The sequence below is a fragment of the Cottoperca gobio genome, chromosome 9, assembly GCF_900634415.1.
Source record: "Cottoperca gobio chromosome 9, fCotGob3.1, whole genome shotgun sequence".
NCBI classification, from domain to species: domain Eukaryota; kingdom Metazoa; phylum Chordata; class Actinopteri; order Perciformes; family Bovichtidae; genus Cottoperca; species Cottoperca gobio.
The window spans coordinates 29,995,092-30,067,180 of record NC_041363.1 but is presented as its reverse complement, the minus strand read 5'-3'; the positions used below and the strand labels follow the sequence as shown (position 1 = coordinate 30,067,180).

Sequence of the window (72,089 nt, the reverse complement as noted above, 5' to 3'; positions counted from 1 at the left end):
GGTGCATAAATATGTGTAATTCAAGCGTACGTGCATAAATATGTGTAATACACGTGCATAAATATATGTAATACACGTGTGTACTAACATAAATATGTATATTACACGTGCATAAATATGTGTAATACACATGCATTAAATATGTGTAATACACGTGTGTACGTGCATAATTATGTGAAATACACGCGTTCATGCATAAATATGTGTAATACACGTGTGTACGTGCATAGATATGTGTAATACACGTGCATAAATATGTGTAAAACACGCGCATAAATATGTGTAATACTTGTGCATAAATATGTGTAATAAACGTGTGTACGTGCGTAAATATGCGTAACACACGCATGTACATGCATATGTATGTGTAATACACACGTGTAGGTGCATAAATGTGTAATACACGCGTGTTTGTGAATAAATATGTGTAATACACATGCAGAAATAGGCGTAATACACGTGTGTATGTGCATAAATATGTGTAATACAAGTGTGTACGTGCATAAATATGGGTAATACAGGCTTGTACCTGCATACATATGTGTAATACACGATTGTACTTTCATAAATATGTGTAATACACGCGTGTACGTGCATAAATATGTGTAATACACGCTATTACCTGCATACATATGTGTAATACACGCGTGTACGTACATAAATATGTGTAACACACGCGTGTACGTGCATACTAATGTATAATACACGCTTGTACCTGCATACATATGTGTAATACACGCGTACGTGAATAAATATGTGTAATACACGCGAGTACGTGCATAAATATGTGTAATACACGCGTACGTGCATAAATATGTGTAATAATAGCATGTACGTGCATAGATATGTGTAATACACATAGATAAATATGTGTAAGACACGTGTGTACGTGCATAAATATGTTTAGCACACGTCCGACATGCATAAATATGTGAAATACATGTGTGTATGTAATGAATATGCGTAACACACGCATGTACGCGCATAAATATGTGTAATGTGTGTATGTGTAATACACACGTATTTGTGCATAAATATGTGTTATACATGTACATAAATATGTGTAAAACATGTGCATAAATATGTGAAATACACGTGTATAAATATGTGTCATACACGTGCATAAATATCCTTAGACCCTCGCATCGCACAAGGAAAAACTTCCTAAAAGAAACCTCATAATTAAATGGGGGAAAATGGAAGAAACCTCAGGGAAAGCAACTGAGGAGGGATCCCTCTCACAGGACGGACAGACATGCAATAGATGTCGTATGTACAGGATAAACAACATAGTACAAATACAACATTTGACAGAAATTATGTTGTGTTGAAAAAAGAGAAAGTATGGATGAATCCAAGAAAATGTCAAAAAGGCTTCCCGGTATCCAGCAGGACCAGGGCAGCAGACACAGCCACGATTCCTGATCCTGATGTAAACTTTATCAGTGGCAACCTGCCACATGAGACACAGAAACTCCGGGGATGATGCCCCGGATGATGAGTTAGTAACATACATTTACATAAATGGATACAGATAGAGAGGTAGAAGAAGAGAGGGAGGAGAGAGGAAGAGAAGAAAGAGAGCAGGGAAGTGTCCCCTGGCAGTCTAAGCCTATAGCAGCATAACTAGGGGCTGATCCAGGGCAAACCTGAGCAAGCCCTAACTATAAGCTTTTTCAAAAAGGAAAGTCTTTAGCCTACTCTTAAATTTGGAGAGGGTGTCTGCCTCCCGAACACAAACTGGAAGCTGGTTCCACTGGAGAGGAGCTTGATAGCTGAAGGCTCTGGCTCCCATTGTACTCTTAGAGACTCTAGGAACCACAAGTAACCCTGCAGTCTGGGAGCCAAATGCTCTAGTTGGTTTATAAGGTACTATGACATCTTTAAGATATGCTGGAGCCTGACCATTAATTGCTTTGTAAGTCAGGAGAAGGATTTTGAATTCTATTCTGTATTTTACCGGGAGCCAGTGCAGAGCAGCTAATACAGGAGTAATATGATCCCAGTTTCCTTGTTCTTGTCAATAAATGTGCCGCTGCATTTTGGATCAACTGAAGAGTCTTAAGCGACTTTTTGGGACAACATGATAACAATGAGTTGCAGTAATCCAGCCTTGAAGTAACAAATGCATGGACTACTTTTTCTGCATCATTTTGAGACAGGATGTGTCTTATTTTTGCAATGTTACGTAGATGAAAGAAGGCAGTCCTTGAGATTTGTTTTATGTGGGAGTTAAACGACAGATCTTGATCAAAGATGACGCCAAGATTCCTTACAGTGGTGCTGGAGGCCAAATTAATGCCATCCAGAGCTTCTATGTCATTAGAAAATGCGTTTCGGAGGCGTTTAGGGCCAAGTATAATAATTTCAGTTTTGTCTGTGTTTAACATCAAAAAGTTGCTAGACATCCAAGTTTTTATGTTCTTAAGGCATGCTTGAAGTTTAGCCAATTGATTGGTTTCATCTGGTTTAATTGATAGATATAATTAGGTATCATCCGCATAACAATGAAAGTTTATAGAGTGGTTCCTTATAATATTGCCCAAAGGAAATAGATAGATTGAGGTGAATAGAATCAGTCCAAGTACAGAACCCTGCGGAACTCCAAGACTGACTTTGGCTGTCATGGAAGATTTATCGTTAACAAGTACAAACTGAGATCGCTCAGATAAATAGGACTTGAACCAGCTTAGTGCGGTTCCTTTTATGCCAACACAATGTTCCAGTCTCTGTAGTAGAATGTCATGATCAACAGTGTCGAAAGCAGCACTGAGGTCTAACAAGACAAGAACAGAGACAAGTCCTTTGTCTGATGCCATTAGAAGGTCATTGGTAACTTTCACCAGTGCCGTCTCTGTGCTATGATGAACTCTAAATCCAGATTGAAAAACCTCAAATAAACTATTATTATGTAAAAAATCACATAACTGTTTTGCAACTGCTTTCTCAAGGATTTTAGCGAGAAAGGGTAGGTTAGATATCGGCCTATAGTTGGCTAAAACCTCTGGATCAAGACTAGGCTTTTTAAGAAGTGGTTTTATTACAGCTATTTTAAAGGATTGTGGTACGTAGCCAGATAATAGAGACAGGTTGATCATATTTAATAACGAGGTGTTAATTCAGGGTAAAACTTCTTTAAACAGTTTAGTTGGAATCGGGTCTAAAAGACAGGTTGATGGCTTAGACGATGAGATTGTTGAAGTTAGTTAGTTAAGGTTGATTGGAGTAAAACAGTCTCGATATTTTTCAGGAGTTACAGATGTTTTTAAAATTCCGGCGGTTGAAGTTAAGTCATTACCAATTGAGGTCAGGAGGAGATTAATTTTGTCTCTAATAATTATAATTTTATCGTTAAAGAAGCTCATGAAGTCGTCACTACCGAGAGATATAGGAATAGAAGGCTCTGTAGAGCTGTGGCTCTCTGTCAGCCTGGCTACAGTGCTGAAAAGAAACCTGGGGTTGTTCTTATTTTCTTCTATTAAGGAAGAGTAATAAGCTGCTCTGGCATTACGGAGAGCCTTCTTACACGTTTTAAGATGATCTAACCAGACTAAACGAGATTCTTCCAATTTAGTGGAACGCCATTTACTTTCAAGATTTCTCGACTTTTGTTTTAGTTTGCGGATTTGTAAATTAAACCATGGACAGAGTCGAGTGTTATTCGCAGTGAGGCTGCAGCGCTATCAACAAGATGATTAATTTGGGAGGGACTAAAGTTAGCATTGGAGTCCTCCATTATATTGATATTGAGTCCTGGTATTGAATCAAGTGCTGATGGAATCACTTCCTTAAATTTAGTCACAGCACTTTCAGATAAACATCGAGCGTAGGATATTTTGTCTACTGGCTTGTAGTCCAGTAACAGGACTTCAAAAGTTATTAAAAAATGGTCTGATAAAAGAGGATTATGTGGACACACTGATAAACTTTCAATTTCAACACCATATCCCAGAACAAGGTCCAGAGTGTGGTTTAAACAGTGAGTTGGTTCATGTACATTTTGACTGAACCCAATTGAATCTAATATTGAGATAAATGCATTATTAAGGCTGTCACTATCAACATTGACATGAATATTAAAGTCACCTACAATAATTACTTTATCTGTTTTAAGGACTAAACTTGATAAAAATTCTGAGAATTCAGATAGAAATTCAGAATACGGACCAGGAGGGCGGTACACAGTAACAAATAAAATTGGCTTTATTGGTTTCAATGTTGGGTTTGAGAGCGTAAGAACAAGGCTTTCAAAAGAGTTATAGTTTAGTTTAGGTTTAGGATTGATCAAGAGGTTTGAGTCAAATATGGCCGCAACTCCACCTCCTCGGCCAGTACCTCGAGGAATGTGAGTATTTATATGACCAGGTGGAGTGGATTAATTTAGACTGACATATTCTTCATGTCTCAGCCAGGTTTCAGTGAGACAAAATAAATCAATCTTATTATCTGATATTAAATCATTTACCAATCCAGCTTTTGTTGATAAAGATCTGATGTTTAAGAGCCCACATTAAATTTTTTGATTTAGTTGCACTTTTGCAGCGGTGGTGTTTATTTTAATTAGGTTTTCATGTATAACTCCTCTTCTGTTAACCATAGATTTTATTAGTCCACCACCCACTCAACCCTCACCTCTACTTCAAATTCTCATCATCGGCCCAAATTCCCTCACCTGCTCTGCCCAGTCCTTTTCACTCACCATTGATGGCTTCAAATCAAATCAAATGTATTTATATAGCCCAATATCACAAATTATACATTTGTCTCAGTGTGCTTTACAGACTGTACAGGTTACGACACCCTCTGTCCTTAGACCCTCGCATCGCACAAGGAAACACTTCCTAAAAGAAACCCCATAATTAATTGTATGTATGTTTGTATGAAATGTTTTTTATTGTCTTTGAGTATTTAGAAAAAGCGCTATTTAAATTAAATTGTATATTATTATTATTAACTTGGTTGCTGTGATTAGTAGTGCTGGAAAACCCGAAGAAACCAGTGATGCGCCGGCTGCAGAGATTGGATCCGTGGAACAGAGAAGAGCAGAGGAAATAGAGAGCCGCGGTCATCAGCCACGGGAGTTGAGAAAGATGAAGAACACACTGCTGTGTTGTGGGTTTGGTGATCCGGTCACCTCATGGGTCAAAGGATACGGGGACCAATCCCTACTGTAAATTCAGTCCGTAGGCGGAGTGGTGTAGAGTTTTCACACTGATAAAGGATTCTTGGAAAATTAGTCTCATGGCTCAATTGCCATGATGTGATTTTACAAACAGTGGCAACAGTAAGTATTAACTTGTCAATAATCATAACCATTCATGCAGTTCAACATTTTGAAAGTTTGCTACAGCACGTTTACTTTTGTAAAATGTCAAGCTGTGATTGGTCGGTTCAAACTTTGCTTAACTTATCTCTACAGTCTTCTTTCAGTGGCTGCTCTGTCGCATCTCTGCTGCAAGCCAACTCACCAGGCTAAGATAATAGTTATTTTAAAGCATTTGCCTGCATCAGCCTCAAGTGACTTTAAACTCTTCTCTCAGCTTTTCAGCACTCCGTTGACATTTTTTCTCTTTTTATTTGTCCATTTCGCTCCCCTCTACAAAGATAAGAAAGGGGCTGGGCCTAAATAAAGTTTAAATGAACAGATGGCCAATCCGTCATTGCATGTACCCTATTATCTTGGTGGTATTGGCAATAACTTGTGTGATGTTCATAAGGAATATATCAAACACTCATGTCCAGTAAGCTGCCCCACCCATGGTTTTCCACTCCTGTTAGTAGTAGATCTTGTTGTCACAACTAACTAAAATATATTAAACTAAGCTCTCTGACTGCCTTATAAGGCAGCAAATAGGTAAGGTAATTATTTTTATGTTTCACTCCCACAATATGTTAAATGACGGAGAACACAAAGTTTGGTTGTTGCAGCACAGTTTATTTTTTATCGACAACCTTGGAAACGGGTAAAATAGCCAATAATATTGTGTAATATTGATTAAGCAATTGAGTTTGAGTAACTATTTTTCTGGTCTAATCATATATTTTGAGCAGAGAACCTAAGCACTGAAAGTTATTTTATTAGGAGGGAAACCTTCCTCAGAGCCAGTCTGAGAGAATTGAAAGCTGTATGTAAAGACTTATGATCAGATACATCTATACATTCCTAATGACTGTCTCAGCCGAGGGTGTAGGAATAATGGAGAATGCCACCTTTCTCCAGGAAGCAGTCATGATCATGGGTTCCCAGCTTTATTTGCCGCTGGCAAACTCCCAGCAGGTCATCGAACAGGAAATCACTGTCATGAACCTCAAGTCTCATTACGTCATTCTCTTGGGCCTTGAAGTGAGTAAACTCCTCATCCCACCAGGGGTTTGGGTTGTTGTTGCGATGAGACGTTTCACCCAGAGTAGCGGATCCACAGAAAACCTTGACAAAGCCGTCTGTGGTTCCCAGGATGCTGGAGGGAAGATTGCTGGCACGCAAGTTATACAGCTTCAGATGGGCTTCAGCCACATTCAGACTGCATAGGATCAACAGCATGAGGGGACGACTGGAGGCCATGGCTGTGGAGGATGAACATAACATTTAATTTGGGGACATGGATATACACTGCAATAAATCAGCCCTTATGAGGGTCTAATCACACATTCTTAGCTCACAATGCTTGTGTTTGCACTACTTCACTTCTTTTAAGACCTCATGTCTGCGGACCATTGCATTCAGATTAGCTGTCTTCAGAATTAAAAGTTTTTGTCAATATGGGCAATTTCTTATCATGCTAAAATGGTATCCCCTATGGATTCAATGACAGATCACTATTAGGCCACATATTACCTGCTTCCTTTTCGTCAAATAATTTAGGATTATATAATAATATTACATTTTTTGGCTAAATAGAGCGTACAAATCACATTTTAAGACATTTTGAGTCTTGAGGCAACCACTATTGCCAAAGATTCAATGACAGCTATTCTTTAAATGTTCCATGCCAGCGATTTTAAAATCCTTACCTTTAGCAATATCTACTTTTGGCAACCCCTGTATGGATAAGGAACGACTGTAGATACAATTAATACAATGAGGATTGTTAATTGCAGGTCTGTGATGAAAGCTATGATCTCCTGAAAGTCAGACATGCTATATCTCCCAACCTAAAAAACATTATTTTGTATTCGTGTTTGTTTGAGGTGAGAGTTTGTGTGTTTGTTTGTGCGTGAGGTGAATCTATAGCACATCACTATTCCACTTAGTAGTTGTAGACTATCATGCGGTTAAAAATCATGTCCCTGGCATTGTTTTTGTTGGACAAGAATTACAAGTTGTATGCTGTGCTATATATGTATATGTGCTTTACAGACTGTACAGGTTACGACACCCTCTGTCCTTCGACCCTCGCATCGCACAAGGAAAAACTTCCTAAAAGAAACCCCATAATTAAAGGGGGAAAAATGGAAGAAACCTCAGGGAGAGCAACTGAGGAGGGATCCCTCTCCCAGGACGGACAGACGTGCAAAAGATGTCGTATGTACAGGATAAACAACACAGTACAAATACAACATTTGACAGAAATTATGTTGTGTTCAAAAAGAGAAAGTTTGGATGAATCCAGGAAAATGTCAAAAAGGCTTCCTGATCCTGATATAAACTTTATCAGTGGCAACCTGCCACATGAGACACAAAATATAGTATTGTATAGAATTGTATAGTAATGGGTTTTATGATCAAAGAAAGTTTTTGAATCACGTCTACACTTATATAATAATATTATCTATAATCACATGCTCCCCCGCACCCTCTCAACCAGTACTCTATAGATCAGTGGTTTTCAAACTTTCTGTGGCTAAGGCACACCAAAGACCAAGCCAAAATCTCAAGGCATACCTGTATTCATATCTGGGCAAAATACCCTCTATAACATATAGTATCACGTTATCACTCTGTGAACATTTATTTAGCCTAGTCCTTGTAAACTAGCTATTCTCCTTCACACTAGCAGAGAGCCTTTGATGTGTCACACTCTAATATTTCCCACCATGCGCAAATGGCTAAAAAGGGGTTCGCACTGACAGATTTCCTTTTTTTTTTTTAAATGATTGTTTTATTTATATTTAGGCCAAAGCATATAAGACCTATTGTTTCTATATTGTGAAATAAGTGTGTAAGACAAAGTACCGATAAAGTACAGTGTTTCCTGTGCGCTCCGTAAGGACCTCATCCAGCCCAGGCAGCACCCCCCAGCGCAGTAAACCTAGGGGAAACATTGAAGTAAATTACAAACCTTGTGTATAGTTAAATGCAATAGGCCTAATTGTTTCATGAAATCCCACGGCACACCCGGATTTGTCTCACGGCACACCGTTTGGGAACCACTGATATAGATGACTGAATTAAACTGTCTCCAGGAGTATGTCTGACAGGATGATACTTCTACTACTTGGATTCAGTGGGACACAAAAGGGGAAAAGTTTAAACTTTTTTTATTATCCAATAATGATTTTTATACAGTAATACCTGTTTTTAGGCAGTGCTGCAGCCCTCTCAGCCCATCCTGTGCCAATGTTATGCACATAAATAATAATAAATACAATAAAAAATAAAATAAAAATCTGTACTATATTCCATTAATAGTTAATGGTAGATTACTTTATAAACTCTTATTTTCGTATTGTCTACGCCTCCCAACACAGAATTTGAAAAGTCTCAAACTAGAGTGGACTTACTTGATACTTGTGCTACTGTGGCCTGTGCGATAAACCTCTTAACCTCTGTAGCACCACAAGTTAACGTTCAGCCCTGCAAATGGGATGACCTTGATAAAACCCTCTACTTGATTTCTGCTGATGTCAAACCCTTTGTGTAACCTTTTATTCTCAGTTAAGTATTTTTGTTTGTTTCGGATTTCCCTCTAAACAATGTCAGAAATCCCAGGATCCCATCATAAGAATTCCCAGAGAGTTATGAGGTCTATCTCATTATTATAAGAAAAGTCATGTTATAATTAGATAGTTTAAGATGGAAATCCTTTTTACAAGAAAACATTTATTTAATTTCCCTTTTGTGAATACAATGCAATTCCATTGCGAAGCAGGGTGATCACCTGCTATGCAATAGTTTGGAACTTCTTGGAGACACATACATATGCAATTAGGTTAATATAGCCAGTATCAAATCTAATTTCAACCCTCATATGGAACAGAATTAAGACAGATGATAAAGTATATACAAATAATAATTACTTAGGGAATAACAGGAAACACAAAATTTATCGAGGCAGACATTACAAAGAGGATAGTGCAACATTGGAACATGTAGAAAATCCATGTTTCACTATTGTGCTGATTCCTAAAAAAATGCAGCTCAGTTAAAGCATACACGACATCAGACTCACTGCGATCTCAGCCGTTTTATCATCTTCAAAGAAAAAGAGTGTGAAATTTTAGTCTGATAACAGCTGGATTTGTTTGGACAGTTATTCCATTCACTTTATTATCTCTAAACATTCCAAACACACATATTTATGGTGTGGACACTTCCCACAACGTGTGACCTATTTGTTTCAGAACAGCTGTGCCAAATATTTTCCATTCTTTAAAATGTAATATCTTCATGCTCTCTGTCTGCACATCTGCATCTGAGGTTGACAGGTGGGTGACAATCCCTTTGTTTTATCATAAAAAGCATCTGTTTTGAAACTGGACTTTTTGCAACTGTGAAATTATTATGTTTTTTAATTACATTACAGGTCATTTAGCAGACGCTCTTATCCAGAGAGACTTACAGTGAACTAACTACAGGGACAGTCTCCCTGGAGCAACTCAGGGTTAAGTACCTTGCTCAGGGGCACAATGGTGGCAGCCTAGTATTGAACTCACAACCATCCAGTGTTGTATTTGGAAGCCATACCACTAGGCTATCACCACCCACTAATTCAGACTCTTGTTTGCTTGTTGGTCACAATGGACAGACATTTATATTCATGATAATATTTGGTTATCATGGTTTTTGGATGATCTTTGCTTATTATATTCATCATTCACATGTTTATTTATTTAAACTAACTTGAGATTTAATGTATTTTTGTACTTTTTTTGTTTCTACTTTCACTATATTCGTTCTGGAACAACTTTAGCAACTGTTTGCTCTTATAAACATCATGTCATGGCTATAGCTGTTTGTATGCATGTTTGTGATCATAAAAACATAAGTAATATCCAGGTGAAATGTCATTAATGAATGTGGTTAGAACAGCGCCAGCGAGGAGACGATGAGCCACAAATTTGAGGAATGAGAATGTATCTCTCCATCGTAGGGACTAAGATCCAAGAAAAAGATGCAATTGAGGGAAATGTGGATGCTATTTAAGAGACTTGGGATGGACCCACACACTGTGAGAATGATGGCCTGACAGCTCCCAATCTCTGATTGGCCTCACCTGAGGAAGTTTTTAATATATATGTCTTAGTGGTCTATATTCTTGTGCTTCACCTGATGAAGGTCTAAGGACCTTAACGTTTTTTTTTGTCTAGTGCTGTGTTCAACAGAGCAACAGCAAGCGCTGCTGATCCCTTCACTTCCATTACGTGGCATTGTGGGTGAGATGTGTCCAGCGTTTCACACTCAATTTTTTGACCGTGCACCATCTGGGTTCTCATAGTGCACTGCATTTTGCCATACTCCTCAGTGTGAACGCACTTATGCCTTCAAAATAGCAAGTGTAAGTACAAATGTTTGCAAATTGAGACACAGCATTAAAGTCAAATCTATCTAAAAATTGGTTGTGTTTCACAATTCCTATTTATAAAAGGATCCACAGTATGTGTACACCATTGCAAATGGTCTTTATGTGTCATTTCTTTTTTTAAACAACTTTTTTATGCCTTTTCTTATTTTTCTCAGAAAACGGTTGCAGTGGGTTTCATAATTCTAATTCAACTATAACAAGAGAGTTTATTAAAAATGCTTTCAGGCTGAGAAGTACACAGAGAGTAGCTGGCATACAGATACAAATCTTTTCAATGCAATTGAAGCTTTGGCTGTGTCTGTCATGTGCAACATGCTATCACAAAACAGTAACAAAACATCAAAACATTAGCAACACATAGATCAAATATGCCAGTTGGTAATACCTAGGAAAGCTTGATCAGAGGGGATGAAGAGTGTAGATACCGCTTTACAATCATGCAGGAAAAAAAAGACTAAAGGCACAGATCAGTCTGAAGAAATTAAAATGGAAAACACAAACTACAAAGCAAAATTACAGGAACAGTACAGTCTTACCTAGTCTTGATAGTAAGTCTTGATACCTTGTCTCTCACCGAGCTGTGTGCTATTCCATATGTTTTTAAAGGCCAGCAAACCTCTTATCAGCTTCATGTCCCCCTCCCACAACACACCAACAACACAACCTGCTACACTCTCAGCATTACATAATATGATAGAACTAGAATTGTATGCTTTGGGTTGAATTGTTTGGCCTATTGGTCACCTTATCCAATATCTGATGAGAGGACTATAGCACCACAATGATCTAATCTGATCTAGCAAGGGGGACTGTTCCCTTACTGTAAAATAAATTGAATATAAACTAAATACATAAACATGCACAACCATTGAAATATAAATGAATACCAGCAACTGCTAAATTACAGAAAAAAGAAAGATGTTTGTTAATAGTGCAAAATATAAATAGACAGCCAATTGCATCAAACAACATTTTTATTATATAATATGTCCAGAGAGATGGTACAGGGAGAGAAATGGATCAGGAAAAAACTGGCACAGAATGTGCATGACCCATGACAGGAGGGCTCTGAACATTATTGGTACCTATCTACCAAGCATCAGCATTGGGGAGGTCCCTGCAAAGAGCCCAAAAGACTGCATTTTGTTGCACAAAACTGTGTTGTAACATGACATAACATAACTTGAGCTAGTGTTCCACTGACTGGTTTTATGGCACGTCCGTTTTTCTTAGGTATACAATGCTATCAGGCAATACAAGGGTTGAAACCTGGTCATGGAGGAGGTATTTAAACCTTACCCCCGCAGCCAAGCACTCATGTCCAGTCAGCTGCCCCACCCATCGTTTTCCACTCCTGTTAGTAGTAGATCTTATTAAACTATATTAAACTAAGCTCTCTGACAGCCTTAGAAGACAGCAAAATATTGTCCAGTAGAATAGGTATTCTGATTAATTAGATGTTTCACTCCCACAATATTATGCTAAATTACTGAGAACACAAAGTTCTGTTGTTGCAGCACAGTTTATTTCTTATTGACAAACCTTGGAAATAAAGAAAATAGCAATAGATAAAGTGTGACAAAGTCACCAGAACAAGGTTTATTGATTATTGAATTATCCTGCATTATAGTTTATTCATACGAATCATACATTTGGGGCAGAGAACCTAACTCACAGCTATTCTATTAGGAAGAAAACCTTCCTCAGAGCCAGTCTGAGAGAATTGAAAGCTGTATGTAAAGGCTTATGGTCAGATACATCTATACATGCCTAATGACTGTCTCAGCCGAGGGTGTAGGTATACTTGAGAGTGCCACCTTTATCCAGGAAGATGAGGTCATGCTCATGGGTTCCCAGCTTGATTTGCCGCTGGCAGACTCCCAGCAAGTCATCAAAGACGACATCACTGTCGTAAACCTCAAGCCTCAGTATGTCGTTCTAATGGGCCTTGAAGTAGGTGAACTCCTCCTCCCACCAGGGGTTGGTATTGTCGTTACGGATAGATATCGTACCCAGAGTGGTTGATGCACAGAATACCTTGATGTAGCCGTCGGTTTTTCCCAACAAGTCAGAGGGAAGATCGGTGGCTTGGAGGCTAAACAGCTTCAGCTGCGCCTGAGCCACATTCAGACTGCACAAGACCAGCAGGAGTAGAGGAAGACTGAAGGCCATGACTTCACAGGATGCTATGGATGGAGAACAACACATTCAGATTTTACATAGCATTTTGAAATATTTTCTCACATATGATTTTTCACTAAATACGTTTTTTGTGTCACATTTAATTTAGTGTTCACTTGGCATTTATGTCCTTATCAAACATAACATCATAAACATCTCTGCAAACAAAACCACAAGTGAGGAGGAAGTTTCCATAATTTCCTTGCCAGCCAGAATCTAGTCTTGCATGATTGATTGATCTCCATTTGTCCTCTTTTGAATACCCTCTTTCTGGCTTTCCATCAGTGAGATGTATATGCTCACTGACTAGCATAGCAAGCCTGATGAAGCCACCCACAGCTTATCCTGATAACATTTCTATTAACTGCTCATTGTCTTAATAAAGACATGTTATTGCTTTGTATCTTAAATAAAGAGAAGTGTATACAGATCTGTATCTTAAAGGATAAACTTTATGTGCAAATTATGTTGTCTGTTAATATATGCAGGAGGCAACAAATTCATGCATGAGTATTAGAACAAGCATCCTCTGGTTGGTGAAAATAAAATGTCAAAAATTTAGATAGCAAAAATAGATAATAAAAAGCAGAGGGACGATGCTAGTTTATTATATAACGACGGCTAGAGTGGTGATATGTTGTGAAAATATTGTATTGGTCATTAAATCAATGCATGGCACTTAGTGGTCCGCGACAGCACATCCCCCCAACCCCCCCTCACACGGAGCTCCGACAGCATATAATACTTATAAGCTGTGTTATCAAATATGTTTTGCGGCTCCAGACAAATCTTATTTCGTGGAAGAGGGGGCAAAATGGCTCTTTTGATAGTAAAGGTGTTGTGAGACGTTGTGATATTGCATCACCCTCACTGAAGTTGAGTGGGAAGATTTAGTGCCATAACAGCTGGATTTGTTTAAACAGTTTTTCCTTTTCAAGTTCTCCCCACATTATCATTATTCAGACATTTAACACTTATAGTATGAGTGACTTCAACCGTTGATTTCTTTACTATTAGTTTATGCAAATGCATCCATTGAAGTGGATAAAAGTGCTTATTATGTGTAATGTATACAATAAGTATCAATGTATAACATGGAGATAGTTCAATTCATAGATTAATTCTGCAGTCTGTTGTATTAAAAAGGGATTTATTTTCAAAGTGTGGACTGGTTGTGATCTATGGTAAATCCTTTATGGAATAAACAAAAGCTCACCCCAGCTATCACCTGAACTTGCTTGCCAACTGATTTACACATTCTATCTTATAAACATATTTGAAATGATTATTTTATTTTGTCATTAAAAATAATGATTTAATGATGTTTGGATTGGTTTATTACATTGACTTTATTTGTTGTGTCTTTTTATTCATCCCTTTATATAGTTTTCAGTTTATTGACAACAGGAATCAGGTAATTATCCTTTTTACTACTTATTTACCTCTCTGGGAACCATCACCTTATCGTGGTGGAGAGGTTTGTGTGTCCCTATGAACCTGAGAGCTGTGTTGTCTGGAGCCTAGTGCTCCTGGTAGGGTCTCCCAAGGCAAATTGGTCTCAGGTGAGGGGCCAGACTAAGAATGGTTCAAAAACGACTTCATGAAAGAAAGGGAAAGGAAAGGAGAGACCCTGCCCGGAGGAAGCCCGGGGCCCCCGTCTGGAGCCAGGCCCAGAGGGAGGGCCCTACAGCGAGCGCCTGGATGGCCGGGTTTGCCACGGAACCCGGTCGGGCACAGCCCAAAGAAGCTACGTGGTGCCTCGCATCCATCCATCCTGTGGGCCCACCACTCATGGGAAAAACCGCTGGGGTCGGGTGCGCTGTCACACGGGTGGCAGTGATGGTCAGGGACCTCGACGGACCAGACCCGGGCAGCAGAGGCTGGCTCTGGGGACGTGGAACGTCACCTCTCTGTGGGGGAAGGAGCCGGAACTAGTGCGGGAGGTGGATCGCTACCAGTTGGATCTGGTGGGGCTTACCTCCACGCACAGTCTTGGCTCTGGAACCGTACTCCTGGATAGGGGTTGGACTCTATTCTTCTCCGGAGTTGCCCAAGGTGTATACTCACTAGCCCCCGGCTGAGCGCCGCTACGTTGGAGTTTATACCGGTGGACAAGAGGGTCGCCTCCCTACGCCTTCGGGTTATGAGGGAGAAAACTCTGACTGTTGTTTGTGCCTATGCCCCAAACCGCAGTTCTGAGTATTCGGCCTTCTTTGAGACCCTGAATGGAGCCCTGCAGGGGGCTCCAGTAGGGGACTCCGTAGTCTTGCTGGGAGACTTCAACGCACACGTGGGAAACGATGGAGACACCTGGAGAGGCGTGATTGGGAGGAAGGGCCTCCCTGATCTAAACCCGAACGGTCGTTTGTTGTTGGACTTCTGTGCTAGTCATGGAATGGCCATAACAAACACCATGTTCGAACATAAGGATGCTCATAAGTGCACGTGGTACCAGAGCACCCTAGGCCAAAGGTCAATGATCGATTTTGTAATCGTATCATCTGATCTGAGGCCGCATGTTTTGGACACTCGGGTGAAGAGAGGGGCGGAGCTGTCGACTGATCACCATCTGGTGGTGAGTTGGATCAAGGGGTGGGGGAAGACTCTGGACAGACCTGGTAAACCCAAACGGGTAGTGCGGGTAAACTGGGAATGTCTGGAGGAAGCCCCTGTCCTGGGGATCTTTAACTCACACCTCCGGCGGAGCTTTTCAGCTATCCCTGTGGAGATTGGGGGCATTGAACCTGAATGGGGATGTTCAAAACCTCTATTGCTGAAGCTGCGGTGATGAGCTGTGGTCTCAAGGTCTTAGGTGCCTCAAGGGGCGGTAACCCTCGAACACCGTGGTGGACCCCGGTGGTCAGGGAAGCCGTCCGACTGAAGAAGGAGTCCTTCCGGGTTATGTTATCCGGGAGGACTCCGGAAACAGTTGCAGGGTATCGAAGGACTAGGAGGGCGGCAGCTTCTGCCGTGTCAGAGGCAAAGCAGCGGGTGTGGGAGAAGTTCGGAGAAGCTATGGAGAAGGACTTTCGGTCGGCACCAAGGTGCTTCTGGAAAACCATCCGGCACCTCAGGAGGGGGAAGTGAGGAACCATCCAAGCTGTGTACAGCAAGGGTGGGACCCTGCTGACTTCAACTGAGAAGGTTATCGGCCGCTGGAAGGAGCACTTTGAGGAACTCCTAAATCCGACTAACACGCCCTCTATGGTTGAGGCAGAGCTGGAAGCTGATGGGGGATCATCGTCAATTTCCCTGATGGAAGTCACTGAGGTAGTCAAACAACTCCACAGTGGAAAAGCCGCAGGGGTTGATGAGATCCGTCCAGAAATGCTGAAGGCTTTGGGTGTTGAGGGGCTGTCTTGGTTGACACGCCTCGTCAACATTGCGTGGAAGTCTGGGACTAGTCTAGGGGTTGGCAGACCGGGGTGGTGGTTCCCCTATTTAAAAAGGGGAACCAGAGAGTGTGTGCCAACTACAGGGGTATCACACTTCTCAGCCTCCCTGGTAAAGTCTACTCCAAGGTACTGGAAAGGAGGGTTCAGCCGGTAGTCGAACCTCTGATTGAAGAGGAACAATGCGGATTCCGTCCTGGTCGTGGAACAACAGACCAACTCTTTACTCTTGCAAGGATCCTGGAGGGGGCCTGGGAGTACGCCCATCCGGTCTACATGTGTTTTGTGGATCTGGAGAAGGCGTATGACCGGGTCCCCCGGGTGATACTGTGGGAGGTGCTGCGGGAGTATGGGGTGAGGGGGTCACTTTTGAGGGCCATCCAATCCCTGTACGCCCAAAGCGAGAGTTGTGTCCGGATACTCGGCAGTAAGTCGGACTCGTTTCCCGTGAATGTTGGCCTCCGACAGGGCTGCGCTTTATCACCAATCCTGTTCGTGATTTTCATGGATAGGATATCGAGGCGTAGTCGTGGAGGAGAGGGGTTGCAGTTCGGTGACCTGAGGATCTCATCGCTGCTCTTTGCAGATGATGTGGTCCTTATGGCATCATCAGTCTGTGACCTTCAACAGTCACTGGATCGGTTCGCAGCCGAGTGTGCAGCGGTTGGGATGAGGATCAGCACCTCCAAATCTGAGGCCATGGCTCTCAGCAGGAAACCGGTGGATTGCCTACTCCGGGTAGGGAATGAACCATTACCCCAAGTGAAGGAGTTCAAGTACCTCGGGGTCTTGTTCGCGAGTGAGGGGACAATGGAGCGAGAGATTGGCCGGAGAATCGGAGCAGCGGGGGCGGTATTACAGTCACTTTACCGCACCGTTGTGACGAAAAGAGAGCTGAGCCAGAAGGCAAAGCTCTCAATATACCGGTCGATCTTCGTTCCTACCCTCACCTATGGTCATGAAGGCTGGGTCATGACCGAAAGAACGAGATCACGGGTACAAGCGGCCGAAATGGGTTTTCTCAGGCGGGTGGCTGGCATCTCCCTTAGGGATAGGGTGAGAAGCTCAGCCATCCGTGAGAGACTCGGAGTAGAGCCGCTGCTCCATTACGTTGAAAGGAGCCAGTTGAGGTGGTTCGGGCATCTAGTAAGGATGCCACCTGGGCGCCTCCCTAGGGAGGTGTTCCAGGCACGTCCAGCTGGGAGGAGACCCCGGGGAAGACCCAGGACTCGGTGGAGAGATTATATCTCCTCACTGGCCTTGGAACGCCTCAGGTGGATGTGGCCTGGAGAAGGGAAGATTGGGGTTCCTTACTGGAGCTGCTGTCCCCGCGACCCGATCCCGGATAAGCGGTAGACGATGGATGGATGGACTACTTATTTAAATATCAATTAATGATTTATTTGATACCACTTATCAAAGCACAGCCTGCTGCACTCTCAGCGTTACGCAATATGACAGAAATAGAGTAACTTTCTGGAAAAGACTATAACCACATAATTCAAATATGCTTTATTGGCATGGCCATCATTAAGTATATGGGGCCATTTTTGTAGCAGAATATGCAAATGTATGTGAAAAGTTGTGTTACTGTATCTCAATTTATGTGTGTAACCAGATTTGTGAATGATGTTGGTGATAAGGTCTCCCGAGGTGGGTACAGGAAGAAGAGAATTAGGAGAATGGTTGAGATGGTGGATCCAGCTCCTAGAGGGATGGGGCAACAGCGGGAAAATAAACACCCTATTAAGCTCCTCTACTAAATATGATGGCATTGTAAAGATGATGGCTAAAGAATCAGATGTAGACTTTGTGCTGGTAGATGGAAGAGCCAGGGCAGTCAGCCGCTATAAGGAACACAAACCCCTGATGGAGATGCTGCGCACCATTGGGAGCTTGCACCCCCACCAAGCGGCGACAGACCAAGATGTAGAGAATCAGCTCAGGCAAATGTCAGACTGTAACAATGAACCGGCGAAATAAGAAATTGAGGGCAAAGGTATACACAGCCCCTCCCTTATGTTCAGCGGCCTCCCAGGAATGATAACGAATTCTGTAACACCGCTAGCCCGAACAATGACGAGTACTCTCAACAGATAGAGAGAAAAGGAGTGAAGGAAGCAAGCCAAAATCCTAGCTATTGAGGCAAGAGATTGAGTAGCGAGATGCAAATTTTTCCCCCAGAAAGGTCTTGACACCAGAACCGTCCAAAAGGGAGCCGGAAGAAAGAGATATACACAAGTCTTCAATAACTCCAAAGAGAACACCAGTCTCAACACCACAAACTGGACCTGAGGGACGTCAACCGACACAATCAACACCAACCACCCCCAACATAAGGGAGAGAGGGGATGAAGCGAGGGGGGAGTAGGAGCCACCTGGCCCATCGACCTACCTGGTGAAGAGGCACCAGCACCCAGGTGACGACGATGTGGTCTCCGACAGTTTGGAGAAGAGGCCAGCCTTTAATCAGCAACCGAACAAGAAGGAATAACACCAAGGAACTTGAGAGTTGAGACACAAAGAAGCAAGTGAACGTTTACTGTGTACGCAAAGTCACCAAACGGATGGCAAGAGACATCATTTGGACCCATCAAGGATAAAGTCCAAAGAGAGGCTTGTAGGTTTGCCAAACATATAATATCCCCGAAGAATGGAAGGATGGCCTGGATAAAATGGTGACCCTGGAGGTGAAAGCCACGAAGGGTGAGTGGGCTAACATACTAACGATGCCCACCTCATCCACCTTGAAAGCCTGTACGGAATCATACCGTACCTAACAACGGATAATGCTGGAAGATTACCAAGATAAAGACACATACATCGCCAAGTGGAGAGCCGGTCTGCAGCAAGGGAAAACTCTGGGCCAAATATGGTACAAGGTACAGAAGAAAATGCCCACAGATAGGTACATGAAGACACTAAAAATAGTGACCAATGGCAGAAGAGGAGGAATGTCCTTCATGAGGATGGCGACAAAAGGAGTATCGGCAAAAGAAATGGACCAAGTAGTAATTGCATATGACCTGGAGAACCGACATCTCGAGGAGAAAAGGAAGAAAGGGTCTCAACCTCTATCTAAAGCGACAGAGAAAGTGAACAGCAGGCCGCCTCCCCAACCCCAGTACCACAAGCCTAGTGGAAGAACATGACCTTACAAAAAAAGACCCTCACCTAAGCAAGAAAGACCTCCACCACAAAGACAAGGGCCAGCACCCAGACCAGTACCAGCACCCAGACCTGGGCCAATGAAGAAAACGAAATACAACAAACTGACAGCAGAGCAAAAAGTGGCCCTCCAACTCACCCATGGGAATGCAGCGACTGGAGGACCAAATAAATAATGGTGTTGAAGTGTTGTGGCAGATTTTATTAGTATATGTTTTATTATGAGGTTTAGTAGAGTGTGTTCTGTAATAGGTTTTATTAGTACATAATTGTAGTAGGTTTTACTAAGTATATGGTTTGTATTTTGAATATATCTATCAATGTGTAATATTCAATTATAATCAATTTAAGTGTGAGAATACAGCCTCTGTAAACATCTGGGAGAAGGCCTGAATAACAGCATTAGTGGGGTGAGAGTGAAGAGTGAGTCTCACAATTCAAGCTCATAAAGAAAGTAGATTTATGGGACCCATAGTATATCAAGGATGAGATAAGGAAGGCCAGGCGCCTGCTAGAAAGACAGGACTAGAGCTTCAAATGGGAAAAAGACCCAGAGACACACTCTTAAAGGACGTCAGGCAAATTCCAGGTGCTGAGTCAAAGGGTGTAGGGCAGAACATGTCAGGTTGATTTACCAGCAAGAGGCCTGGATTCAGGGCACATGAAACAACCTTTTTAGCCTCATCTTGGTTTCACCATGGGAACTAAGGTATATAGAGGGGAGCCAGATCAGTACTTGGTCAGTGCGCAGCTGGCTGGGTACTCAGAGTTTGTTATGTAATAAACTCCACTTGTATCTAACTTTGAACTTCTCCAGTGATCTTCTTTTTTGACAAATTATTACGCTAAAAGTCTGAGTTAGACTAGAATTTCAACAGTTTAAGTAAATTAAAGAAATGTCTGTGGAGGAGATCCAATCCTTCATCTCTGGCCCGGAGGACAGAGATGAGAATTTCTGTACGACAGAAGGTGCGGGTCACCCTGGAAGGGGGACGAAATCTACACCGATGTGGAAGGAACCTCTTACCTAGTGGACACTGGGGCTGATGTGTCAATGACCCGTAGAAGCCTTACAAGGGCATTCCGAGGGTCTTAAAAATAGGTGAGGGGGTTCCAGGAAAACTAGATTTTTGCCCGATGCCATGGTTTAAAAAGTGGAACTGTGATGTTTTCCCCTGCTGAGATATAATTTTTTACAGTTTTGGCAATTTCTGGGCAATTCTGTCTGAATCCACTGGGTGGAGCACTTCCTGCCATTGGACAGTATTGCCTGTTTATGATAAATATTTCCATAACGCTAAGTACTAAGGCTAAAATTTGAAAAGGAGTATCCAACATATAATAGGACCTGGCGCTGTGAATTTGAAGAGGATTGGAGAAGGATGTGTTGTTAAATATGTTATGTTTATAACATAAAGATATGATATGACACTTCCTCTTATTACTTTTTTCTCAACAATGCTTAATGCTAGGTGGCTGAAACGCGAGTATCCAACAGAGTGAATTTGAAGAAGATTGTTGCATTATTGACAGTTTTGACGTTTCTGTTTTTGGCTTCATGCCAAAAATATCTAAATTGTATGAATTAAAGACAGTATTATCCATTTCTTCTCCATGCTTCCCTTCCGGAGCTGGATATGGGGCATGAATTAAACACAGTATTGCCCCTTATCAGAGCTTATTTTGGGGCATGAATTAATATATTATAACCCTGTCCAATTCCAGTCCCCTTTTGCCTAGCTATCAGGGACTGGAATCGGACAATGTTATATATGTTCATATTTCAACAATGCTTATTGCTAAGGGGCTGAAATGTAAACGGGAGTATCAAATATAGACTAGGACCTGGCGCTGTGAATTTGATGAGGATTGGAGAAGGATTCATGTTCTAATATATTCTGTTTATGGGTCATTCTTCAACTATCGTCATTTTTGTGTCCCTGGCAGAAATAAGAAAAACAAAAACACATTTCCTATTTTCTATTTTTGTGACACTCACTTAACACCAAAAGGAACATACAAAAATTAAATCATATTAAGTCATTATTTTTATTTCATAAAAATGTGTCTTTTATGTGTTGTTCTTGCTGTATATCACTTGTCCCTGGGCCTGATTTTTGGATATTCAAACCTGTTAAGTTTTTAATTTAATATTGACCTAATATTAATTGTATCTACAAATGACACATAAATGGCCATTTTAAAAAAGCTCATGAAGTCGTCACTACTGAGCGATATAGGCTGAGAAGGCTCAGTAGAGCTGTGGCTATCTGTCAGCCTGGCTGATAGGCTGAAAAGAATCAGTGCTGAAAACATCCGATCAAAAGAAATCAAAGAAAAGAAAAGAAAAGATCAGTGCTGAAAAGAAACCTGGGGTTGTTGTTATTTTTCTTCTATTAATGATGAGTAATAAGCTGCTTTGGCATTACAGAAAGTCTTATTTTACGTTTTAAGATTATCTGACCAGACTACACAAGATTCTTCGAGTTTAGAGGAACGCTATTTCCTTTCAAGATTTCTCGACTTTTGTTTTAGTTTGTGGATTTGTAAATTGAGCCATGAAGCTTTCTTCTTCATTTGTATTATCTTATTTTTTAGAAGAGTGACAGAGTTGAGTGTTACTCGCAGTGAGACTGGAGCACTATCAACAAGATGAGGGACTACAATTAGCATTGGAGTCCTCCGTTATATTGATATTGAGTCCTGGTATTGAATTAATTGCTGATGGAATCATTACCAAATTTAGAAACATAGAATATAATTCTTGAGAATTTAAGTAGTTATTTGCATCACTGAAATATCTTCATTTCCTCAAGCAACTTTTCGCAAGTACAATATAGTTTATGTGATTTTCTCTAGCAATTGAGCTCCAAAGAGAAGATTTTCCTATTGAGTGTATTTTGCTTTTAGTTTCTTCTAAAAAGATCTGTATTTTTTTGTATACAAAACATAAACAGGATACTTTTGTAAGTCGCTTTGGACAAAAGCGTCAGCTAAATGAACTGTAATGTAATGTAATGTATTAAATATGAAGGACAACATAGCTTATTTGATATTGTCTCACAATTGACTCTATTCAAATGAGTCCGTTGGCTTAAAGCAACTTCATTAATGGTGTAAAATGTGGTTATTGTGATTTACTCTCGAAAATACCATATTCTTATATGGAGTAGGCCTACATTTACCGCCAAAGACTTTGTTTCGATGTGAAAAGCTAATTTTCAGCCCTGAATGTCTGCTATGTGTCTTTTATTGTTTTACATTGTCGTTTGTATTGAACCTTTTTCAAAATATGCAAACCGCCTAAGTGAGCCCTATCATTCAATATGATACAGAACAATTTCCACATATCAGAACTTTGGTGGACAGCAATCCTCTACTACGATCGGCAAACAATGGGGAGCGCAGAAGGAAGCGGGAATCCCGGAGTTCTAGTCAGACCAAGGAAATGTGAAAACCGGCCTCCTCTACCAAGTATTCTTCTGGCAAGTGTCCAATCCCTGGATAATAAGCTGGATCCTGGACTCCACCATTGCTCCACATGAATTCTCAATTTATCGCCAGGACCGGGCAATAAACTCTGGTAAAAGTAAGGGAGGAGGTGTCTGCTTCATGATCAACAACAAGTGGTGCATAGATGTGGAGATCATTTCCCCCCGCTTCAGCAAGTCAGACCACATATCTCTTCTGCTGCTTCCCACTTATAGGCAGAAACTCAAAAGGAACAGACCGGTGACGCGGAAATTCAATGTTGGACTGAACAGTCAGACTGCTCTCCGCCACTGCTTTGGAATCACGGAGTGATGTGTGTTTAAGGATAACGACATAAACTCACACATGGTGGTAGTCATTTGCAACATCGACAAATGCATCAATGACGTCATGCCACGTATTACTGTACGGACATTCCCAAATCAAAAGCCCTGGATAAATGGCGAGGTCCGTGCTAAACTTAAAGCATGGGCTATCACGTGCTGGTGTGGTGATTTGGATGAGTACAGGAATTCCAGGTACATGCTGCAGAGAGCTATTGGCAGTGCAAAAAGACAATAAAGAGACAAAGTGGAGTCTGACTACAAAGGCTCCAATGCGAGAGACATGTGGTCTGGACTAAAAACAATAAATAACTATAAAAGGGCAAGGAGCGGTGCTGAAGAAGTGTCTGCATCTCTCCCAGATAAACTGAACACTTTTTATGCACGTTTTGAGAGCTCCTCGGGTGTGGAGGTACAGAAGGCTCAGAATCCCTGCCCACTGGTTTTAACCAGAACAGATATGTGCAAATCCTTCAAAAAGATTAACCCACACAAGGCTCCTGAACCTGATGGCCTCCCTGGTCGTGCTTTCAAGGTGTGTGCAGTGCAGCTGGCAGATGTGTTCACAGACATTTTCAATAGGTCACTAGTCCAGTCTGTAGTTCCCACATGTTTTGAACAGTCCACCATCGTTCCGGTCCCAAAAAAGATGAAAAAGATCTGCATCCACGACTACCGCCCAGTTGCACTCACCTCCATCATTATGAAGTGCTTTGAGCAGTTAGTCAAAACCTAAATCACCTCTTCCCTCCCTGACTCACTGGACCCTCCCCTCTGCAGTTTACTTGAGCAAACAGGTCCACAGTCCACTCACCCTCCACACTGCCCTCTCCCACCCGGATCACAGGAACAAATATCTGAGAATGCTGATCATTTACAACAGTTCAGCATTCAATACCATTGTGCCCTCCAAGCTCGTCATTAAGCTCAGGGACCTCGGGCTCACCACCGCCCTCTGTGACTGGATCCTGAACTTCCTGACGGGAAGAGCCCAGGCAGTGTGGGTGGCCAACATCATATCCTCCACCCTGACCCTTAACTCCGGAGCCCCTTAGGGTTGCGTGCTCAGCCCTCTCCTCTACTCCCTGTTCACAAACAACCATTGTGCTGACGAGTCGATCGTTATCGGCCTAATCACCGATGGCGACAAGACGGTGTACAGAGAAGTGCCAGGATAACAACCTTCATCTCAACGTCAGAAAATCTAAGGAGTTGATTGTGGATTACAAGAAGCAACAGACAGGGGGACATGCCCCCATCACCATCAACAAGACTACGGTGGAGAGAGTCAGCAGCTTCAGGTTCCTCTGGAGTTCATATCAGTCAAGACCTGACCTGGACTCATCACACTAGTATCAGCAACAAGACAGCGAGACAGCGGCTCTTCTTCCTCCACAGGCTGTGGAGGTTCAACATGAACTCCAAGATACTCTGCAACTTCTTCATGTGCACCATCCAGAGTATCCTGACTGGCTTCATCACAGCCTGGTATGACAGTTGCATCGCCCTCAACCCTAAGATTGAACAGAGGGTGGTGAAAACTGCTCAGCACATCACCAGGACGAAAATTCCATCCATGGAGGACCTCTACACCCAGCAATGTAGGTAGATGGCACACTCATTAAAGACCCCCATCACCCCAGCAGTGCGGTACTGTGCGGTAGATGGTACCGCAGCATCTGCACCAAAACCACTGGACTGAGCTTTGTAAAGTGTCACTACTTGCATATACTGACCAAAAATATAACCTCAACACTTTTGTTTTTGCTCAACCACACCAGCCCAGGATCTCCACATCCAGCATCTTCACCTACAAGATTGTCTGAGACCAGCCTCCCGGACAGCTGATGCAACAATTTTGGTTTGCACAACCAAAGAATTTCTGCACAAACTGTCATAAACAGTCTCAGGGAAGCTCATCTGTATGCTCGTCGTCCTCACCGGGGTCTTGACCTGACTGCAGTTCATCCAAGGTGGGCAAATGCTCACCTTGGATGGCGGCTGGCACTTTGGAGAGGTGTTCTCTTCACCGATGAATCCCGGTTTTCACTGTACAGGGGCCCATGGTGGCGGTGGGGCTATGGTATGGGCAGGCATATGTTTTGGACAACACAGGTGCATTTTATTGATGGCATTTTGAATGCACAGAGATACCGTGACGAGATCCTGAGGCCCATTGTTGTGCCATTCATCCACCACCATCACCTCATGTTGCAGCATGATGATGCACGGCCCCATGTTGCAATTCCTGGAAGCTGAAAGCATCCCAGTTCTTGCATGGCCTACATACTCACCAGACATGTCACCCATTGACCATGTTTAGGATGCTCTGGATATGACAGCGTGTTCCAGTTCCTGCCAATATCCAGCAACTTCGCACAGCCATTGAAGAGGAGTCGACCAACATTCCACAGGCCACAATCAACAACCTGATCAACTCTATGTGAAGGAGATGTGTAGCACTGCGTGAGGCAAATGGTGGTCACACCAGATACTGACTGGTTTTATGAGAAATAGGCCTTTTGTGTACATAGAAAGAGTCTTAGATCTTGGATTTCAGCTCATGAAAAATGGGAGCAAAAACAAAAGTGTTTATTATATTTTTGGTCAGTTTTATAGTACATACATCTGTTTGTTCCATATATCCACATATTTATATAGTATTACAGTATACCGTATTTAATTCCACTGTACAGTATTCCAAATCTTACATTCTATTTCATCTTATTCTATTTTATATGTATATATTCTACTTATTCCTGCATTTTATTTTGCAACATTATGTCCCTTGTATTTTATTGCACTATTGTATTACTTTATTTCATTGTATGTCTTTGGTATACTGTATTTTACATTGTTGGTGGAGCCTGGGATTACCAATTTTTGTGCATATGACAATAAAGCCTTTGAATCCTTTGAAATAGCTCAAGTTTTCATTCATTCCACAAAGTTCTGAGAATCAACATTCTACATAAAAATATGTTAAACAGGAAAATGAGGGACGACATAGTTTTATGTACTTTCCTTTCAGAATTGCTCTCCAAACAGCAAATATATGTATTGAGAGTTAATTTGCCTCATAACATTTTTAAAATGAATTTGCATCACTTAAATACCTTTTGCTGCTAGTTCTTCCCAGAATCTCTGATTTCTATGTTTCGTATGCAGAAGTCCATGCCCCCAATTAACAACAGATGAGTTATATAAAAATGCACCCCCGTTCAGTTGTCATGAACTTGTCATGAAATTAGCTATAGAGACCAAAACCGTTTTTTGTTCCAGGTTGTAAACATGTTTATTTCTGCTGTTAATTGTTAATTGGGCATTTTGACATGGGGGTCTAAATGAGATTGCTCCCGTTTGAAACCTCAAGTGGCCATTCGATGAACTGCAGTTTGGCCACTTCCACATGGTTCACTGCTTGGATAAAACATTTGTTTTGTTCAGTTATGGGTTAAGTTATGGATAGAGCCACACAGTTTTCTTACAGTAGTACAGTTTGCTGATTAGTAGAACTTAACTTTGATTAGTCCTGAAAGAAGGTACTACAGAACTGTGGAATAAAAATACTTTGTTTTAAACCTTTTTACATCGGAGTCCTGTGGAAGTTGTTCCTTCTCATGTCAATGTACATGAATTAATCTAAGGCAAGGCCCCCACAATGACACTTTACCAACACACACTTTTCAGACTTTACCAACACACAATTTTCAGACTTTACCAATACACATGTTAAAAACGTTCAAGTAAAAGGTTCAGTGTCATCCCAGCCTTTGGATTATGTAGGTGGGGAATAGGTAGACCACATGCAGGGACACTTTAAATCAGCAGTAGCTGCTCTCAAGTCAGTATTTTCACCCTGTTTGTGACTCATCTTGATTGCAATCAATTTCAGCTTCGTCCACTGATGTCTTCTGATCTGTTTTGGCTAGCATTAGCAAATCAGGGGCAAAATATCTCAATCCACCACCACCCAAAGCAGGAACAGATGACAACATCATAGGAGAGGTAAAGTAGTCCCAGCTGTGGACCACTGGTGGAATGAGGTACTCGGCTGATGCTGCAGGGAAGCTGGAGTAGGGATAAAACAGAAAGCCTCCAAAGTGGGACAGGCTTAACAGGTCCTGTTAACAAAGGAAAAATACATACAACAGATTATCAGTTGCTCTTTAATGAATAAAAGTGACAACTCAACAAATAAGTACTACGCTTAAGTACAATTTCAGAGGAAATTTTTTTTGTACTTTTCTACATGTATTTGAGAGCTGTTGTGACTCAGCAAATGAGATAAGCATTAAAAACGATGTGGAGTTTAAAAACTAATAATAATAATATTAATACAGTATTATAATACGTAACGTCCATAACAAAAAGTTAATTACATTTGACTGCTAATATTCTGTAATTAACATTTAATTAATTAACGTTTTGAATGATCCACGGCTCAAAGTGAGGATACTGACAGCGCACGGACAGATAAGACAGAGCTGCACAGCAACAGCAGCACCGTGCAGCAGAGAGACCATCAAGGGGAAAGCAAGAAATGTACATAAATCTATTTCATTGTAATTTATTCCCATTCTGCTCAGATAAATCTCAGTCAGCGGCTCTTCTGGCAGCAGCCAAGCCTCTCTGTCTCCGCTCGCCAGAAACACTGTTCCGCCCTGAGATGGTGTCTGAATCAGCAAAACTCAATAAAAAGAAATCTAAGAAAATAACAATGCTGCTCTAATTAACAATCACATGTACCGATAAAATTAGATTCACCATCTTTAATGAATCTCTCCAAGCATCAGAGCACGTGTTGAAGTATTATATTAATTATATCCAGGTATTCACCCCTCTTCTCACCGGACACCTTCGTGTGTCTCATTAATGTGAAATTGACGGAAGGGAAAAGCAGTCAAAGCTGACATTCTTTACACTAACACCACTTTAACACAACACAGCACTTTCTACAGTTACTGTGGTGTCTTCCTGATTTTAGCAGCTTTCTCCTGATTAACTTTTCACATAACTTCATCTGGCGACACCATGTACCCCATGGTGAGGAGCAGATATCTTTATTATCCTTAGCTTTGAGGGGGTATATGTGTTATATCGGGAGTGTATCTCAAAAGGCTATCCAATAAACACAAATTAGGTTTTGATTCATAAGGCCAGAGAGAGGTTGAGTGGGTCAATTTACCCCTGAGAATAATATCTAAGGTCAGGCCTCAGGACTCTTAGCTTTCTGAAAATGTGGCTCCCTGAACAAAATAGTTAAATAGCACTTATATTCCAATGATGTGGCGTTGCTACTTTTACTTATGATCTAAATTATTCTTTCACCACTGGTTACAACATCTTTTCGGCATAATAATACAATGTAAAAACAATGTGTTCTTTAAGTATTTCATGGTTTGCGGGTCGCCTGTGTACCTGTACCGGTGCGTGCTGTTGGAGGCCCACAGAAAACCCTGAAGTTTCTGGAGTCCTGACAGCTGCTGCCAGGCTCAGTCCACATGGCACTGCTTGGTCCATCGTGGCACAACTGGTCCAGGTGTTTACCTGAGCAGAGTGGAAAAGATTGTTGGGGATACTCGGATCCCGCAGTCGTCTGTTTAAATCTTGTGGATAAACACAGCCTTGTGCTAAACTGCCGTATAATTTGTCCAATTGTTTCTTCTCTGAGTCTTGTGGCTCGCAGCAACCCGCTCCATCACTTAATATACTGATACTTTGTCTGGGCTCCATTTCTCTCTGTGGCCCAACTGAAGTCTGAACTGTCCTCTCTGCTAAGGAAACCTGTGGTTTAGTTTCCCAGAACTCTTGTCCAGGATTGTCCTTAACATTGTCATCTTTGTCACTGTCACTTTCATGAGCATCTTGGAAAAAAAGATAGATGGGAAAGTTAGTTTTAAAAATGTGGATTCATATTTGTAGAGTTAACGAATGTACGAATTGACAAATTAGCATTACACAGGTTTTCCATACCTGAACATTTGGAATTTTCTGAATCTTTTACAGATTGAGATTTTATGTCAGTCATCCGCATCTCTTTAGACTTTAGTGATGAATGTTGTACTTTCCTTTTATAACAAAAGAAAATAACACAATTAAGTTGTAATGATTTTGTTTATGGATTCATCAAAAATAAAACAAAGGTTATCTTTTCCAAAAGATTTAAATAAAATACGAGTGAACATTAGGTGAAAAAAATATACATATATGACTAATCTAAATTATTTAGACACTTCAGACACGTTTATTTTGGTGTTGGGACAGAATCCAAGATGAAAAGAAAGAAAGAATACAGTTCATCCAGGAGTTTTGTAAAGTAACTAAGTACATTTACTTAAGTACTGTATAATTGTGAGGTACTTTACTCAAGTATTTTAATGTTATGCTACTTTCTACTCCATTTCAAAGGGAAGTGTTGTACTTTTTTACTCCGATAAATGTTTCTGACAGTTAGTTTGCAGATAAAGATTTTACATACAAGCATAGGATGATTATGTATGTATAAGAAACGGTACAGTGCTTTAAATTAAACTACCCAACAGCATTAGAATAGTTCCACTCTGAACCAGCTGCAACATTAAAATCCTGCTTACATCAGTGAAAAATAAATTAATAATAATAACACACATACAGAAAATATGCATAATGTGTACTTTAACTTTTTTACATGATAATAATTGTGTCAAATTTAACGGGCAGAATGTAACAATGTATTTTACATTGTGGTTCTGAATACTTAATCCACGATTACTATGCAGCATTTAGATCCGTGGCACAGAACACATGAAGCTGGACAATAATTAAGAAAAAACACTATAAACCAAATATGGCTTTTGCGTAATGTAGTAACAATATTAAGGCCTTATTTTGTAATGAAATTAATGAAAAACATGCCTCTTTTCTCTTCTTCTGTTGCCCGTCTCTCGGAATCCCTTCGCGAAAGGATTGTTGTCTATTTTTAGCTGGGTTATCTGAAAATTGGTACAAAGGAGAGCAAGATGAAGCCTACTTTTTTAAAATAAATGTAAATTATATGAGCGTCTGCTTTCTTAGGAAAGTTGAGTCCAGGTTAGTATTACAGTAAAAAAAAATGAAACACCTCTTACCTTATCGTTTTGGTAAGCTGTCACTGCAATGAACTCTGTCTCACAGAAGACATATGTCCTAAAAGTGCTGAAAGGCAGTTTCAGGATGTCATGCGCCTTCACTATGTGAAATCGTGGCTGGTATTTGTGCATCGAGTTGAGAATTGTCTGCAAATGAAAATGATAATGAAATGTAAACCATATTTTGGGTATGATTCTAAATAGGAAAAAACGTCCATGGAGACGATATAGGCAAGAACTAGAACATATATTATATTATGATTATATTATCATATATTATAATATTACATTATATAGGATTACTTCATGCATCACAGCAAAACTACTATTTATATGTTTAAGAAAAAATAGAAATCACCACACAGGCAATCAACGTGCTAAAGCGTAACTTAAATAGATACCCTGAGAAGCATATTATTATTATTATTATTATTATTATTAGTAGTAGTAGTAGTAGTAGTAGTAGTAGTAGTAGTAGTAGTAGTAGTAGTAGTAGTAGTAGTAGTATTTACAGTAGTATTAGTATTGTTATAGGCTGAAATGCATTACATTTTCAAAATCTAAATCCAAACATACAAATCCATGCTTATCGGAGATGTTGTTGGTCAGTTTCAGTTTGTGGAAGTTGACCACTTTGGACATCCACTGCTCGCCCGTTGCCGGACTGTCCGGGTGTATGGACATGCGTTTGGGCATCTCCGGGTCCGCTTTCCCCGCCACCATCCAGCGGGATTTGTGAAACTTATATCTGCAGTCATCAGCCGTCACGATGTCCATCAGAAAAATATATTTGGCGTTTCTGTCCATCCCGGTGCATCTTGCCTTGAGCGGCGGAAACAAGCGCCTGCCGGGAGAAGAGATAACGGCGTGATGCATGCATTCATTATATTTCCATCAATGCGTAATTATTAGACAGTTACCGTACCTCCCAGATTTTGTAATGACCATTTCAGTGCCGTATTTGTGGAACTGTGTCCAAAGGTCGTTGGATTCCAAATAAACTTCAGGATTATCTTCTGTCATTTCGCCTTCCTCCAGAATTTTGGGAGGCCTGCACAAAATCAGAGACTGCTCCGGTGGCGACGTGTGAATAATCGGGGTAGCGCTGGCATCCAAACTGGGATCAAATAAGCCGCGGAAGGAGAGGTCCATGGCTGAGGGTCCGGACAACATAGTCCCGTGAAGGACTGCATCTCCGACTCTTGTTGGAAGAGGGGAACTTTACGCCCAACTTTTGTTTGGCTACACTTTTACGCCACGTTGTTGCGGGTTTAATAATGTTTTGATCAGCGTTCCTAGCCTGTGTCCAAGATTGTTTGCTCCTTGACACATTTGGACTGGAGTATGACACCCAGCAGTGGGTGGAGTTTCCCTGGTATTGCACATTATGTGCATGAAAATGCTGCCTTACATTTCTTCACTGGCTGGTGAAGCTGTTTTCAACAATTTGGGGTTGAAATCCAGCTTTATTAATCTTAAAACCACACACCAAATCTGAACCAAGCATTGTTAAAGCAAACACAGAATCAGGCAAAAGTAAAAAAAAAGAGACATGTCAACTAATGTTGGCACAGGCAAAGTTATTAAATGTAATTACAGGCAACATTGCTTACCATGTTATTGACAGCATGGAAAACTTCACCATGGAACTGTGAAGTAGTGTATTTATCAGAATCAGAATCAGAAATCCTTTATTAGTCCCACGACGGGGAAATTTACTTTGTTACAGCAAAATAACAAGAAAGTAAAGTGGTGAGTACACAATAATTAAATAGAATAAAATAGAGTAAAAGTAATATAAGTACAAAGTCGTTGATAAAAAGTTGTAAAAGTAAATATTGCACATGACAGTAATAATTGCAGAAGTTATAAAAAGTGAATATTGCACATTGCAGTGATAATTTCACAACAGTGGTGGAATAGTATGTTCTTGGTGTGGTGGTCTACCAGGGCCGTGGTGATTGTACAGTCTGACCGCTGCAGGGAGAAAGGACCTACAGTATCTCTCCATGAGACACCGCAGGTGAAGCAGCCTGTCACTGAAGGAGCTGCACAGTGCGGACAAAGTGTCCTGGAGGGGGGGGGACATGTTGTCCAATAGAGAGGACAGCTTGGTCGTCATTCTCCTGTCTCCCACTACCTCCAGTGTCCAGAGGGCTCCCCAGGACAGAGCTGGCCTTCTTAACCAGTCTGTTCAGTGTAGTAACTTCAGTAAAAAGGCATAATTATACAATAGTTTTGCATGTGTGGAAGTACAAATAGTGTGATAATAGAACACATGTTTGCTTTAATGTATCACTATGAAGGATAAGTTAATTGAAAAATGTAAAGTCTGTAGCTTACTGACACCGTCAGCATTTAGCTTGATTCACTGTAAGCCTCGTTTTTCAATGCAATTATGGGTGGCAATGTCCCTTCCATAATAAAAGCCCTAGACATATCCACTGCATCACTGCTTAATGATAAATTCTGCCAGAAAGAATAGTACTAAAATATGTATAAGAAAAAGCTGTCTTACTTTCTGAATTGTTTAATATAGCCAAGACTGGAGAGAATCATTTTATAAAGTCAAAAATGTTCACAATTCATGTTTTGTGTGTGATTTAAATACAAATACAAATACACAGGCAAAACAATGCTGATAAACTGGAGCCATATCTAAATCACGTTGGTTATTATTCAAACTGTATTCACTTCTTATCTCATGTACACTTCTTCGTCTCATTGTTGTGCTGCTTCTCTGTCTCACCCTCTATGTCTTGAGGCAGCTCCACCTCATCATCTCATCTCTGATATCAAAGCAATCGCGTTATGATCATATTGAGTCATTGGTGTGTGAGTCAAACATTAAACTAGCAGCCGGAAAGTCTGCTTGTCATAAATTGCTGACGAGAAATATTAGGGGGTACTTCAGCAACTCGGTGAGTAAATAACGGTAGCATCAAGCTTGATGCTATTAGCTAGCAAATCTGGCATTAGTCTACCATCAACAGGTGTAGACAGAAAATATGATTATCCTGAACTAATTTACTGAATCAACCAACTCACATCTCGTTTCTTTCTTTTCACCCAAGCCATTAGAGTAATATGCTGCTGCTGTTGGCGTTTCATTGTTGTTGTGGGCCACAACACGGTATCATCATCAGTGAGCTATTTTTAGAATGTGCATGCAACGTTTCTGGTCGCGTGCACGCGCGTCTACAGAGGCAGGCTGTGTCCTGCTCCTCAGTGGCGATGACGGCTTGCGGTTAAAAAATAATAATAAACTAATTTGAAAGTGGGGGGGACACATACGGGATTTTACTGTCCCCGGTGGAAATTACACCCATGGGTAGACATATTGGTCATTCATATCGATGGGCATTGAAAAGTAATATTTACTGTAGATCAGGGGTCACCAACCTTTTTGATACTGAGAGCTACTTCAAGTGTACTGAATAATACGAATAGCTACTTGTTTGATACAAACTTCCTGAATAACATAGTTGCACTGTTCACCTTTAATGATAATATCATTAATAATAAATATTCATATATGTGAAGAGACTGTCTGATCACATGTTAATGTTAATTATTCCTCACAATGATTATTAACAATGATTTTCCATGGTAGGAAACAGATATATTTAAACATTATGTATGTATGTGCTCAATCTATGTCAACATTTGAAAGTCAGAGTTATCACATCTCTGATATTTTTGTAAATATATTTATTGACAGTTTTGTATGAATGAGCACATTTGTAGCATTTTGTTCAAAATCACACCAGTTATATTTTAGTACAAAGTATCACTTCTGTAAAAAGAATTAAGGAAATCATTAATTGTCACATCTTCAAATCATATCCTGTTTGTCATGTCTCGTCGAATTTGTTGAGTTGTTCATGTTGACTCGTCACTTCCTGTTTTATTTTGTACCTACCTCTTGTTTCTCAACCCAGATGCCTTTACTTCCTGTCCTGGTGTGATGTCCCTCCATCGTCAGCGTCTCCCTCGCCCCTGATTGTTTTCACCTGTTCCCACTCACCTCTTGTATAAATTGTCCTGTCTCCCCTTGTCGTCTGTCAGTTCGTCTTACCATATCCTTGTCGTAGCATGTCCAAGTACAGTGTTCCAAGTATCAGTGTGTTTTTTCAGACAACTCTGTTAATCCTCCTAGTGAGCGCTTTGATTTAATATTCTGTTTTACGGAAGTAAAGTATTGTTTTTTCACACTTTACCATTGTGTCCGGAGTCATGCGTATGAGTCTTCCTTCCCTGTGTCTGAGGCGTAACACTGTTTGTACAAATCACTAACTTTGTAACATCATAGAGAGTGGAGATGACATCAGAAACTTTCTTCTCATCTTAGAACAGTGTTTTCAATAACATCATTGCACCTTTCAAGACCTCTCTGTCCGAAAAGGCTTTCTTGTTCTTTATTTAAAATAATGTGCAGCTCTAAATTAAGCTTCTGTTGCTTTTTGAGACTTGTTCACTGGCCTGGTGAAAAGAGATGCTGCTGCCCAAAGCTGCCTTTAACTCACGGCTTGTTCTGCCCGCAGTGCTGCAGGTGGTAGTTAGTTAGTTAGTTAGTTAGCATGGTAGCTTTTGTAACACGTACCGAAGTGTCTCCACAATGTACCGCTTTGCCGTCGCAACGCAAATGAGACACACTATAATTTCACTGTTGTAAAAAATAATTCTTCCTACCAATCATTGTGAAAATAGTTAGTTTTCTTTCGCTTTTCTGCCATGTTTAGCGTGAACACGCCAGCTTGTCTCAGCGAAAAGTGAAATGGAGATTTAGTTTACAGGGTCAGAATTCATTAAAAAAATTCATAAAACATTTTTGTTTTTTAAATTCTATATTCAATATTTTTATTTGAAATGTTAAATTACACTTAATAATTCAAGTGTTATGATTTTAAAAAAAACAGCAAAGCAATTAAATACAAATTTTAGACGGAGCTCCATGGTGACTAGTGCTATTTTTAGAACATGCTCTGCGGGCGACTCACGTAGTTCCTGCGGGCGACCAAGTGCCCCGCGGTCACCGCGTTGGCTACCCCTGCTATAGATAAACATGAAATGGAGGGAAAAAAGTATTTAACAAAAATGTCAGTGTAGTTTAACCATGACACAGTGAACTATTCAAAAAGAGATGAATGCCAGTATTAATAAATGTTCATATCATTAGCCTAGCGTACACGGTGGAGCTGGGGAGGGATAAACATTGCTCCACCTCTGCTTTATCGTCTATTTTATTCTAAATGGGACCATCATTTACAAAATTAACATCGTGCTGCCTTGAAGAAGACTTGAAACTAGCAAATAAGTGTTTGCTGAGGTAATAAATTAAGTGAGAAGTAGGGCCATTTTCTCATAGACTTCTTTTTGCTCCATTCTGGCCATTGCAAAAAATGCAGGTTTAAGGCACTTCTACATTTTATTAACTTTTCAGAACCAGAGGATACGTCGTCTTCTTTTATACATTCTGTGGTGGTTTACTGACAAGGCTTTTGTTTTTGGAAAATGCTGTCTGTTTATCATGGCGACTCGTTCTGTAATCAGTAAGCAAGTCATTATTTTTCATTTTGCAAGTTATACCCATGGTCATGGACTAACAATGAACTACTAACATTGGATGAATTGACACTTGCCTGACATTCTGAGGTAGCTTGATTTGTCACATTTTCTAGAAAGAGATAAGAAAATAACATTTGGTCTGCTACACTTCTTTTTGATGTGGGTTGAGTTGAGTGGAAGAGGGGTTGCCGCCCTCAATATGAAGTCACATTTTGAAAATTCAGTCAGGTTTGGGAAAGATGGTGGTTACAGAACAAAGTTGTGTGGTAGATGCCCCATGGATCAAGCATGGGAAGAAGATAGCAGCACATAAACCGCATACAACAAAAAACGTATGCCAGGAAATATTGTGAAAGATGCTACAACATAAAATAAGATAAACTACACAAAATGGCTTTAAATGTTGTTACAGTATATTGATGCGTCTTTACAAACTCTCAGGGCTTTACTAACATTATTTATTGGGGCACAGACAAAAAAGTAGCTGCACTGTTTTAAAGAACAATAATAAATCATTACAAAATAAGACACATCCTGTCTCAAAATGATACAGACAAACTAGTCCATGCATTTGTTACTTCAAGGCTGGATTACTGCAACTCATGCTCATTTGGAGCATCAAACCACAGCGGAATCGAGCGGAAGATGCTGGAGATGTGATTTGTGGACAGACAACAGCTGCTCCCGTTAAAAAAAGAAAGGTACGAGCCATACAAGACGAGCAAAGGAAAATTCAAGACAAGTGGACAGAGGAGTTTTTATTTGTCCTCCACGAGTTGAACCCTTTGTGCTTAATGTGCAAACAAACCTGCTCTGGTTTCAAGCGTCAAGTCATTTGGAGCCGCATTTCCAAACGACGCATCCAAAGTTCAACAAAACTTACGCACCTGGAAGTGAAATTAGTAAAAAAATAAAATAAAATAGAGCAACTTTCTTCTCTTTCTGGACAACAAAGGCTCATACACAGGACAACTAATACAGCTGAACGATTAACTCAGGCATCTTTTGAGATCGCATGGATTTTGGCTCAGGCAAAAAAACCTTATCAGACTCAAACATTGTGAAACACTGCTTTTTGGCTTCAGCAGAAATATTGTTTGCCGAGTTTGACAACATCATCCCAGTATTAAGTTAATCCTGCTTTTAATGAATGCATTGGTTGGCTGCATTGTATGTTCTGGGTGGGATGACAGATTAATAAACAGAAATGCTTTTTATGACTGGATACCTTTTCATACTTTGCGGTAAAAGTGGCTCTCCCATTGACTTTGTCCTATCAATGTGGCTCTCACGTAAAAAATAGTGAAGACCCCTGAGCATTGCGCTCCCAGAATGCAGGGTTACTTGTGGTTCCTATAGTCTCTAAGAGCACAATGGGAGCCAGAGCCTTCAGCTATCAAGCTCCTCTCCCGTGGAACCAGCTTCCGGTTTGTGTTCGGGAGGCAGACACCCTCTCCACATTTAAGAGCAGGCTAAAGACTTTCCTTTTTGATAAAGTTTATAGTTAGGGCTGGCTCAGGCTTGCCTTGGATCAGTCCCTAGTTATGCTGCTATAGGCTTAGACTGCCGGGGGACACTTCCCTGCTCTCCTCCTTCTCTTCCTCTCTCCTCCTCTCCCTCTCTATCTGTATGCATTTATGTAAATGTATGTTACTAACTCAGCATCCCCGGAGTTTCTGTGTCTCTCATGTGGCAGATTGCCACTGTTAAAGTTCACATATGGATCATGAATCGTGGTTGCGCCTGCTGCCCTGGTCCTGCTGGACACCGGGAAGCCTTTTTGACATTATCCTGGATTCATCCATACTTTCTCTTTTTTGATCACAACGTAATTTCTGTCAAATGGATGTTGTATTTGTACTATGTTGTTCATCCTGTACACACGACATCTATTGCACGTCAGTCCGTCCTGGGAGGGGGATCCCTCCTCAGTCTCTCCCTGAGGTTTCTAACATATTCCCCCTTTAATTATGGGGTTTCTTTTAGGAAGTTTTTCCTTGTGCGGTGCACAAGGGTAGACTACTAAATGTGTCTCACTTTATTTTTCACAAGCTACTTAAACAAAATACTGAAGGTTCTGTTTGAAAACTATAAATCTAAATGTCCGGCAGTGGCTCAGTCAGTAGGGGCTTGGACTGTGAGCCGACCCGAGTGTGACTGCTACTTGGAGAGGTCCCAGTTCACCTCTTGCCCTGCCGTGGTGCCCTTGAGCAAGGCACCGGACATCCCCCTTCCCCCCTCACTCCCATTGCTCCCTGGGCACTGTCCTATGAGCTGCCCACTGCTCCTAGTACTAGACTCCTGGTACTAGGATGGGTTAAAAGCAGAGAACAAATTTCACTGTGTGCTCTGTATGTGTGACCATTAAAAAGAGGGTTTCATCCCTCCAAATCTTAAAAAAAAAAAAAGATATCTGATCATCTTAAATTATTATTGCGGTTGCTATAGGCTTGGTCTGTAAACAAAAGAAGAGGGGCAGGCACTTCCTTATCAAGTTGACACTGATTGGCTATTGATGGCTATAGATAACCCATGGAAGCTCCGATTGGCTCAAATGAGCTGGCAATTGAACGCTTAGAGTCCGCTCTACATTTGGGAAGCAGGCGCAAGCGGGAATAACGTTTTTACCGAGTATAAACAAAATATCTCACACATCGATCAGCTGATTTCAAAGATTGCAACAGTTGTTTATGGGCTTTTATGGACGTGACGAAGTTGGCTATCAATATCGTTTTACCGGAAAGATCGTTTGGACCTTTGGCAATGACACAAGAGTGTTTTTTAATTATTATTACTGATTACAGGATTATTATGAGGGTTCATAGGTGAGTTGGCTCAAAGTTATGGGTTTGATTTTTGAGTTTAATTGCTATTTTGAGGCGCTGATTGTACCTGCTGTTGTGATTGTGATCTCAAAATCTAAATAGATGAGATTTTAAGCTTTATAAAAAGATGTGGTATGGGTACCACATCCAGCATGGTGGACTGTACACAACACATGACAAAATAAAACTCCTGCTGCAGATCTCCACTGGGTCACTGCACATTAACAAACTCTCCCGAGTAAAACCTTCACATTACTGAATTGCCCATTTTGGGTGTGGGGATATGGTCCATAAAACAAGGGCAGCTATCAGTCCCTGCTTGGTTGAATGCTTGGTTTCTTTACTTAAAAGAGTACTGCACAAATGTAGCATTGCTTTCTGGTAACATTATCTAATTCACAATTGACAGAAAAAAGGATCAGAATAAATGCAGCAGGGACAGAAAAACTATCTTTTTTATTCCACAGATTCTTCTTCCTAGTCAAAAGGTAACGCCTACAATACCCACATTTTAACTGTCGACAGTTCCGTCAGAGATTTGGGTGTATTATGCTAGTAGCAGCAAATATAGCCTCAAGCCATAGCCGAGGTCGTGTAAGCTCACTTCTTTCAACTTTTCAAACTTATATTATTCAGCCGCAATAGTGATATACATATGGGGTATCGCTGACCATTCCACCCCACACAATCTTATCCTGAAAGGGGGATTTGTTTTTCTGCGTTAAGGGGTTTCTGTGTAGCCACAGAGCCTAAACACTTAGCTAACGTGTACTTTCTCAGAAATGTAACTACACATTGGGACTATGGTGACCTTCACCATAGATTGTAAGGACTTTGGTGAGCCAAAATGGTCACTTATGCAGTGAAAATCTCAAAATCTACACACAGATTAGTGCAAAAGTTAGATATCCATGGTACCTGTCTGACTGTGGTGGTCATTTCACCTTTCATCTAACACAGTGGTATTAGTGGTTGACTTTGTTTTGTTCTTTATTGAAAAATCTGGACAAACTATGCAGCGGATTGATGTACACACATTCATAGTCCCTAGGATAGATTGTTATAACTTTGATCTTACTTTTTATTTTCTATCTGGTCAAAATGATAACTTGTTCAATACTTTGGTAATGACCAAATGCCCACAAAACGAATGCCATTGCAAACTTTGTATTAAGTGCTAATAAAACAAACATTGAAAATAGATAATATTACTTCAGCTATACATCAACATGTTAGCATTATTATTGTGAGCATGTTAGCGTGCTGATGTGAGCATTTAGCTTAAGTACAGCCTCCCAGATCCGCTGCATGGTTGCAGACTCTTGGTCTTGTTTTGCTGAGGAAAGTCTTTACACTACCTCGATGAGGATAGTACATAATTCCCTTGTGAATGTGACAAGTGACTGGATCATCTCCATTTATTTACTCTGAATGATTTACTTGGAGAAAAGGTTTTTAATGTTTTGTTTTTGATCATGGAGCATTTGTGAATAAGGTTCTTTAGTTTCAAGAGTCAACTGCATTGAGAATACTTCAAATCCAAAAGCCTGCCGTGGCATGACAAGAATATTGAAACAACAAATGGACCCCTGTCAAGACTAAAAGTGGATCAAAAAGATGAGAGTAAAAAGATATTTTTTAAATGAGAAAACAATACCTTTGGCAAACGCTTCAGTCCATCGGAAAGTCAGAACTACGGCTTTATGTTTTTGTTGGCCAGTTTTTCTTTTTGATGCCGTTAAAATGCTTTTTAGTCAGTGCATCCAAAATAAACTGCAGCATCAAGCATCATTTATTCACACTCACTTTGACATCTCTGATCAAGTCTCCCTGTCGTGTTCCTGCAGACTTTATTTCCTCTGACTGGAAATCTTCTCCACAGCCAGGGTCACTGGAAAGCTTTCCAAACCATTCTGGCCGCACTGTCTCCTTAACACCTCACATGTTTGGACAGTTGATGAATGGCCTAATGGTAACAGGTTAGTGCGAGTGAACATAGTTGGGCTTCGAAGGTGGGAGGAATGTAGTTTAACAGCTGAGCAGAAGTGTTAAAAGAGATCGGGCCTGAGCTGATATCAAACGCACAACGCATGTCTGGAGCTGGGGCAGACTGCAAAATGAGTCATGAGAAAGTCAAGTGTAGCCAGTCACTATCGGACTGCAGTCTGTTGTATCATACTTTTCTTCATGTCATATTCAGTCTAACAAAGTAATGAATATTACCTTTTATATAAATATTCAAATTTTATTCAGAAACAGTATTTATAGTAAATGTATTCATGTATTTAAGGAATTGAAGAAGATATGATTAACTAACTAATTTTAAATGTAATTTAATGTAATATTTGAATAATTGTTTGTATTCATGATACACTTTTTTGTTGGTAGTTGGTTCATTTTATTTCTTGTTAGTTTCATGCAGATGATGCATTTAATAGAAATGTATTGAATATGGTTTGGTGTTGTGGGAGAGCCTGGTTTGTGTATTTTATAGTAAAATGGGAACGTAATGCATTTAGTGCTTTTCTACTGTAGTCTAAGCCAGGGGTTCCCAAACCTTTCAGCCCATGACCCCCAAAATAACGGTGCCAGAGACTGGCGACCCCCACTATCCCCGGAGGTGACTGAAACATAAGAAAACGTGTGCACAGGACACACGCACTAATAGGTGTATCCAAACATAACGACAACACAAAAGAACAGAACAGCCTGACAACCATGATATGATTTTACATATAACAATTTACTATAAGACAAAAGCAGAATACGTCAGTCAAATAAATCTCCATGTAATTTATGAGCATTTATGAACATTGTTGCTGACATGTGCAAACTTAATTTTGACACAATACTTTAATTTCCATGTTAGCAGATATATAATATATCTAAAGTAATAGCCATAAACTGTAGCACTGAGTAAACATGTGAACATTGTTGCGGTGCAAATTTACATTTAGGAAATTATTATTTTTCAGTGTTAATTTCACCTAATGAGATGGGTGGGCACTATGCGTGGAGCACAGCAAGTCCATTCTGGGTTTAATTTTGGAGACGGCCACTCGGAGATTATCCTCGACGTTTCAACGTGATCTGTATTTATTTTTTAATATGTCAGTGCCGAGAAAGTCTTTTCGCACAGGCATGTAGAGCCAAAGGGCTTCAGTACGTCCATTGCGGTCTTGGATAGCTGTAGATATTCTCTCTCGACTGAAATCCAGAACTCAGCATGCGTCTTTGAATTAAAAGCTGTCTTTAATTAAGGTGCGGTCACTTGACAGTTCAACCAGTGCCTCCTCCATATCGGATGACACATGACTTGCGGTCATAACAGTTGAATGATGATCTTATCCAGTCATATTTTTCTGGAGCTGTTTCCTCGGGGAAATACTTGTTAAAGTGTTTCAGGAGGGCTTGGAGGTGGGTAGTGATAGACTTCTTCACAGTGTTAACAATCAGATAACTTTCCTCCATGAATTCTTCCAGCTCAGGAAACATATCAATCTTGCCCATTTCAACTCGGGCAGTCCAGCGATCCACTTTCCTCTTGAATGCGCGGAGTTTTATCATTCAGCGACATGATGCTTGTGTTTTCACCTTGCAATGGCATGTTAAGTCTGTATAGTCTGTCAAATATGCAAGATAAATATGCTAGCCTAGTTAACCAGTCAGTCAGGTGGTCCGCGAGCTGGGACCCATGCTCCATCAGAAATAAGCGCACCTAGTCCCGCAGTTCATACAGGCGGCTGAGAACATTTCCCCGGTAAAGCCACCTGACTTCTGTGTGGTACAGTAGGCCCTGATGCTCCGAGCCCAGTTCGTTGCAGAGAGTGGCAAACAGCCTGGTGTTGAGTGGACGGGATGATCATTTTTATCGCAGTCTCAAGAACACTTTTAAGCACTGGGTCGAGTGCTTTACTCGCAAGTGCTTCTCTGTGGATAATACAGTGCGTAACGTTTACGTGGGGCGCCACTTGTAAGACTCTTGCTTTTAGTCCTTTCTTTTTCCCCAGCATTGCTGCAGCACCGTATGTACACACACCGATGCACTCATCCCAAGACAGTCCCGCTTCTTTTAGTTTGTTGTCAAGTTTTGTGAAAATGTCCTCACCTGTGCACTTAACCTCCAGCGGGGTGCAAAACAGCATGTCCTCGTTTGATAACGACGCATGTGAATCCATATTGGATATTTTCCTCTCGATACTTTTGACACTTGGAGGAAGGCTGGTCCGACTGTTTATGGACCCCCTTACCTCCCGCGCCAGAAGTCGATGGCCTTTCTGACGGCGGTTCTCCGCTCTCCTCTGCTGCCTTCTCCACTGGCCTCTCTACCTTGTCTTTGGTCGGTATTAACCAACGTTTCATTTTGAAAAATAATATCCTAGGCTTAAAGCCTAGTGTATTGATTTGGGGTGTTCGGAAGAAATCTACTGGTGTACACTGACATGTGTGTGTGACGTCTATGATATTTACTGTGGCCTGTAAAGTGATCTGTCACCTGCAAATGATACTGTCGTTAATCTGTCATAATCACCTCAGGGGTCACATAGAGAGGATTCTGAAAATCATCTTGCAACCCCCATTTTGGGAACCCCTGGTCTAAGCAACTCAAAGAACTTTATGGAGCCTTATAATAACCTCATTATTAAATATGACGAACCTGTCTCTATTATCTGGCTACGTACCACAATCCTTTAAAGTAGCTGTAATAAAACCATTTCTTAAAAAGCCCAGTCTTGATCCAAAGGTTTTAGCCAACTATAGACCGATATCTAACATTCCCTTTCTCGCTAAAATCCTTGAAAAAGCAGTTACAAAACAATTGTGTGATCTTTTTAGATCACAATAGTTTATTTGAGGTTTTTCAATCTGGATTTAGAGTTCATCATAGCACAGAGATGGCACTGGTGAAAGTTACCAATGACCTTCTATTGGCATCAGACAAAGGACTTGTCTCTGTTCTTGTCTCGTTAGACCTCAGTGCTGCTTTTGACACTGTTGATCATGACATTCTACTACAGAGACCGGAACATTGTGTTGGCATAAAAGGAACCGCACTTGGCTGGTTTAAGTCCTATTTATCTGAGCGATCTCAGTTTGTACGTGTTAATGATAATTCGTCCATGTCAGTCATGGAGTCCCGCAAGGTTCTGTACTTGGACCTATTCTATTTACCTGTATATATGCTTCCTTTAGGCCAGGGGTCTTCAACGTTTTTCAGGGCAGGGACCCCCAAACTGGTGTAGCGTGGAGCAGGGACCCCCTACTGTATATATTATATAGAAGAGGCTTGAAGAGGGGGGAATGGTCTTTTAGTTCACCCCACTCCTTTCATCCGCTCTGTCTCTGACTGAAAGTGTGTGTGTCGGGAGCGAAGTCCCGCCCTTCGCGAAACACAGCGGAGGAGGGAATGTAAATGCGCAAAGCAAAATAAAATAAAATAATTTAAAGCAAATTTGCTTTATCTACAAACAATTTTGCGACCACCTGCAGTACCTCCACGGACCCCCTGTTGAAGACCTATGCTTTTAGGCAATATTATCAGCAACCACTCCATAAACTGTAATTGTTATGAGGATGATACCCAATTATATCTCTCAATCAAGCCAGATGAATCAAATCAAATCAAATTTATTTGTATAGCTCAATATCACAAATTATACATTTGTCTCAGTGTGCTTTTGTGCATTTTGGATCAACTGAAGAGTCTTAAGCGACTTTTTGGGACAACCTGATAACAATGAGTTGCAGTAATCCAGCCTTGAAGTAACAAATGCATGGACTAGTTTTTCTGCATCATTTTGAGACAGGATGTGTCTTATTTTTGCAATGTTACGTAGATGAAAGAAGGCAGTCCTTGAGATTTGTTTTATGTGGGAGTTAAACGACAGATCTTGATCAAAGATGACGCCAAGATTCCTTACAGTGGTGCTGGAGGCCAAGTTAATGCCATCCAGAGCTTCTATGTCATTAGAAAATGCGTTTCGGAGGCGTTTAGGGCCAAGTATAATAACTTCAGTTTTGTCTGTGTTTAACATCAAAAAGTTGCTAGACATCCAAGTTTTTATGTCCTTAAGGCATGCTTGAAGTTTAGCCAATTGATTGGTTTCATCTGGTTTAATTGATAGATATAATTGGGTATCATCCGCATAACAATGAAAGTTTATAGAGTGGTTCCTTATAATATTGCCCAAAGGAAGCATATATAAGGTGAATAGAATCGGTCCAAGTACAGAACCCTGCGGAACTCCAAGACTGACTTTGGCTGTCATGGAGGATTTATCGTTAACAAGTACAAATTGAGATCGCTCAGATAAATAGGACTTGAACCAGCTTAGTGCGGTTCCTTTTATGCCAACACAATGTTCCAGTCTCTGTAGTAGAATGTCATGATCAACAGTGTCGAAAGCAGCACTGAGGTCTAACAAGACAAGAACAGAGACAAGTCCTTTGTCTGATGCCAATAGAAGGTCATTGGTAACTTTCACCAGTGTCGTCTCTGTGCTATGATGAACTCTAAATCCAGATTGAAAAACCTCAAATAAACTATTATGTAAAAAATCACACAACTGTTTTGCAACTGCTTTCTCAAGGATTTTAGCGAGAAAGGGTAGGTTAGATATCGGCCTATAGTTGGCTAAAACCTCTGGATCAAGACTAGGCTTTTTAAGAAGTGGTTTTATTACAGCTATTTTAAAGGATTGTGGTACGTAGCCAGATAATAGAGACAGGTTGATCATATTTAATAACGAGGTGTTAATTCAGGGTAAAACTTCTTTAAACAGTTTAGTTGGAATTGGGTCTAAAAGACAGGTTGATGGCTTAGACGATGAGATTGTTGAAGTTAGTTGGTTAAGGTTGATTGGAGTAAAACAGTCTAGATATATTTCAGGAGTTACAGATGTTTTTAAAATTCCAAGCAGTTGAAGTTAAGTCATTACCAATTGAGGTCAGGAGGAGATTAATTTTGTCTCTAATAATTATAATTTTATCGTGTAAGAAGCTCATGAAGTTTAGTTTGCGGATTTGTAAATTAAGCCATGGAGCTTTCTTTTTCTGTTTTATGATCTTCTTCTTTAGAGGAGCGACAGAGTCGAGTGTTATTCACCATCCGGGGTATCATCCCCGGAGTGTCTGTCTCTCATGTGGCAGGTTGCCACTGATACAGTTTACGTCAGGATCATGAATCGTGACAGCGCCTGCTGACCTGGTCCTGCTGGACACCGGGAAGCGTTATTGACATTTTCCTGGATTCATCCATACTTTCTATTTCTTTTTTTTCCAACACAACATAATTTCTGTCAAATGTTGTATTTGTACTATGTTGTTTATCCTGTACACACGACATCTATTGCATGTCTGTCCGTCCTGGGAGAGGGATCCCTCCTCAGTTGCTCTCCCTGAGGTTTCTTCCATTTTTTCCCCTTTAATTTTGGGGTTTCTTTTAGGAAGTTTTTCCTTGTGCGATGCGAGGGTCTAAGGACAGAGGGTGTCGTAACCTGTACAGTCTGTAAAGCACACTGAGACGAATGTATAATTTGTGATATTGTGCTATACAAATACATTTGATTTGATTTACATTAAAGGATGACGCAATCTCACACTTTGTAATTTCTTTGACTTTAATTGTTGACTTTTGAGTTCCATTTTGCTTGTTAATTGTTTTTTTCAGAGAATCAGAAATCCTTTATTAGTCCCACAACGGGAAAATGTACACCAAAAGAGCAAAAAGAACAAATGAGGTAAAGTGCCGAGCACACAATAAAATTTTAATAATATAAGTACAAGCGGTTGAGTAGTTTATAAAGATGAATTTTGCACATGGCAGTGATAATTGCACAACAGTGGTGGAATAGTCTGTGTGGTGGTCTACCACGGGATTGTACAGTTTGACCGCTGCAGGGAGAAAAGACCTACAGTATCTCTCTGTGAGACACCGCGGGTGAAGCAACCTGTCGCTGAAAGAGTTGCACAATGCGAACAAAGTGTCCTGGAGGGGTGGGACATGTTGCAATTTTGCAATCTCAATGTCCGTTCCCAGGATGTCCACTGGTGTTGGGGGAGAATGATGGCGCCTCCTGAAGTCCACCACCAGCTCTCTGATCTTCCCTGCATTGAGCAGGAGGTGGTTCCTCTGGCACCAGAGGGCAAAGTCCTGTGTCAATATCAGAGTCATCAGAATTTCTGCAGGTGACACTTTTTAGTGTAGAGGGTGAAGAGAAACGGCGCCAGAACCGTTCCCTGGGAGGCCCCCGTGCCGCAGACAATCGTGTCCGAGTGAAACTCCCGGGTCCCACAGGATTTGAGGAGCCTTGAGCTGATGCCATCTGGACCCACAGCCTTTCTTGAACCTTATACCTTCTGAGCTCTTTCCTCACTTGGTTGGTTGTGAGGGATAAAGTGCCGGTGGAGCAGCAGGAGACAGAGTGGGTGGTGGAGTAGCTGCCAGCTGGGGGATGAGGGAAGGGGCAAGGAGGAGATGACAGGGTCATATCCCGGTCAATGGACAAGGACAATGTTGCAGCAGGGGGGGAGGGGCGCCTGACTGATCAAAATTATTGAAGAAAATGTTCAAGTCATTCACCCACTTTAGGTCCTCCTTGGGCTGAGAGTCTGGCTCCTTGTACCCAGAGATCATTTTCAGAACTCTCCAGACAACCAGTCACATTTCTCTGCTCCAGTTGCTCCTCCATGTTTTTCCTGTAGGTGTTCTTTCCCTCTCTGATCTTTCACCTTAGCTCCCTCTGAACAATCGTCAGCTCTTCCTTGTTACCTGACCTAAAGGCCCTCTTTTTGTCTTTGAGGAGAGCCTTTATCTCAGGATTCATCCATGGTTTGTTGTTTGGGAAACATTGTACAGTCCTGGTGGGTACTACGTTATCCATACAAAAGTTTATACAGTCTGTAAGGCTGCTAAGGAGGTGTACCAGGTAGTGGTCTGATCTACCCAGGGGAGGGAGAGGTGATGAGCTGTAGGCCTCCTTGGTGTTGGCATTCAGTAAGTTCAGTGTTTTATTGTCTCTGGTGGGGCATGTGACATATTGTTTGAATGTGGGCAGAGTGGTGGAAAGAGAGGCATGATTAAAGTCACCAGAGATCAGAAGGACGGCGTTTGGGTGCTCTGTCTGCAGCTGTATTCACAAATTATATATATTTTTAGATTGTATGAATGTATGTTTTGTCTTAATATCTTAAATCAAATTATTATTTCTCTCTGACACTAAACTTAGTTAAGCCTAACATCAATCTTCAACAGTTCTTTATATTTATTCATATCTGTTAGAGCCAGGTTGAAAATAAAAATGTTTATTCAAGTACTTCAAACTACATCATTGAAGATTTTGCATACATTTTGTTTTTCCAATTAATTTACACAACAGAAAGGTTTATGCAAAAAGAAAATCAATAAAGTTTATCCAGCACTAACAAGGCCATAAATCAGCTGTAGGAAGGTGAGCAAAGAAAGGGGAAGAAAAGAGCTGTGTGAGGAGGAGGCAGAAGGCCCCTAGAAATCAATGTTGACACATTAGACCTATTAGCTTATTGAGAGGTGAAAGATGGATTGAATGCTAGACATTAAAGAGAGCTGTAACGGTAAAACAGCTTCTCCACTGATGAGCTCTGTGGAAAGTAAAGAGCAACACGCCAACATCTCTATCATTATTTTATGTCTGAAGAAGAGGATTCATCTTCAAATGTACATTATTTGAAAAACATGACTGACATAATAATTGATCATAGATTTAAAAACAACTTCTGCTCCTTTAAAAAAAAAAAAAAAAAGAAACTGGATAACAAAATTGATTAAATATGATATAATTTGACAGCCTGCATGATATTTAATGGATTAGGGGCTAAACTAAACAAATTATATTTCAATATATATTTAGTTCTTTACCATGCATGTTGAAAGTGAAAAATGCATTTATTTATATTCTTTTATTTCTATCAAAAATGCCCTTAAACCAACTTCACAGCTTAAAGCTGCAATGTTTTTAATTCAATATTTTTTATATGAACAATTGATAAATTGACTGTGTAATGTGAATAAAGAATTATCTCCCAACTCTGAACGTTATGTCAGCTCTATGGAGTGCTTTAGTGTCTTTCAGTTCATTGATTTGGTCTTTACCGTTTTGATTTACTCTCGTAGCTCTTATCAACTTAATTTCATGGAGCAGCAGAAAGCCCATCTGTTGTTCTTCCTTAAGTTTCACAATTTATTTTTGTTAAATTACTTCCTTATTCAAATGAAGGATGCAATTATAGAGGGTTTTGCAAGTTGTACAGGTTAAGCCCTTTTGCAAACAAATTGTGATTTTGGTCCAATGGTCAATGTGAAGCTGTATATCACTGTTTCAACACTTGAGTTGCTTTTCATTTGAAAAATATCACAAAGATTATAATACGTAAATAAAGGAGATAAAGAGTTGTAAATTAATATGGTGATTAATATTGAATTACTACAGGGGTCTTCAACGTTTTCAGGCCAAGGACAAACTGGTGTAGCGTTGAGCAGGGACCCCCTACTGCAGGGGTGCCCACAGTGGCGCAAATTTATTTTAGTTGACCCCTCTCCATTCGTCCGCTTTGTATGCCGGGAGCGAAGTACCACCCTTCGCAAAACACAGCGGAGGAGAGAATGTGAATCCGCAAAAAAAAATGTAAACAAATTTGCGACCCCCCCCCTGCAGTACCTCTTTAAACAGTTCAGTTGGAATCCGGTCTAAAAGACAGGTTGATGGCTTAGACGATGAGATTGTTGAAGTTAGTTGGTTACGGTTGATTGGAGTAAAACAGTCTAGATATATTTCAGGAGTTACTAATGTTTTTTAAAATTCCGGAGGTTGAAGTTAAGTCATTACCAATTGAGGGCAGGAGGAGATTAATTTTTTTTAATTCTCTAATAATTATAATTTTATCGTTAAAGAAACTCATGAAGTCGTCACTACTGAGAGATATAGGAACAGAAGGCTCTGTAGAGCTGTGGCTCTCTGTCAGCCTGGCTACAGTGCTGAAAAGAAACCTGGGGTTGTTCTTATTTCCTTCTATTAAGGAAGAGTAATAAGCTGCTCTGGCATTACGGAGAGCCTTCTTATACGTTTTAAGATGATCTAACCAGACTAAACGAGATTCTTCCAATTTAGTGGAACGCCATTTACTTTCAAGATTTCTCGACTTTTGTTTTAGTTTGCGGATTTGTAAATTAAGCCATGGAGCTTTCTTTTTCTGTTTTATGATCTTCTTCTTTAGAGGAGCGACAGAGTCGAGTGTTATTCGCAGTGAGGCTGCAGCGCTATCAACAAGATGATTCATTTGGGAGAGACTAAAGTTAGCATTGGAGTCCTCCATTATATTGATATTGAGTCCTGGTATTGAATTAAGTGCTGATGGAATCACTTCCTTAAATTTAGTCACAGCACTTTCAGATAGACATCGAGCGTAGGACATTTTGCCTACTGGCTTGTAGTCCAGTAACAGGACTTCAAAAGTTATTAAAAAATGGTCTGATAAGAGGATTATGTGGACACACTGATAAACTTTAAATTTCAACACCATATCCCAGAACAAGGTCCAGAGTGTGGTATAAACAGTGAGTTGGTTCATGTACATTTTGACTGAACCCAATTGAATCATAATTGGGTAATGTATAATACTAATGGCAATGTATAATACTAGAGTAAGAAACAGGCTACGCTACACCATAGACAAAGACGTAACACTGTGATGGAGCGGCTCCGACACTGACTACACACACATCGTATTTTTGTTTTTTTTAAGCTTATTTCATGTTTTCACTTTTTTTTTTAATATATTTTCACCTTTGGACCTTGGGAGGCCATCAAATAAATCAAGTCATCATAATTGTTGATCTATGCCTGTGTTTTTGAGGAGTTTGAAATTGAACCCCGCCACAAATAATGTAATGGAACTAAATAATGACAAATAGTTTTTGTTTCCCTCATTATTAGAGGTGTTAAGTGATTGATACCATTCAGCCCTTTATCTCCCATGAAAATTGAATTGCTCGTCTTTTCTTTCAGCTTGCATTTAAGTTCAATACCCTAACTGAGCAACAGTGCACTTTTCTGGATAATTTAGAGAAGCTGGCACACTGTCGCTAATTTTCTGAAGTAACTTTTCACTGTGTGAGTAAGTCAATCTTTTTAAGGAGTGTTGAAGTGTACACATTTGCTCAAACAATAAAGACAAGCACATGACACACAGAAATGAATGGTGGCGACCCCACATGGTCCAAAGAGGAACTGCAGTCCAAAAACCCTGACAGCCTCCTGCTCTCCATCTTACACCAGACAACCAGCTAAATGTGGAAAATAGGGCTCCCTTAATTTTTCCTGCCATTATAATATTTATGCAAACAGTATAGAATGACTTGAATGTTTGATTTGACAATATTTGAACTTATCATTTCATAAATCTAAATATGACATGTTACATAATATAACATTCTGGCTATGAATGTTATATTGTGTTCATAGACATATTGACATGTGTCTGGGTAACATATCCTAAAGAGAAAATAATTCAGAAAGTAGCGTTTCAATTAAGAAAATGTGTTTTCCTTTTTGTCAGCATAAAGAGCAGGAGATGTGAAGCCCATTAAAGTGAGTCTGAAATGAGCTGCAACCATATTTCACCCCACTGACAAGATTCACTCAGGCCTGTTGATTTGAATAGTGTGAATATTTATGTCCAGAGGTGTTTGTCTGCTTAAAGAGCACTGACATTAAGAACAGGCAAAGAGGACAGTTATTGTCTGCTGTAAGTGCTCGTATATTAACAGAGGCATGTCCTGCCAGAAGAAGCATTAAGGTCTCGTCATTATTTAATCATTCACTGCTTCACACTGTGGGCTTGTCAGAAGGCTGGCCACACTAGGATAGCTGTATACTGCATGTGCAATGTAAACCCACACAGTGACTATTTATCAAAGAAAATGCATGATGTATGATTCATGCTTCTAGCTCACATCCAGGTGATGTCATTGTGACAACTCATCAACACAGCCTTCAGTACGCTTTTTCTTCTATAAAACGCTCTTTACATAAAAAAACAACTTTAAATTAAAGTAAGTTTAACTGAACAGCAAACACTATGGCCACAAGTGACAATTACACGATGATGGTAAATGCATAGCGTAATCGTAGCTGTTACAACCCTTTCTGTGGTCTGGGGGTGCACAGGGAGTAACATAAAGGTAATGTAAATGAAAAGGGGTGACACCCTTTAAAGTGTAACAAGGCAACTTAATTTATTCACAAAACAGGTTTCAAACAAAAGGCATGTAACACAGAAGCAACTTAGCGTCAGGGTCTCAGAGGCCAAAATAATAAACAAAAACCTACCTGTCAAATCAAAATCACAATGCTAAGCTCCCCATCTCAAAATAGAGGAGAAAAAGTGGGAGACAAAGGAAAAGGCAAGAGAACCCCTACCAGCTTCTTTAAATAACACAAGGCTACTACACATTGAACCACACAGTTATGACACGAGCAAGGCTGACACCCGTCGTTAAAAGACAAGCCCTTGGAGTTTTTTGAAAGAAAAAAACATGAACAAGAAGGACATAAACAATTACTGATGGCCACCACATCAACACATGCGAGTGCACTGAGAGTGTCATACTTAGTGACTAACTAAAGAGAAGAAACCTTGGTGAAGAATTTATACCCCACGGCTTGTTGCAGAGACACAAGCTCAGGGCTCCCACTAATTCAGTGTAATGGTGAGTTTTTTATGCACTTTATATGTTTTTATGCCGGCCGTATCGTTTGTTTTCATCATATTTATTCAACCTGGCATGACGGGCCGTGGTTAGTCAGTTGGCAAGCTAATTTCAGTAGATATCTCTACAACACAATACATAGACATCTTTAAAATAACTACAACACTGTAACCTCTTCACATTCTGTTGATAATGTTAGTTCATTGTTTGAATGTTGTAAACTAAAAATCTAGCCATACCTTACATTGCTGTGTACCTAAAAGGGTTAAATTATTGATGCAATAACATATAAAATAGAAAATTCTTCAGCTTGTGAGTCTGTCATCAAGGCAAAATGTGTTGCCTGAGACACCTCTCAATCTCATCTCAATTGTAATATATTACACTACTCATTACTGAAATAAGATTAGTGAAATCACATTAGTGCCTTAGGAAAAGTTGAAGCAAGGGAATGCAAAAGTAGCTCCGAAAGCAAAAATGATCCTCATAACCTTCCGTGGACTGGAGATTGTAGATTTTGACACAGGAACTCTTTAACACAAATCAAGACGAGGTTATAAAGGAGAAGTTCCTGCTTTGCCTGTTATTATCATGACAAATAGATGAGAATAAATAATAGATGCTGTTTTATCTATAAAGTGAACTACAGTTTAATGTAGCAATGTAATATATTGTCCATTCATTACATAAATGAATGTGCTTTTTGAATGAGGGAGGTGATGTTCAGCTCCCACTTCAGGTCCTGGGTGATGATGGTGCCCAGGAAGCGTAAGGACTCCACAGAGTCCTCAGGGGGGGGGGGGGGTCATACAAGGTGATTGGAGACACTGATGAACAGATTGGGAACACCTGGGGGCAGGAAGTAAATACAACTGAAATGAGAAAGAACAGGTAATTAACAAAATAAAACAGGAAGTTTAAACATTTAACAGACAGCAGGTACCCTTACACAAAGACGGTTTGAGAAACCCATGCTACCTGCACGAAGTGGCAGCAACTATGTTGGGGAGTATCTAAGAGCTAAACTAAATTTCCCAGTAGTAGCTAGGTAGCATTGCTGTTTACAAAATCATGTACAGTTTCCATTAGCAATGTGACCAAACACTACATTGCTCAGGATAAATAAAAATCTGAAATGATGTTGCTTCACCACCTGAACAGATTCCATATCTTGTGATTCAGAAGGGAATCCCATCAGCAGCCTGGTTGGACAGTACAGAGCAGAAGGAGAGAGATGCAGCCAGCTCTGGAGAGCCTCCTGTCCCTTTCACTGTCTGTTTCACTCTGTGGAGCTCCAAATAGCCGGAGCACTTTAATGGCCAGCAAGGCCTTCTCTGCTGGCCTAAACATCATCAGAATATAAATTTAATTGTAATATATTTTTCCACAAATATGTATTAAATTATTCCCCATAGTCTATTCTCTTCATTTCATAGCTTTCCTCTTGGTTGCGCTGCTTCCAGCCTCAGATCAAGATTTGGAGGGCTGGCCTTTATGTTAGCTTTTATTCAATCATATTTCAGCCATAATGTGTTGCCAGGGTCCAAGAAATCCCTTAGGCCTTCAGATTCAACAGTGCGGGCGCCCGTAACTTAAAGTGAACGGAGACAAAACTGTGGCGTTAACCAATCAGATTTCGAGTTGGCGACATTGGGGCCAGCTAGAAGGCGTACGATAATGTCAGCACGTCCACGTCTTTTGATTGGATACGCACTATTGAAAGGCAGAGCTAGCAACTGACCTTGAACGAGCTAATTTGTGTAGATTTCTACAAACTGTTTTTTCAACCCACAATGGCTGAAGGAGGAGAAGATATCGATTTGATCGCAGATATAATTACGCCATTTTCGAGACAAACTTTTCAAGAAAAGCTAGATATCGTTAGAAGAGAAAGGCAACTCCAACGCTAGCGAGTCTATCCCTGTCTCCACTGCTTCTGCCGAGCGGTCATTCTCGGCCTTAAAGCGAATTAAAACTTATGGCAGAAATGCTACTGGACAGACTCGGCTTTCAGCATTAACCTCCATGTCTATAGAAAATGACTTATTGGTGGAACTGAAACGCACAGATAAACTGTACAACAGAGTCATTGAAGTCTTCTTGAGGAAAGAAAGGAGGATGGATTTTGTGTTCAAATAATCAGTTGTTTTGGTGAGTAACAAGCATTTTGTTTTTTGATAAATATATAAATGTTTAATGCTTCTGCAAGAGATGTAGAGATGTGTGTGGCGCACTGGCTCAGCTGTGCAGTAAAAGTACTCAAGGAGACTTGTTGAATTGTTTTGGTTTAACCTTTATCAAAGCTAGGAATACACTTTCACCACTGTCGCAAATATATCCTCATGAACAAATGCAAATTATTTGTTTGTTTTCTTTTATTTTCAGTGAATAGTTTGTGTCTTTATTCTTTATCGTCAGGTTTCTTAAATGAAACTGCTTTAGGTGCGACAATGCGCTGTTTAGTGAACACACTTGTTAAAGCTCACATACTTTTAGTGGACTTAATAAAACTTTGTAGACTAATCCCTTAAAAGCGCCTTTTATTTTTAAGTTTTAACAGTATCCTAGCAATCTTAAAGCTGGGAGTTTAACACTCTTAATTGTAAATGCAGATTTATTGATTATAAATGCTTCGGAAATATTAATATAACCCTGTTGTACTTGACTATGTTAAGGTGATGCAACGCCCGGTTATACTGCGTTTCTGTCTAAATGTATAGTTTCTAGAGCCATGGCGTCATAATGATGGTATGAAGAGGTGGAATAATTCAGGTAGGACTGTGTAGGACATTACTGAAGGCCTAGGTGTGAAATGCACGACCCGCCACTGCTGTAATGTAATATAGATGTGCCATCTACGGGGCAGATTTGAATCGGGAGCCACATGTACTAAGGCCCTACTTAGCCTTAGCACATGTGGAGCCCTCTCTACATTACACCACATTAACTTGTTTACTTACAGTCATAGGTTATATGCATTTGTTTACTAAATACAAATCAAATCAAATGTATTTATATGGCCCAATATCACAAATTACACATTTGCTTTACAGACTGTACAGCATACGACATCCTCTGTCCTTAGACTCTCGCACCGCACAAGGAAAAACTTTCTAAAAAAAAGCCCACAATTAAAGGGGGAAAATGGTAGAAACCTCAGAGAGACTGAGGAGGGATCCCTCTCCCAGGACGGACAGACGTGCAATAGATGACGTGTGTACAGAATAAACAACATAGTAAAACGACAACATCCTTGTGACAGAAATTATGGTGTTGTGGGCGTGCGTATAAACGAGGAGACGGTAGACAAGCTGTCAAGTCAAAAGGTTTACTTCCCAACAACAACAACAGTGATACAGCGGCAGTAGTAAATCATCTTTCCCGAACAGTCACCACAGGTGAACTTATATTCACCGGTACAATTCTCACTTCCGCTAACTCCCACATTACGTACCCTCTCTCTTGTGTTCCGTGAATGTCTATGTCCCAAGTGGTTCACCACAGTGTGATCGAATGTTTTTTTTAAATAAACATGGGCGTCAGGCAGGACCAGCGGAGCAGGCACAGCCACGATTCATGATCCAGATGTAAACTTTAACAGTAGCAACCTGCCAGATTAGAGATACACTCCGAGGATGATGCCCTGGATGCTGAGTTAGTAACACACATTTACATAAATGCATACATATAGACGGAATCGGAGTTTCGGTGGAATCGCAATGCATGCTGGTGTGGCAAGCCTAGAAAAGTGAGCACCAACTCTACAAGGGCCGCCATATTGGATTTCTTCTCTACATTGTATTTAGCTTATTCTTCAAGCGTTTTGTAAACAAACCTACTACTCTACAATGAGTTCTGAATTCCTTTCTTATGATGAGGTTCAGATGTGGAAAGTCGAAGCTTTGAAAGTATTTTGCCGCAAGCGGAATTTAAAGGTTTCAGAAACAAAACTCGAGCTTATTGGCAGGGTGTTTGCTGCATCAGAGATGGGCATTGAGGGGCAACTAACAGCTAACGAAAGAATTTCAATCCATGAAAAAGAAAAGACTAAGCTTTTGGTTATGCCGAGTGGCATTTCAGTGCCTGATCCCTTGACATTGCAGGATGGCTGGGTCAATGACAACAACAGCATGACTTCTTGGCCGCCGATATACCTCAGCCATATAACATTATTTTTAATGTCTGACCACCCAGGGAACAATACAAAGAAGGCAAAGCATTTAGACTGTTTGACTCTGGCTGATTGAAACAATTATCTTTCAATCCTCTCGCAGATTCTGAGTATTGCTTTTTGAAAGCAAAATGTACACATTCAATGAAAATTTCCCATACGCCACATTCGGCATGGATCTGTGCAGTCTGCTTATTGCAGTTATGTTGCAAGATATTATAAATATATACCTAACTTGTGTTTGTTAATTATTATAAAACTCAATATATAGAAAGTACATTTGTCAATATATAAATCAAGTAGATATACTACCCAGACCTCATTTTTTATGACACATACCCCAGGTCGAGTTCAGGATCAGGGAATTCATTTGTTGGTTTTCCTTGCATGAAATGCTCACTGCAAATCCGCGAAGATTTCTTGGGCTCCCAAGACTTCCCATTGTAATCCTGTCTCTTTACAGCTTTGGTCCATGCTAGCCTTCTATCATTGTTCTTTAGTGCTGTTGGAAATGGAAATAGTTCGAACGGGGGCTTGCAGTCGAAATTTTTGCAATCGTGAAGTTCACAATGAGATTCTGCCCATTTATTTAGCTTTTCCCACTGTTTGAACATCCTTTCACCACACAATTTCGGTGTCCAAATCCCATAACTAGAAGAGCGATGATTACCCACTAAAAATGAGCCAAATACAATGTAAACACGCTTGAAGAATAAGCTAAATACAATGTAAACACCTAGAGAAGAAATCCAATATGGCGGCCCTTGTAGAGTTGCCACACCAGCATGCATTGCGATTCCACCGGAACCCCGAAACTCCGATTCTGTCTATAGAGAGGGAGAGGAGGGGAGAGGGAGAGGAGGAGGAGAGAGGTGTAAGTCCCCCGGCAGTCTAAGCCTATAGCAGCATAACTTGGGGCTGGTCCTAGGCAAGCCTGAGCCAGGCCTAACTATAAGCTTTATCAAAAAGGAAAGTATTTAGCCTACTCTTAAATGTGGAGAGGGTGTCTGCCTCCCGAACACAAACTGGAAGCTGTTTCCACAGGAGAGTAGCTTGATAGCTGAAGGCTCTGGCTCCCATTGTACTTTTAAAGACTCTAGGAAGTACAAGTAACCCTGCATTCTGGGAGCGCAATGTTGTACTTGGTTTATAAGGTACTATGAGATCTTTAAGATATACTGGAGCCTGACCATTAATTGCTTCGTAAGTAGGGGATAATGGTACATGTAAATCATGTACCATTATCACTAAAGGAGGCAGAGGAATAGCTAAACATGAAACACATCGAGCAGGAAAGAGCAGAAAAGGAAAAGAGAGATGCCATCGCTAGCTGTCAAGCTACAGTAGCCAACATTAGCAGAGCCGAAAGGAGTGTAAACAACTGTGGATTTAGCGAGAGTCGCTCAGAGAAGAAGGATAAGGAGAGAGTTGTAAGTGCTTAAGAAGTACAAGTGTAGGTTTAAATGAATGACAGGTAGTTAGCCGATGTGATCAAGAATATAACAACATTAATAGAGTTGAGCTAGAGCAGCTGAAGTACGCTACCAGAAACGTAGGAAAACCGGAAATTACGCACTTACAGTAAAGCAGCAGCCTTCAGTGGATTCACGATTTTAGAGAGCTGCTGACTATTATTAATAACAATGATTGGCACCAAAACCAAATATTTACCTCAGACTGTGTTGACTGCTTTTAGATTTGTGTTGAAAAGTTAGATTTGTTGTTGAAAATAGTTGAGAACAGATTTTCCTGGGTCTATTTTGGAATATTCACAAAATGTTGTAGTCAATGTATGTAATTCTGATATATCTTGTGACCTTTATTAATCGTTCAAACTACCCAAAGAACAAGCAGGAAGTGAAGACAGCTGCAGTAGAGGCCTTGCAGAGCATCACCAGGGACCAAACGCAGCGTCTGCTGATATCTATGGGTTCCATTGACTGCAAAGGACTTGCAACCAAATATTAAAAGTGACTTATGTGATTTATGATTATGTTACTTTGTCCAATTACTTTTGGTCCCTTAAAAAGGGGATACCACGTATAAAATGTGTTGTAATTCCTCCACCATTCACCTGATTTGGATGTTAATACCCTCAAATGAAAGCTGAAAGTCTGCACTTAAAGCCCATATTGATTGTTTAATTTCAAGTCCATGGTGTACAGAGCCAAAATTAGGAAAATTGTGTCAATGTCCAAATATTTATGGACCTAACTGTATGCGTGTCTATATTTCCTCAAGGACTGGGCTTGTCGAGGATATTTATCGCTCACAACATTGTGGTATGAAACAGAGAGGAATCAAATAAAGCACAGTTGATTAATTATTATTTTGTTGTGCAACAAACAATAATAATGAGAACACTACCTGCTTCCAAGCACAACCGCGCAGTGTCCCAACTCACAAAGAGAATCTACCCCTTATATTTGAGTTCTTAATGAACACACAAACCTTGTCTCCCAAGCATACATTGAAGCACATATGATCATGACACCAACATAATCTAAAACAGATGTGAAGGTCACTTCCTCATGATCATTAAAGGGTTCCCTTAACTTCATTAGAGCACGGAGTCCATGTCAGTCATGTCAAATTATGCACATATGGCATGGGTCATACTCAGGGCTACATAGATCATACATTGCAAACTTAATAAATAAGACGTTGTTCATTAGATTATTTTAACAAGCTATTTTGATTCTTTGTGGCATTTACATTTCAAGTCTGAGAAACTTTAAACAGGAATGTATGTCAACAGGCTTTCACAGTGGATTTGCATGATGTGAAAATGTTTTAAGAAAGGATTGCAAAAACAGCTAGTAGGCCTATAGTTTAATATACGAACAAGATGCCTCCACTATATTTGAGAGGCAAATAATTTACCTTTTACTACATTTATGCAGCTATGGTTTTACATATAAAACATATGAAAAGCTTATTGAGCTATATCCTACCAAAGAAAGAGACGGTATGTAACTGAAGTGCATACACAACAACATAGACAATGTTACAGCACTACCTTTTGGTAACTACTACAACACAATACATAAAATCTCCCTTTTTTTTAAATTTCTTTTTTAAATATAACCTTAACACTACTCAGTTTGAACAATTTCATAAACAGTCTCTGCCATTACTCTTGATTAATGGGAACTTTATTAGGTCTCCCAAAACGTGAATCAGGTACAGTTTCAACAGTCTCAGTTCGTTCCTTTGCTTTCACTATGTGTCTCCTGTTCCTTCTGTAGATGTGTGACCTCGGCCGTTCATGTTTCTTCAGTATGATAGCAGGTTGCCATTGGTATTCCTGTTTGATTCTTACCCTTTCTTCTTCCCTCACTTCAGGTACTTTCCTTAAAGTAGTGTTTTCTGCATGGCTTGTCTGTTGTCAATGTGCCCCGTACACACTCTCCGCTGATCTTTTAATGCGCAACCAATGCGATAACAGCTGTATGAAGCGACACAGGAATGCAGGGGAGGTAACCATAGAAACAAAACTAACTTGCTGCCTACCCGATGAGCGCAGAGAACATCTCCTATCATGTGAAGGCAGCTTTAGGCTAATATCCTTGATGATATGTAGGCTTTCAGTATTTCAGTTGTTTTTAGTATGTAGCATAGTTTAATTATTAAATTTAGTTTTTTATAATCTGGCTAAATATATGTTGTTGTTTTATTTTGTAAAGTTCACTCCCCTTGTGTCATGTCTAGTTTTACTTCTTGTCTTTGTGTTTTCCCTCCTGTGATTGTTTGCTCCTCTCTGATTAGATCCTCCTGTATTCAATCACCCTGCCCTTGTGTCTTTGCCTGCCTCCTCCAGCTGTGTCTCGTTCTCGTAATTAGTGTCTGTGTATATATACCTGTCTGTCTCATTGTTCCTTGTCAGTTCGTAAAACTTTGTTACATGGTGGTTTTGCTCTATGGCGCTGGTGTATCTTCGTGCTCCTTGTGTCCTCCTGATTTGTGTTTTCAGTTTACGTTTTACCTTTTGTATTTAATAGCCTGCTCCCTAGTGATGGCGAATTGAAGCTTCATGAAGCATTGAAGCTTTCCATTCAATTAGTTCACTCATGGGCCGAAGCTTCATGGTGCTTCATTTGCTCTACTGTGCCATCAAGTGGACAATAAATGTAAAACTGGCAGAGTGATTATAATGACATGGCTTTAGTGTGTGAAGCTTTGAATTTAATAAATGAATGAATGAATGATCTTTGTGATGCCAATACATAAATTATGGACTTATTAATATGGTGTTTGTCAATGGCGGGGTCAAAAGGGAAAGTGGAACAAATTGTGGAGAGTGTTGTGATGTGAATGTGCTTGTGTTACATCAGCATGATGAGGTGTTATTGTTGTATCCAAGTTCTTTTGAACACAACGGACACTTCACCTTTTAAAATACCAGAAATGGGAAGAAAGTCATAGAACAAGGGATACGCTGTGTTGTCACATTTATTTACAGTATATTTCGCTAGTTATTATTACTATGTGCATACCTATTAGGTGAGATCAGCTCAAAATGTTCCCAGACAGGGGAAAATCTCCTCTTTCTTGCTGGTTTCATCGCAAAGAAAAATAACCTTGAATAGATTGCAGACAAACGCGCAATAAAGTCCACAAATGGTGAGGAGGATCAATTGCAGTTCGCTGCCCCTTATATTTCGAATCTCACGCCAAACCCGCGAACCAGTTCCTGAAACAGTCATGTGGTACGGCCAGTTTGCGAGGCTTCGAACGTCATCACATACTTCATCAACACAAGCATCGATATGCGCTTCACAAAAATCTTCCTGGATTACTCGACACACGACGCTTGGAAGCCTTGACACGGAAAGAAAGGGTGGAAAAAGCTGAAGAACTCGGAGCTTGAATGTCGAATCAAAACAGCAATCTTCTGGTGCAATCGATATATTTATTTAACGTGATAAGTCAAACAAAGAAAATATTCTCAGCTGAGGACACTTTTCACTTCGCCGTTTCCAGACTGAACGCTCTAAAAACCCCAGTTAACTGTCTGACGGTCCCGCTCCAAGTGTGTACAAAGGGTTGTAAACATTGCATTTAAAACATGGAGTAGGCGTTGACCTTCTCCTCATTGGTCCCAGTTTGGCGCCTACACGCTCCTCCGTCAGCAGTCAGGAAGTGATGGTTTGTTGACCTGTTACTCTTAAAGGGGAAGTGCCCCTATTATGTTTGTAATACATTCAGTGCAGAAAATACATAATTGTGCAGAAAATACATAATTGTGCAGAAAATACATAATAGTGCAGAAACATATTCGTAGTGTCGTAATACATATTGATTGAGGTAGACAAATACATGTGATAGTCTTTCCAGTGTGGATTAATACAAATCAGGATTAATTTACCTGACACTTTGTACCTTTTTGTTTTTTCGGCTTTGTTTAAATAAAGTTCGCCTTTTGTTATACTTGAGTTCTGTGTTTGGGTCCACCTCTGTACCGCACTGTGACAGTACGAACTGATCAAAGTATGGACCCAGCAGATGTCTTGGATGATGAACTGTGTGATCTTGTATACAGTCTAGTGCAGGGGTTACTAACAGGCGGACCGCGGTCCGAGTCCGAGTCCGGACCCAGACGCCGACCTATCCGGACCTGGACCGGTATTTCTATTTAAACGGCGCAGTTTTATTTTTTTAGCTTTGCGCATTCACATTCGCTCCGCTCTGTATCACGAAGGGCGGCGCTTCGCACACACCTACACACACAAACAGAGGGGAGGAAAGGAGAGGCGTGAACTAGAGAATCATCGCACTTGTTTTTATGGCACTGCTTTAACGGTTCAGGAAACTCACAGACCAATTACATGCGAGTTAAGCCATCCCACGTGATGCTACGCAGCCAATCAAATCTGTGCATTCCAACCGGCAAACATTGCGACTCTTAATACAGACAGATGATAGGCGAGTGACAGACGGAAAGACGAGTTAGCGATACAGGGAGAGAAGACTGAGAAAGGGAGAGAAACACTGACGAAGAGACTAGTGAGTGCCTGACGGGGAGAGAAAAATAACTACTCATGGTGCTCTCCAAGAAGAGAAAAGTCAACAGAGCTTTCAACCCAGAATGGACTCATTCGTTCATCCTTCCCACTGGGAGCACAACACCAGTGTCTCATATACTCAGAGACCGTGGTGCTCATTAAAAGTGGTGATTTGAAATGCCACTATGAGGCAAAGCACAACATTTTTGACCAAACATACCCACTGAAGTCTGAACTGAGGGCACCGAAAATAAGCACTCAGAGCCCAATATGATGTTGATTTGTGACAAAATAGAGCAAATAGGCCACCTGTCAGCATCATCAGCCACAGATAACAGTTTAACCCAGGACGTGCTAGCCTGGGTTAAACTGTTCAATTGTTAAGATGTGTTGAGACTGATTTATTCTAACATGTGTTGAGACTGTTAAATCAAGATGTGAAACAGTTACAGAAAAAGGGAAACTCAAGCTGCTGCTACACTTTATTTTATTTTTCTAAGATTAAACACTTTATTTTAAGATGCACAATTTTTCAAAAGCTATTTTATTTATTTTATCAATTGTATTATTAAATGCAACCCTGAGAAGAACATTATACATATCTACAGTATTATATATATCTGTATAGTTCAATGTTAAGTGAGAATAAATATTGTCTAAATGTTTTAAATTGTATTAGATTTGACAGTCAGTTGTTGATTACATGCAGACGTTGATACAGCTACTAGGCTGCGTCAACATATCTCACACTAATTCATAACGCAAGTTAGACATTATGATGCTCCGGACCTTTGCTCGCGAAAATTTTCTCTAACTGGACCTCTTAGAATTTTAGTTGAATACCCCTGGTTTAGTGTGTCTGACTGACACGTCTAGTGGTCAGCTCAAAATGTTCCCAGGCAGGGGAAAATCTCCTCTTTCTAGCTGGTTCCATCGCAAAAAAAAGAAGCTCGAATAGATTGCAAACATACGCGCAATAAAGTCCCAAATCCACCAATTGTGAGGGGGGGATCAATTGCGGTTCGTTCCCCCCTTATATTTCCAATCGCACGTCAAACCCACGAACCAGTTCGAACGTCATCACATACGTCATCAACACAAACCTTGATACGCTCTTCACAAAAATCATCCTAGATTACTCGACACACGCTTCGAATCCTCGACACGGAAGGACACATCACTAGTTTCACTTACTTGGTGTTCGGCTGTGTTAGGAAAGTTGTCGACCTGCTAGTTTTGGAAGTAATGCCAGTAGGGATATTATATTATTAATCTAAGATGGCGCCACGGACTGCTGCCTCGGTGTGCATTGTTTTGTCTTGTTTTGTTCCTAAACTCTGTTTTTTGTGGTACCCTTTCACTCATGAAGAGCTCATGAACATCAGAGGAACAACTCCCATGGATTTATTTCCCACGTTTCTCTGCTCATCAGTGGAATTATTGGACATTCTGGTCAAAGGTGCGCTCACCTTTGCTCATGCAGCTTAAACACCAGAGGAGGGGATAACGCGCTGGAGTGCTTATGAGTCTCTGCAGGCGCGGTCACCGTACCCCATTACCAGACATATTTGAAGTTAGCAGGCTTTCAACTCTTCAGAGGGGATCATAACACAGAACTTTCAGGCAAAGCGAAAGGTGGGGGAATCTGTTTTTATATCAACAGTGGCTGGTGCAACGATGTAACAGTCATCCTACAGCACTGTTCTCCTGTTCTGGAACAATTTATCATTAACTGATGTTGGGTTTTGAAGCCCAAAGGGCGCTGAGATAGTCTTTCAATTGAATCCAGTAAACTTCTAGTTGATCAAGATACTTATTTATTTAAAGTGATGATGACAGCAATGTCAAAAAATACCCTCAGCCGAGGACACTTTCACACACCAAGTCCACAGTCCGAATCAATAAAGAGCCAGTTAGCTGTCTGTTGGTACAAGTGAAAAGTGGTACAAAAACATCATAAACATTTTGCAATATTCTCTACAGAAGGGTGTTGTCGTCCCTCATTGGTCCATGTTGGCGCGGTTATGCCCTTTGGTGGGCCGTCTTGTAGGTGGCAAGATGGAGGTGGACCTGAAACTCTTTGAAGAGAACCTACAGTGCTTCACATTCATAACTAAATAGTGCTCATTATACATTTGTGCAGAAATACATGTTGTGCAATAATATATTTTGATTGAGGTGGACGAGTATATGTGATAATCATTAAATGTGACACAATACATAATACATTTTGATTGAGGTGTACGAGTACATGTGATAATCATTAAATGTGACACAATACAATCAGGAGTTTATTTACTTCTCACTGACAAACCCTTCTACTCCCCCCGTGAGTTCGCTTCATTCATTCTGGTCGGTGTTTACATCCCACCGCAGGCCAACGTGCAGGATGCGCAATGCGTGCTCGCCGATCAGATCCTGGATGTGGAGCGGACATACCCGGACTCCTTAGTTATTGTCCTCGGCGACTTTAACAAAGGAAAACTCAACCATGAACTCCCCAAATATAAACAGTTTATTAAATGCCCGACCAGAGAGGAATATTTTGGATCACTGTTACACCACAGTCAGCGGTGTCAGCGGCAGTTATCATGCCGTCCCCAGTGCTGCACTTGGTCATTCTGACTACGTCATGGTCCATGGTCCACCTGATTCCTGCATACAGGCAGAAACTCAAGCTCTGTTGTGAGGACATCAAAGAAGTGGTCCAGTGAGGCTGTGGAGGATCTTCAGTCATGTTTGGACTGTACTGACTGGGATGTTTTTAGGTCTGCTGCTGTTACGTTTTCAAAATCTTTAAAAGAAGAAATCTTTGGGGTATAATATCAAGTTATTTATTTACTTTTTTCACTTTTAATTGTATCACCCTAATTCATTACAGAAAGCAACCAGTCCATTCAAAACAGTAGGAAAGCTATGGCTACAAGGCTTCACACAAAAGTGCAAAGATGTTGCTTCTTTAAAACCAAGGAGACATGAGTTTGTTTCAAATTAGATGAATATAATAAAACAGTATTCACCACATTACCAGTAAGTAGCCCTGTTTATAATATCCTCAACACTTCCAATTATACATAAGGTGCTTTGAAAACACACACAACACATACACACCAAAGCAAATTCCTTGTATGTGAAAACCTGCTTGGCAATAAACCAAATTCTGATTCTGATTCAGATTCTGATTCTGATAATGAATGCATGTGTATAGCTGTCATATAGCCTATGTATGACAGCGGTGTTTAAGTGCTGCTCTCTGAAACTGTAGCTTTAAGTAAAATATATTGATACTTTTCCCACCACTTGTCTTAAGATACAGTTATTAATGAATACACTGATTGGTTTAACCATAGATTTTATGGATTTTACGCATCTAATCAAGTAGCTCAGAGAGCTTTTAATTTGGAAAGTAATAACCGGAAGTAAGGTGTTTCTGAAACCACGTGACTGGCTTAGTTTGAAGCCAGAGTGTAAAGATGGTTGCCACTGTAAGCAAGTCAAAGCTGGAACGATTGAGAAGTTTCTGTTTTTTATGTCCAATGTTTCATTTGAAAAACATCCGTGAATCAACATGTTTGTTTGTTACCGCTTGTTTATTGATTAGCCAGTCGTTGGCAGACGACCAGGACTTTATTGAGGAGTTTTTGAAGCGGGAATATTCTCTGGCAAAACCGTACCGTGGTAAGTTTACTGTCAACTAGGTTAGGTTAGCGGTTACGTTAACGCAACTATTAGCTAACAAGTGTAACTAAGCTAATATTAGCTAACCAACAATATGGGTTAGTCGTAAATGAGCATTTCACTCAAATGTCGCATTTCACTCAAATGTAGTCGCATTTCACTCAAATGTAGTCGCATTTCACTCAAATGTAGTCGCATTTCACTCAAATGTAGTCGCATTTCACTCAAATGTAGTAGCATTACTGTATAAACTGCTGAGTATAATCATTAACTCAGAATAACTATTTGCCCCTTAGCCGCTTGTGATTACAAATCTTAGCTAATGTCAAAATACGGAAAATAATAGCTGACATTAACGTAACTATTAGTCCATAGTCCACGATAGTTGTTTCAGTTAAGGTGAATGTTAATAAAGTGGAGCTTACACTTCACCCTGCGAAACAAACATGTATATGCAGAATTTACCATAATAACATAATGTTTAAACATGTCTGCAGTTGGAATTTAGTTGATGTGTATTTTGACGGTAACGTTATGTAACATTAAATACAATTCGGAGATTTTAGACGGCAGTTTGTACAATAAGCCTCCTGTTCTGTTGCATTGTCCATCGACAGATAATATTTGGAGGAATCTCTAAAAAATGATAAAGATGTTACTGTTTTGTAGGGTTGGCACTCTCGAGTTCTTCTCAGTGGGATCTCATGGGCACTGCCATGGTTACACCTGATCATGTGAGGCTGACTCCAGACCTGCAGAGCAGACAGGGAGCAGTGTGGAGTCGAATTGTAAGTCTACTGCAATAAACATTAAAACTCAGCAACACTACATCATTACTAGTCACAATCTGCCTTGCTCTCACACATTAACTCTGAAATTGTCACATACATGACCACTTACAATGACCTTGGTATTAAAGTTAGATAACATGTAAACATTTTATGAATATAAGAATAGCCTGTTACACAATGCTGTTGACAAATGATTACTACACATGGCATAACACAGGAATAACCTGCTTTTCTTCATTTCTGTTGCTTTCTAGCCTTTTTTCTTGCGGGATTGGGAGCTTAAAGTGCACTTTAAAATCCACGGCCAGGGAAAGAAGAATTTGAATGGGGATGGCATGGCTATCTGGTTAACCAAAGATCGCATGCAGAATGGTAGGTAGAAACTGGATTAAGTCTAGAGTTGTAATTTCTCGTACAAAAGGAACAAGATGCAGTTACAATTATTTAATGTAATGTGAAAATAACAGGATGGAGTCCAGTATAGATAGTGTGCAAACACGTGACAAAACTGTGTGACGTATGCGTGCAACGCTATGTTGGATGATATACAAATCAACAATGGCGTCTAAAGCGAACAACAACAGCAATACAACTCCGACTTCTTCAAAGTATTTTGACTCTCTGGAGCAAAGGCAAGATTCAGAGGGAAAAAGTCCAAATTTGCGGCCGTGACCCGTACACGCTAAAGCCGTCGGATTATATTGAGGATTTGGAGTCATTACCGCCGATTGAATATCCGGATATTGTGAACTACCTTGTGCTACAAACGTTGTGGGCAACCAACGCACAAATGAAGGCATACAAGAGCTTAGATGCTTATAATTTCTTTGTTTCTGGCTGGGTTGGTAGTCTTCTTACCAAACCAGTGAAAGATGACAGGGTGCTCGTACATGCCCGTGTAAATCACTCGCAAAGAGCTCGAGATACACCGCTCAAGCCGTGGTTTGTGAGTGAGAAGAGCGGCGATGTTATCCTCGCACACTGTGATTGTATGGCTGGATTAAGCAAAGCATGTTCTCACATTGGTGCTTTGCTTTTCGCAAGTGAAGTAGTCTCAAGACAAACAAAAACAATCCTTACGAGTTATGTTGCTAAACCAGCTTACGGCGTTCAGTAGACAGCAATTCATCCCTCTTTTGTGGATCGTTGTTTTTGATGATTTTAGGAAATCTAAAGAACCGTTTCTCTGGGTCACGAGTAGCGTTATGACCACAATTATACACTGCGCACACGATTGGCAATTTCTTTCAATCTTAGACATTTAAATACAAAGAAAATTACGAAGCGTTGCAGAAACTCCCACACGAACGGGCGCCGTCTTGGTTGTGTATATCATCCAACATGGCTGATTTACGGGTTGGGACGTAAGCGTGACGTCACATGCACACGATCTATTCCAGGACCATATTTTCATTGCATTCCTCATGATCTTTCATACTTTCTTAAATGTTGTTACTATGCTTGGTGCATTAATTCAATCTTTTTAAAGCTGTAACATTCTATTGATTTGAATTCTTCAACATTTTGAATGATGTGATAGTTAGTATGGTGTACTTTTGGCGGCTGCCATTTAAAAAAATTAATACGCTGTTGACAGTAGTTAGCTATTTTAAACACTGGAAGTCACACAGGACGTCCTGTGACGTACTAGTGACGGTTCTCTCTGACTAATCAGTGGTCTGCAGTGTTTTAACGTCACCTTTCAGTGTGACCTTGCCCTATGATATTAATCCAGTCTGAATGGGCCTTATAGATTGGTTTCTAACAAAAATTCTGTGCTGTTTTGATGTATCTCACTGTTTTTATCACAGGTCCTGTGTTTGGTAACATGAACCAGTTCATTGGACTTGGAATATTTGTGGACACTTACCCCAATGCTGACAAGAGCCATGATGTGAGTGGCAGTGTGTAGCTTGTGTTTCATGCCTGTGTTATCGTGCTGTTCGTGTTTAGTAATGTAAAGCCTTGCATGGCACAACCTGTTCGTCATGAGTGGCCTCTTATTTTCAGTTATGTCATATTTCTCTTTCTGCAACCCTCTCCAATGTGCAGAGGACACAACCTGCAACTCATGAAGTATCAGAAACGGCTATTTTTTCTTTATCTTAACCAGTACACCATCACATGTTGCCTCATCGCATACATGTGTTTTGATTTATCAGTGGTGTCTGGTACAACTTAGATAACAGTGTATTGGTGTACTACAGGGGTCGGAAACTATGGCTCGCGAGCCATATATTGCTCTTTCGATAACGCAATATGGCTCGCAGACAATTTTGAGCTGACATTTAACATGATTAACAGGTAATAAATAATTATATTGTGTCATTTTAAAGTAAAACATTTAGCAGCGGATTTGTTTTTAGTTCTCCCCTCTCCTTTCCTCCGCTCTGTCTCTGGCTGCAGGTGTGTTCACACGTGTGTGTGTAGGGGGCGGAGCCCCGCCCGTCGCGAAACCAAGCAGAGGAGAAACTGCACAAAGCAAGCAATAGACTGGGGGTGTCAAACTCAATCACAGAGAGGGCCAACATTAAAAACTAGGACTACGTCGAGGGCCAAACACGGTCCACATTTATTGAACAGGATACGCATATTGGATAAAGTGCAAAAAGATATAGAACATATTTAAGTCAACTGCAAACGGATTGCTGAGCAGTTCAATTAAAATATCTGAGCTGCAAAGTCAGCAGAATGCTGTCGGGAACACAGCGGTGCAGATGTTTGTCAGTGTTTGGAAACACGTAGTGACCAAAGTTTCCTTCTGCATCTGAGTCTCCCACAGGCAGCTCGTCATGATACATGTCCGTGATCACACGGCCCTGAAGCTGCAGGTTTAACAGTGAGATGCTTCGTTATGTCGCACAAACAGTCCAGCTCACATCGTCCCAGAGATCTGTGGTGCGTTTCCCTTTGCGTTCCAAAAACTTTCATTCCATTCACATATTTAGATACTTTCTCGAATGGTTGTGCCATGCATTGATTTAATTACCAAAACCGGCGGGCCAGTTATGACAGATATGATATTTTCTCGCGGGTCGGATATAATTGCCTTGAGTTTGACACCCGTGCAGTAAACACTGGAAACGTGCTCATAAATGAGATAAATAACGTAAGCATTTAGTTTATTTAATAAAAGAGCACGTGTTCAATGAAACACTGATACCGCTATTAGTACTCGGAGAAGTGTTATTCTTAAAAAAATGCACGCATAAAGTTGCATTTAAATCTATTAAATATATGGCTCTCAGGGAAATACATAAAAAAATATTTGGCTTTTATGGCTCTCCCAGCCAAAAAGGTTCCCGACCCCTGGTGTACTATGTGTATGTGTTGTGTGTTTAACCCCCTGTCTTCCTCATAGAGGGCTTTTCCACATGTGTCAGTGATGCTGGGAAATGGAACTCTGTCATATAACCACGACTATGATGGACGGCACACTGAGCTTGGGGGATGTACGGCTATGACGCGCAACGCAATCTATGACACGTTTCTCCTTGTCAGATACTCAAAAAACAGACTCACGGTATGAAAGCTTCAAAGTAAGGTGTGCTTGATAGTGTCTTTACATTTTGGCTTTTAGACTGCCGTTTGTATATGTATGTTATATATTGATAGATAGTTGTGTCAGAAATAGAATAAATCAGTAATGTTGATAGGTTGTCAATGTAGCGAGTCTGCGGGTCTCACCAGCTGTTTATTTGAGTGGGTCCCTAATAACATTTGTGATTTCTTCACAAATTGTAGTGGTTAACATTATACAAATCAAGAGTGAGTGATAAGAAAAAGAATTGAGTGAAAAATGATGTGAAACCTTTATTGCAAACATGAAACTTGACTAACAAAGTAGTAACAAGCTGTCCTCTGTCATTTTATTATCACAAGACTCACATATGTTGCAGCAAGGGCATTTCCTCCTGGGGTTGTACTGGGTGTGTCACGATGTTAGGAGAAGCTACCTATATCCTAGTCTATTTTCTCTGCTTGACATGAGAGAATCTAGCATTAAAATGCACGATATATGATGTATTATATAGGATATGAATGATCCGGGAAATGCGCTTGTGGTGTGAATAGCCAGGCACAAGAATTGACTTCTGCTTCTCTATCGTGATTATTGATACTTTAAACGCGTCATTAATCCGTGCCCACCCTCCCCTCACCACACTTTACACTTGGAGGTGTCAATAGTCAGTTTCTTGCGTCCTTTAGGGTTTTAATGCCTTACAGATGCAGGACGCATAGCCACACCCCTGGCACATACAATGTTATTCAATGAAAAGTCTTCAAAGCAGGATTTAAAACCATGATGTTAAAAGTTTAAAAATCTCTAAGGTTAAATGATTCCCATTGTCAAATATTGAAAATGTAAAACGTGTATAAAGATAACTGTTAGCATTAATAGATTTATACTGAGCCTTCTCCGCCTTCCAGCTCATGGTGGACGTAGACGGTAAGCAGGAATGGAAAGACTGTGCTGACATCACGGGACTGCGGCTACCTACAGGTTATTTCTTTGGTGCCTCCTCTGCCACTGGAGACCTGTCAGGTATGAAATCTCAAGAACCATCTGAAGCAGGGATGGTCGGGGCTCCGGTGCGAGTGCTGTCGGAGCTCCGGTGCGAGTTTGACACCTGTGGGCTATAGTATCCTACTGATGGAAGTGCATGGTCACAAAGTGACGCTCTGGTAGTGAGGACACATATTTTGTGGCCCTCCCTATCCTCAAAGTTGCCCATCCCTGATCTGAAGGCTGCTTTGCCACTGAGAACCTCTGTTTAATTACATTAATTGAATCTTTTGGGAATTTGGGTTACAAGCACTACAACATGAACAATTCTAGAACCATCTTCCCTTTCAAAGGCCAAAGAAGCTAAAACACTGAATGGACACATGGTTTGTG

General features: G+C 40.5%; 3 protein-coding genes and 1 pseudogene across 5 annotated transcripts in view; 1 reads left to right on the top strand and 3 right to left on the bottom strand.

Moving 5' to 3' along the window:
• Nucleotides 1–12,524: 12,524 nt before the first annotated feature.
• On the bottom strand, nucleotides 12,525–12,914 carry LOC115013901 (perforin-1-like; annotated as a pseudogene).
• Nucleotides 12,915–25,926: 13,012 nt separating this feature from the next.
• LOC115013724 (uncharacterized) lies at nucleotides 25,927–29,368 on the bottom strand. Of its 2 annotated transcripts, none has more exons than XM_029440202.1 (3): nucleotides 29,275–29,368; nucleotides 28,720–29,165; nucleotides 25,927–27,422 (listed from the first exon to the last, which is right to left on the bottom strand). In XM_029440202.1, exons 1-3 carry the CDS (start codon nucleotides 29,333–29,335, stop codon nucleotides 27,153–27,155), a joined length of 777 nt encoding a protein of 258 aa, XP_029296062.1. In that variant the 5' UTR covers nucleotides 29,336–29,368; the 3' UTR covers nucleotides 25,927–27,152. The 2 variants fall into 2 exon arrangements, with proteins under 2 accessions (XP_029296062.1, XP_029296063.1); XM_029440203.1 differs by having other exon boundaries at nucleotides 28,726–29,165.
• A 59-nt stretch (nucleotides 29,369–29,427) lies between these two features.
• Nucleotides 29,428–31,580, bottom strand: LOC115012938 (T-box transcription factor TBX3-like). Its single transcript, XM_029438796.1, has 4 exons — nucleotides 31,333–31,580; nucleotides 30,984–31,251; nucleotides 30,408–30,554; nucleotides 29,428–30,272 (listed from the first exon to the last, which is right to left on the bottom strand). Exons 1-4 carry the CDS (start codon nucleotides 31,578–31,580, stop codon nucleotides 30,180–30,182), a joined length of 756 nt encoding a protein of 251 aa, XP_029294656.1. The 3' UTR covers nucleotides 29,428–30,179.
• Nucleotides 31,581–66,158: 34,578 nt separating this feature from the next.
• The window catches only part of LOC115013862 (VIP36-like protein), an 8,979-nt gene continuing 3,048 nt past the window's right edge, over nucleotides 66,159–72,089 (top strand). The window contains exons 1-6 of one of the 2 annotated variants that reach the window (XM_029440403.1): nucleotides 66,159–66,398; nucleotides 67,068–67,186; nucleotides 67,444–67,561; nucleotides 69,001–69,083; nucleotides 70,551–70,712; nucleotides 71,621–71,693. In XM_029440403.1, the coding sequence (XP_029296263.1) occupies nucleotides 66,194–66,398; nucleotides 67,068–67,186; nucleotides 67,444–67,561; nucleotides 69,001–69,083; nucleotides 70,551–70,712; nucleotides 71,621–71,693 (760 nt within the window). In that variant the 5' untranslated portion in view covers nucleotides 66,159–66,193. Of the gene's footprint in view, nucleotides 66,399–67,067; nucleotides 67,187–67,443; nucleotides 67,562–69,000; nucleotides 69,084–70,550; nucleotides 70,713–71,620; nucleotides 71,736–72,089 lie in introns of both variants that reach the window. The other variant, XM_029440402.1, reaches the window with a different exon arrangement.

What these genes read in the sequence shown, in the direction of transcription:
- LOC115013724 (XM_029440202.1), bottom strand. Translation starts at nt 29,335, where the DNA reads ATGCGGATGACTGACATAAAATCTCAATCTGTAAAAGATTCAGAAAAT. An exon ending in AGAAAATTCCAAATGTTCAG is followed by an intron (nt 29,166 to 29,274) that starts GTATGGAAAACC and finishes TTTTTTTCCAAG; the next exon opens with ATGCTCATGAAAGTGACAGT. An exon ending in AACAGCACGCACCGGTACAG is followed by an intron (nt 27,423 to 28,719) that starts GTACACAGGCGA and finishes CTTTGTTAACAG; the next exon opens with GACCTGTTAAGCCTGTCCCA.
- LOC115012938 (XM_029438796.1), bottom strand. Translation starts at nt 31,580, where the DNA reads ATGTTGTCCGGACCCTCAGCCATGGACCTCTCCTTCCGCGGCTTATTT. An exon ending in GTCATTACAAAATCTGGGAG is followed by an intron (nt 31,252 to 31,332) that starts GTACGGTAACTG and finishes TTCTCCCGGCAG; the next exon opens with GCGCTTGTTTCCGCCGCTCA. An exon ending in CAGCTTACCAAAACGATAAG is followed by an intron (nt 30,273 to 30,407) that starts GTAAGAGGTGTT and finishes ACCAATTTTCAG; the next exon opens with ATAACCCAGCTAAAAATAGA.